Genomic DNA, 72,089 nt, shown 5'->3' with positions numbered 1-72,089 from the left:
GCACCATTGTTCATGAATCTGGCCCACTGTGTTCAGTGTTCCGCCAATCACGGACGTCCTCTTGTCTGAGGAAGAAACGCCTATCACGGAAGGGACCAAGAGGAGACTGCGACTTTTAAACAATGGACGCCCGCAGCCTGTCAATAATTTCAGGTACACTGACTCGAGTATAAGCCAAGGGGGGTATTTTCAGCCTTTAAAAAAGGCAACCAAAAGAAAAAAGATATTGCAAGCTGAACACTAATAGGTAATCACAAGCCTAAAATAGATATACAAAACAATAGGTAAGTGCAGCGCAAAAAAGAGTAAAGTAAATGTCCATTCACTAATAAAGGGAACAGGCTAAGGTCCCAAAGGTGAACGACAAGATCCCTCGTGAGGAAAGATGAAAGGTGATCCTCTGACAAAATATGTCACACGATCCTCCACCACAAACACAATTGCGCTTACCAGATGAAGTGGGCCTCTATGTTACAAAAGGTCATACACGCATGTATCCACAGAGGGATGACGGTGGTATCCGCTACAGCTGGAGTGCCTCCAATCAGGTGGGCGGGATTTCCATAATGAACCTCCAGTGGTCTCCAAACAGCAGCGGTTTACAATGGGGCCAGAGTGAACTGGGTATGAATAAAAGGAGACAATCTAATGCCCTGTACACACGATCGGTTCATCCGATGAAAACGGTCTGATGGATTTTTTCATCAGATATCCGATGAAGCTGACTTTCATCAGTCTTGCCTACACACCATCAGTTAAAAAACGATCGTGTCAGAACGCGGTGACGTAAAACACAACGACGTGCTGAGAAAAATAAAGTTCAATGCTTCCGAGCATGCGTCGACTTGATTCTGAGCATGCGTTCATTTTTAACCGATAGATTTCCCCACAGACGATCGTTTTTTTCTATCGTTTTTTTACCCATCAGATCATTTTTAAACAGGTTCTAAGTTTATTTCACCGATGGGAAAAAAAAACGATGGGGCCCACACACGATCGGTTTGGACCATTTTCATCAGACGAACTGATCGTGTATATGCGGCATAAGTGTACTCCGTATGGTTTATTTAATAAAACACATATAAAAAAGCTCAGCGCAATGAGCGCTAATGGTAAAATAACCGCTAGGGATAGCTGGTATACAGCAAGATCCGAGGATCTAGCGGAGAGATGGCAGCGGGTGATGTCCATGCATAAGCTCCTCCCCCCCATACGCGGCGATACGTCCGAACAGGACTTCGTCAGCTTGGGTGAAGCTAAAGTGTCACCCGGCTGTTTAAATACATGTACACAAGCTGGTTGCCATAGGAACCAAGGCGAAACTGGAAGTCAGAGATACTAAACGGCTGCCATACCTTGTGTGGACACCAGCTAATAAGTATATAAAAAGGGGTAAAGTTGGCATGAAAAGCAAAATAGTTGCACAACAGTCCCTATATTAAAAGTCAAGATAGAAAATAATACTAAAAACGGACATTTGAAAAAATACCCATGGCCATCTCTTTACATATGTTCAACGTATTGCAAAAAGTAAAAAAATCAGTCAATTAAAACAGTAAACATGTCAGGAATCTCTATTTATCCGATATGAAACAATTGAGGTCAAACTCAACGTTTAACCCCCTAGGTACCCCAAACTTGGTTTCATGGATCCATAGGGATTCACGCTGACTTTCTAATGTAATTTCCAATGTTTATTCACTTTTTCTAGACCCCAAGGGGCAGATCCACAAAGATCTGCCCTGGCGCAGCGCATCTGAGATACGCTACGCCGCCGTAACTTACTTTTGTTAGCTTCGAATCCTGAAAGAATTTGCGCTGTAAGTTACGGCGGCGTAGTCTATCTCTCGCGGCGTAACGGCGCATAATTCAAATCGGCGAGTAGGGGGCGTGTTTCATTTAAATGAAGCGCGTCCCCGCACCGAACGAACTGCGCATGCTCCGTTCCTAAATTTCCCGCCGTGCATTGCGCTAAATGACGTCGCAAGGACGTAATTTTTTTGACTTGGACGTAAATTACGTCCATCCCGATTCACAAACGACTTACAAACGAAATACATTTTTTAAAATTATACGCGGGAACGACGGCCATACTTAACATTGCGTACGCCACCAAATAGCAGCTTTAACAATACGCCTAAAAAAGCCGACTAGAGACGTGGTAAAAAAATGCGACGGCCGCGCGTACGTTCGTGGATCGTCGGAAATAGCTAATTTGCATACTCGACGCGGAAAACGACGGGAGCGCCACCCAGCGGACGCCGAAGAATTGCATCTAAGATCCGAAGGCGTACGAAGACGTACGCCTGTCGGATCTAACCCAGATGCCGTCGTATCTTGTTTTGAGGATTCAAAACAAAGATACGACGCAGGAAATTTGAAAGTACGCCGGCGTATCAGTAGATACGCCGGCGTACTCTCTTTGTGGATCTGCCCCCAAAACTTTAGGCATCTCGGATCCCTGTTATGGAAGATTCTGAAGTGCTTGGAAACATTGTGAGTTTTCATACCTCTTTTAATGTTGTTTAAATGTTCAGCTATGCGGACCCGGGGACCCCCATAGGTCTGGATGACCCCCCCACATATTGGAGTCCGCAGTCGCATTCTAATATGTACACCACCCCAATTGTGTCACATGTTATGAGGTTTTTTATCTGATATTTTCTATTGGTGGCAGAGGCAGTAAACTCCTTCCTTTTTTTGAGGTTATGTTGGCATTTCCTACATGTTGGGCATTTTCGGCATGCGTAGAATCCCGATAAAAAAGTGAAAAGTCTATTTTCTCTTATGACAGGGGGGTCCACGACACTTGGAGCCAAAACATCCCTCAAGGTGGGTTGTCTCTTGTAGATGAATCTTGGGCGTGGGGGTAGTACTGCGCCTAAAATCCTATCTCTTTTTAAAATTTCCCAGTGCTTCATAATTATTCTTTCAAATTTTTTATGTTGAATGTTATAATCTAAAATAATTTTATACTCAAATTTGTTGTCTTTACTGTTCTTATTTGTATTGGTGTCTGCGACTAGAATGGCTCGATCCATATATTTTGGATGTCACCTGCAATGAGTGCAATTCGGCCGCTAGCGGCCGAGAAAGGGTTAAAAACCACCGCAAGGCGCTTTGCCAGCGGTATAGCCACGGTGCCCCATTGAGACAGCAGCGGCTGTTTCAGGTCGGTTTGCAGGCGCTATTTTTCAGCGTTATAGCGCCTGCAAACCGACCCAGTGTGAAAGGCGTCGAAAAATTACCTGTTTGCAAACGTTTATAACAAACTCTGAAAAAATGTATTATTATTATTATTATTTATTATTATTTTTTCAAACTTTTTTTTTTTTTTGTTTGTTTAGAAAAAAAAAAAAAAAAAACAGTGTTGATTAAATACCACCAAAAGAAAGCTCTATTTGTGTGAAAAAAATGATAAAAATGTAATTTGGGTACAGTGTTACATGACCGCGCAATTGTCATTGAAAGTGTGACAGTGCTGAAAGCTGCAAATTGGCCTGTGCAGGAAAGTGGGCAGTAGGTAAATGGTTAATGATGTCTATGGGCCATATTCTGAGTATAGTTACGATGGAGTATCTCAGGATACTCCGTCGTATCTCTCTTTTTTGACCCTCGTATCTATGCGAGTGATTCTTAGAATCATTTTCGCATAGATACGCTTAAGATCCGACATGTGTAAGTCACTTACACTGTCGGATCTTAAATGTAATTACCCAGCCGGCCGCTAGGTGGCGTTTACGTTCAGGTCTCATTTGTTTATGCAAATGAGCCTGATACGCCGATTCCCGAACAAATTTGCGTCACGTAACCGTCGCTAACGTCGTTTGCGTAAGCGTAAGGTTACCCCTGCTATATGAGGGGTAATCTTACGCCAGTCCCACGTATGCCATGTTAAGTATGGCGTTGGGTCCGCGTTGTCTTTTCCCGTCGGGTACGTCGTTTCCCTAAGTCGTTCTTGAATATGACTTTACGTCAATGACGCACACGTCGGCGTCATTGACGTTTTCCGCCGAGAACTGGGGCATGCGCACTGGGCTATTTTAAGCCGGCGCATGCACAGTTCGTTTGAATCGGGGGCGCGCTTAATTTAAATACAATCTGCCCCCTTGGAGTTACGCAGGGATACGCCGGGCCAATTACACTACGCCTCCGCAAACTACGGAGCAAGTGCTTGAGGAATACAGCACTTGCTCCTGTAGGTTGGGGCGGCGGAGTGTAAATGGCTTACGCGACGCCCGCCCGAAATCTACGGGAATATGGCCCTTAATGAATACAAAGTTGTGCTTTGCGGTTCTTTTATCTCTTCCTGGAGTAAAGCTTTAAAGATCTTCAGACTTTCATCTACTGTGTGTGGACACTGGACACCCCCAAAGCGATGTCCTCCATAGGGTGCTGGCTGGCAGGTAGCTGGCCTCTATGGTGCTGACAATACTTAGCTGTGGTATTTGCTCGGTTGATTTGATGACAAGGTTGTGTGACCCGGGGACACAATGACATTAATGGGTAATAATAGGAGCCATTGTTTAACAATTTACCAACTCTTGTAATACATTAGACACAAATGACAGCATTAATGTCAATGACACTTCCAACTTCTGCATAAAAAAGTGAAGGAAAGGTTCTAACTGAAAGCCCCCATTCACACCTAGGCGTTTTGTCGCCTGTAGTGTGACGCCGCAGCAGCCCCGAGACGCCAGAGGGACGAAAACACATGCACCTCTATGGAGATGGTTCACATCTCCACGCCGAACGCCTGCCGCCTGTAAAAAAGTCCCGAACCTTTTTTTCAGGCGGCTTTCGGCGTTCGGCGTGGAGATCTCCATAGAGGGGATTAGGCTGCATTCACAATCGCAGCGTTTTGTCACCGCAAATCGCGGTACAAAATGCCACTATTTGTCGCCGCAATTCGCGGGACAAAACCCCGCGATTTTGTACGCCGAAGTGTGAATGCAGCCAAACTCCTAATCAGGTGGAAATCCAAACCCCATTACATTTCACATCACTGATAACGGCCATATCTTTGCTTTAGAAAATTCTGCTTTCCGTTTCTATCACTGTGGCCAGTGGGAGTAGAAAATGTCCCGATGTCACTGGGTGTAAACAGTGCGGCAAGCTTGGTGGTCAATGAGAGTTAAAAAAAAAACATAACGCCTGTGGTCAGTAGGAGGAGGAATAGTGCCCCATTGTTGGTGTCAGTGGGAGGAATTGTGCCCCATAATTGGTATCAGTTGGAAGAATGGTTCCTCCTTATTGGTGTCAGTGGGAGGAATAGTGTCCCATCATTGGTATCAGTGGGAGGAATAGTGCCCCATCATTGGTGTCAGTGGGAGGAAAAGTGCCCCATCATTGGTGTCAGTGGGAGGAATAGGGCGCCATCATTGGTGTCAGTGGGAGGAATAGTGCCCCCCCTTTTCGGTGTCAGTGGGAGGAATGGTGCCCCATCATTGGTGTCAGTGGGAGGAATATTGCCCCATCATTGGTATCAGTGGGAGGAAAAGTGCCCCATAATTGGTATCAGTGAGAGGAACAGTGCCCCATCATTGGTGTCAGTGGGAGGAATAGTTCCTCATTGATGGTGTCAGTGGGAGGAATATTGCCCCAAGGGTCAGATAAAAGTGAGCAAAGGGCCACATCTGGTCCAAGGGCCACAGTTTGGAGACCACTGCACTACAGAAATGCCTGTAAAATGTTTGACCATTCTTCCTGAAGTGCATTTGTGAGGTCAGGCACTGATGTTGGATGAGAAGGCCTGGCTTACATTTTCAACTCTAATTCATCCCAAAGGTGTTCTATCGGAGGTCAGGACAGTCAAGTTCCTTCACCCCAAACTCGCTCATCCATGTCTCTATGGACCTTGCTTTATGCACTGGTCCAATCACTTGGTGGAGGGGGATTATGGTGTGGGGTTGTTGGGCTTGGCCCCTCAGTTCCAGTGAGGGGAACACTTAAAGCGGAGTTCCACCCTAAAAATGAACTTTTTATTAACAGCTTGCCTTTAATGTAAAAAAAAATAATGTTTTACTCACTTCTATCTGGCTGTTACTAGGCAGTATTTGTAATCTGCTTAGTTCCTGGTTCTAGGTGGTTCAACTTCCTGTCCTAAGACCCCATTGCCTCCTGGGAAGTGACGACACTCATTTCTCAGGAGTCTCTGTGCCTAAAAATCACCCAGCATGCACCTCTCCCTGAAAACCAGGAAGAAAAAGGAACTGGGCTTCACAGGCCCACACATATGATGGATACTGCCACAACATGAGCTGGAGGATATAAGGTGAGTGTTTGCAATGATTTCTGGAACCATTGGGGAGCTTTAATATGTTTTAGGGACTATTTCATGTGATTCGTTTTAGCTTGCAAAAAAAAAAGAAGATTATGCCCAGAACCCCGCTTTAAGGCGTCAGAATACCAAGACATTTGGACAATTTCATGCTCCCAACTTTGTGGGAAAAGTTTGGGGATGGTCCCTTCCTGTTCCAAGGTGACTGAGCACCAGTGCACAAAGCAAGGACCATAATGACATGGATGAGTGAGTTTGGGGTGTAGGAACTTGACTGGCCTGCACAGAGTCCTGACCTCAACCCGATAGAACACCTTTGGGAGGAGTGAGAAGCCAGACCTTCTCATCCAACATCAGTGCCTGACTTCACAAATGCATTTCTGGAAGAATGGTCAAAATTCTCTTGCGCTCTGGTGTTTTCGCTAAAGGGTGGTGTAGTCCAATCCTAGGGCAAGGTCTAGAATCTTGCAGCCCTCCTCAGAACCATGGGCGTTCATGTGGCTAAAAAAGAAACAAAAGAAGGGGGGAGGGCGCACCAAAAGTCTTACTCACAAAGAGAGCTTGAATACATGCTTATCAAACAATCAGACTGGTCTCTTGGTTCTTGCCAGCAGGACCTGATGATACCGAGGATCGGAGGGTACCCCAACGGCGGAACGGCTGACGCGTTTCTGGGGCGCACCCCTTTCCTCAGAGCCTAGATGGTCCGTTATAGACAAACATTCCCATAGACACACTCCTAAACCTTGTGGACGGCCTTCCCAGAAGAATTGAAGCTGTTTGCCTAGGTTCACACTGCTGCGAATTCAAAATCGCGTTAAAATGCGCGATTTGCTGCGATTTCGGCCGCAATTTAATGTAAATCGCGGCCCGAAATCGCAAAAAGTAGTACAGGAGCTACTTTTTGAAATCGCAGATGCGGCGTCGCACTGATTAGGACAGTGCCATTGCCGACAATTGCCGCCGATTTGAGATGCGATTTGACATGTCAAATCGCATCTCAAATCGTTCCAAATCGTACCCAGTGTGAACCAGGGCTTATAGCTGCAAATGGTGGCCAACGCAATATTGAACCCTATGGACTAAGACTGGGATGCCATTAAAGTTCATGTGTGTCCCAATACTTTTGGTATTATAGTGTATGTGGCTGTATGGAATGAGGTCATCCCCTGTGCTGCCACATATTTGCGCATTGCCGGCAGGAAGTGGTTAAAGTAGATGTAAAACCCGTCACTACAATATATATGGGCCAACTTCAATCTGTGGGCCAACTCCTCACAGGATCCCATCGCGGAGGCCTGCATCGACCACCTGGAAGGGATAGGACTTCAGCAACTTATATGCAGACCCACGCATGCTTCAGGTCACACACTCGACCTAATTTTCAGACAAAATCTGAAAATAAACATTTTGGGTAATGAACCTTTGCCATGGACAGACCACCATGCAATTAGCTTCATAATTCCCATAATTCCACTAGTTATGAAAGCACCCAAGCCGGTGACAATACACTGGGCTAGATCTCAGAAGAAGCTCCACTCGGAACTCTTCAAATCTACCCTGGGAAACCAAATTGGAGCTATTCCTCCTCAGCTAGCAGCCTCAGATACATTGGATGCCATAAATGCAGCTCTGCTACAGTCAGCCGACTTAGCAGCACCAAAGCGCAAAGTCCGCAGCCGGGAAAAAAAGTCCAGCTGGTTCAATAACCAGCTGTCGCTACTGAAGCAAGAGCGCAGAAGGGCGGAAGCCGCCTGGAAAAGAAGTCCTTCAGAAGATCACCTCAACTTCTACAAAGCAGTAACAACACGATATCACAAAGAAATTTTCAAAGCCAAAAAACTTCACTTTTCCATGGTGATTAACAGCGCAATGAATCGCCCACGCGAACTCTTCAGGATGGTCACCCAGACCATGAATCCGGGATGTCTTGAAGTCCCCACTTCAGACACCCAAGAGTTCTGCAATGAACTATCGGATTTCTTCATCAACAAAATTGAAAAAATTCGGGTAAGTATTCGGCAAAACAATACTCCACTCAGCCCCCTCTTCAATCAACTACAAAACACCGACAGAAAGCCTCTACAATCAACTAAGTTCACTCTGGAACCCGTCTCCATCGATACCACCAAAAATATCATTGGGGCGTTGCGCAACAGCACAGCACCCAATGACATCATTCCCACCAAGCTACTGAAGGAATGTGCCGACATCCTGGCGCCTCCAATCACACAGCTTATAAATCAGTCATTTAAAGAAGGCATAGTGCCTTCCCTGCTGAAAGAGGGCACAATCCTGCCGATCTTGAAAAAAACGAATTTGGATCCTATGGACCCAACTCACCGCCGTCCCATAACAGGTCTAAATGCTCTGTCCAAGATAATGGAGAAAATAGTGGTACAACAGCTGCAACAGCATCTGGATACCCACAACCTACTGGATCCATTTCAATCCGGGTTCCGTCCCGGACACGGGACGGAAACGGCCTTACTGAAAATATGGGACGATGCGCTCGAGGCCGCAGACGATGGAGAATCGTGTCTCCTGGTTCTGCTGGACCTAAGCGCAGCCTTCGACACAGTAGACCATGAATTGCTACTGAGACGACTAGCAGAAGTCGCCGGAGTCACAGAAGGTGATTTACCATGGTTCTCCTCCTTTCTCGGAAACCGATCACAAACAGTGAAACTGGGATCTTTCACGTCAGAAAAACGCACGGTGCCATGTGGGGTCCCCCAAGGATCCCCCCTGTCACCGGTGCTGTTTAATATCTATCTTCCTCCTCTCTTTGATATTATCAGTAGCCAAGAACTACTCTATCACTCTTATGCAGACGGCACGCAACTGTATTTTCGCATCTGCCACAAAAAGGATCATCATCTCAGATTAGAGAAATGTCTCTCTTCAATAGAAAACTGGATGACTAAGGGTTATCTTAAACTCAATAGCGCGAAAACAGAACTCTTTATGTTTGATGCCAGTCGGAAGAGTCAACTGGCAACAAACTGGACACCACCGCCCATTCTGGGACAAATCATCTCCCCTAGCTCCAAAGTCAAAAGTCTAGGAGTCACGTTTGACACCTTCATGACAATGGACGCACAAATAGGGTCAGTAGTCAGCGGGGCGCACCATTTGACTTATTCCATTTATCCCCAAAGAAGACGTAGCAGTCGTGGTGGGAACAATCGTGAATTCCAGACTGGACTATGCAAATTCCCTTTACCTCGGGCTCCCCAAGTACCAAATCGCTCGTCTTCAAGTCGTACAGAATACGGCCGCTAGACTAGTGACTGGGAAAAAATCTTGGGAATCAATCTCACCTTCACTGAGATCCCTTCACTGGTTGCCAGTGAAAGACAGAATTGCATTCAAAGCACTCTGCCTGACACATAAGTGCATCCATGGGAAGGCTCCAAGATATCTATGCGACAAGATCAAACCGCACAATTGCAACCGCATTCTGCGATCCACCGACCAAAATCTGGTCAAGGTTCCAAAAACCAAATACAAGTCCAAAGGAGAAAGAAGGTTTGCTTTCCAGGGCCCCAGGCTTTGGAATGCTTTACCAACCAGCATTCGGTTGGAGCAAAACCACCTGTCTTTCAGAAGGCAGATCAAAACCCTGCTTTTCTGATGGCATGAGACACAAACAACCAGCGCCCAGAGGCGATTCAGTTCGCATGTGCCGCGCTATATAAGTTTTTCATTCATTCATTCATTCATTCATAAGCTTTATCATATTAATGTTGTTTCAAAATGATTTTCTGGAGTTTTAAATCTGCAGATTTTTACTAAAATAGTAGCTGGTGATCCTGCAATGAATGCCCTTGTTGAGGCGCGTCTTGTGATTGGGTGACAACCAGTGGCGGCTGGTGCTCAAAATATTTTGGGGGGTGCAAACAAACTAAAAAAAAATAAAAAATCATCAGTTGCAGCCAATGTGCCCATCAAACACAGCCACTGTGCCCATCAAACGCAGGCACTGTGCCCATCAAACGCAGGCACTGTGCCCATCAAAGGCAGCCACTGTGCCCATCAAAGGCAGCCACTGTGCCATCAAACGCAGCCACTGTGCCCATCAAACGCAGCCACTGTGCCCATCAAACGCAGCCACTGTGCCCATCAAACGCAGCCACTGTGCCCATCAAACGCAGCCACTGTGCCATCAAATGCTGCCAGTGTGCCTATCAATTGCCGCTACTGTGCCCATCAATTGCTGCCAGTGTGCCTATCAATTGCCGCTACTGTGCCCATCAAATGCTACCAGTGTGCATTCCCCACCCGCCCGGCACTTTCCTGTTTAGGTGGAGCAGTGGGTCATGGCGGCGGTCTCCTTCACGCTCCTCGATGTCTTCTCCCGTCCTCTCTTCCTGTCCTCTGCTGTGATTGGACGCCTGATAGGCGACGTCCAATCACAGCGCCTGTCGTTTCAGCCACTTAGGTGACAGGTAACCAGTGTTAATTTTGGCAGCAAATTTCGATTTAGTTTTAGTCTTATGCCGCGTACACACCATCGTTTTCTGCGATGGAAAAATGCGACGCTTTATGTGCTTTAAAAAAACGTCATTTTTCAAACTTCAATTTGAACAACGACGTAGCATACACACCATCGCTTTTTCACAACGCTCTAGCACAGCGCAGTTCCGTCAATCACGCACGACGTCACTATAAAGGGTCGTTTCCATGCGGAAGACGGCCTCTTTTGCTGATATCGTGTTGCTGCGTGTTAGTAAAAGTTTGGTGAGATACGATTCGTGATTTTCAGTGACTGTGCTTTAAATTTCGTTTTCTTGTCTATAAGCTGAAAAACACCTTAACGAATGTGCTGATTCCATTCTGAACAGTCGTTTTACATGAATGAGCGCTGCAGTCTCCTAACTTGCTTCTGAGCATGCGCGGGCTTAAATCGACGTTTTTACGTACACACGGTCAATGTTTAGAACACAGAAAACGACGTCGGCCAAAAACGACACATAAAATTGAAGCATGCTTCAATTTTTTTCTGTCGTTTTTTAGAAGACATAAAACGACGTTTTTGCCCACACACGGTCAATTAAATTGACGTTTTTGAAAATGACGTTTTTTTCCATCGCAGAAAACGATGGTGTGTACGCGGCATTAGTCTTAGGACTAAAATGGCATTTTAGTTTTAGTCCCATTTTAGTCTTCTGCAATTGTTTTAGTTTTAGTTTTAGCCGTATTTAGTCTACTAAAATCTCCAGTACATTTTAGTCGACTAAAACAAATTTTAGTTTTCTAAAATCGAATGGGCGTAATTAATTTTTATTGCATTAGTTAAACATTTCTCTACAATTTCTAAACTCCTTATAAACTGTTGGAGTAAAAAATCTAATATGTTATTATTTATGGTATTGAGGTATGAACTACATGTGTTAATTTTGAAGTACCAATTTAGTTTTAGTCTTAGTCCTTTGACTAAAATGGCATTTTAGTTTTAGTCCCATTTTAGTCTTTTGACTAAAATGCCATTTTAGTTTTAGTCATATTTTAGTCAATTCAATTGTTTTCGTTTTAGTCGTATTTTAGTTTACTAAAATAGTATTCATTTAGTCGACTAAAATGTTTTAGTTGTTTAAGTCGGCAAAGTTAACACTGCAGGTAACAGACCCGAGCACCGGATTGGCTGGGAGGCACTGGGTGAACAGCGAGCGCCCAGCATGGCGCACACTGTTTACCTTTTTGGACGTCTATTAGAGCCTATTAGACGTCTGTTAGAGCCTACGGCTCTAATCAGGTGCTACTCAGGTTCCAGGCGCCCAAAAAGCGACCATAGATAGATTTATGGCAGGAGAGAGGGGGCGGCGCCCGTGCGCCCTAATGGACTGGTGACAACACTGGGGTAGATTCAGGTAAGAGATACGACGGCGTATCTCCAGATACGCCATCGTATCTCTGAGTGTGCGGCGTCGTATCTATGCGCCTGATTCATAGAATCAGTTACGCATAGATTTGACTAAGATCCGACCGGCGTAAGTCTCTTACGCCGTCGTATCTTAGTTGCAATTTTAGGCTGGCCGCTAGGTGGCGCTTCCGTATATTTACACGTTGAATATGCAAATTAGGTAGATACGCCGATTCAGAAACGTACGTTTGCCAGGCGCATTTTTTTACGTCGTTTACGTTAAGCTTTTTCCGGCATATAGTTACCCCTGCTATATGAGGCGTATCCTATGTTAAGTATGGACGTCATTCCCGCGTCGAGTTTTGAAAATTTTACGTGTTTGCGTAAGTCGTTCGCGTCGAAAGCAATGACGATTTGCGGCAGGATTTCAAGCATGCGCACTGTGATTTGTTCATGAACGGCGCATGCGACGTTCGTAAAATACATCAAATATGTGATGTCACAGTAAATTTAAATAAAACACGCCCACATCATCCACATTTGAATTACGCCGGCTTACGCCGGACCACATATGTTACGCCGCCGTAACGTAGGGCGCAAGTTCTTTCTGAATACGGAACTTGAGCCCTAAATTACGGCAGCGTAACGTATCTGAGATACGTTACGCCGCGCAGGGAGATACAACAATGTATCTGAATCTGCCCCACTGTGTCCCTATCTCCCAATCGCGCTCCTGCGTTTTCACCCTGTCAATGGAAAACTGCAAGTTGCTGTTTTCACAAACATTAACCAGGCACGTTCCACAAATGCCCTAAGAAATGCCACACAGCCATCACAAGCGGCTGCAAAGGGGCTGCAGGAGATCAACAGCACCGAGTTATATAACAAAGGATGGAAAATAAGGAAAACTTTTTTTTTTTTTTTTTTATAACTTAAAAACGTGCCAGTTGGTTATAATCCATGGTGCTTTAGCAAAGTAAATCTTTCAATTGGGGTTTAAATCTTCTTTATGAGCATTGCAGGCCGCGGTGAGTTTTGATCAGATGACAGACAATTGTTTTTCCTGTAACAATAGAAGTGAAGTGTGCAAAATATTATTGGTTACCCAATTATAATAGAACAGAGGGATGGAGAGGAGGGCAGGGGCAGAAGGGATATAAATCGGACCGCAGGGAGTGACATCAGAAAATCCGGCCAGAAAGATAGACGGAAGGAGACGGAAGGACGCGGTGGAGAATAATGGGAAAGTCAATGAGGGTGAAGGTGCCTGGTCTGCTGGAGCACTACCTACCTGCTCTGTGCCTCTTCTACCTATCTGCACTCCTCGGACTGTCATCCACACAGTCATCAATGTAAGTGAATACTGCCCTGATTCCACTTCTAGGATATGTAGATGTGCTTTATGATTTAAATGTAGTGTGGGTGGTCAACTTTCTTGATATGAGGTCTCGGAAATTCTAACAGCAAATGTCCAATGCAGCCTACATACGGTCGGATTTTCCGACAACAAGTTCACATCGAACATTTGTGTTCGAAATTCCCACCGTGTGTACACGGCAACAGACTATGGACATGATAGAGGAGATGGTCAGAGACTGCAGACATGATACAGGAGATGGTCAGAGACAGCAGACATGATACAAGAGATGGTCAGAGACGGCAGAGATGATACAGGAGATGGTCAGAGACAGCAGACACAATACAGGAGATGGTCAGAGACAGCAGAGATGATATAGGAGATGGTCAGTGACGGCAAACATGTTACAGGAGGTGGTCAGAGACTGCAAACATGATACAGGAGATGGTCAGAGTCGGCAGACATGTTACAGGAGATGGTCAGAGACTGAAGACATGATACAGGAGATGGTCAGAGACTGCAGACATGATACAAGAGATGGTCAGAGACTGCAGACATGATACAAGAGATGGTCAGAGACTGAGCTTAGGACATAATATAAAAGATGTCAGAGACTGAGGACAGAATATAAGAGATGGTCAGAGACTGCAGACATGATACAAGGCATGGTCATTGAGTGAAGACTAGATATAAGACATAGTCAGAGACTGTGAACATGCTGCAGGAGACATATTACACAAGACGACTAGAAATCACTACTATAACAGGGCAATAGGAAAACACAGAATAGTGTCTGCAGAGACTCTAAAGGTCACAGTAAAGGTGCAAAAGGGCCACAAATATCAAGTGTGGCCCCCGACATCACCAAAGGGCCGCACATACAATTCAGTAAATATTCAGTGTCAGAGGCAGCAGGGACACAATAGGATGTAGACAAAGACTATGGACATGATACAGGAAATGGTCAGAGGCTACGAACATGGTACAGTAGTTGTTCAGAGACAGTAGACATGATACAGGAGATGGTCAGAGACTGCAAGCATACTACAGGAGATGGTCAGAGACTGCAGACATAATACAAGAGATGGTCAGAGACTGCAGACATGATACTATAGATGCAGCATTGTCCCCTGCTGGCTCTAACACTGAGAAATGAGCAATTAAAAACAACGGTTATTGCTTGGATCTCAGAGCTCCATGAGCAGAGAGCTTGTGACTGTCAGTCAGCACCTCTCTGCTCTGACTCCCCGCGCTCACTGGACCATATGGTTGAGATCCTTCCTGACATCAGGCAACAGCAAGCATCTACGGGCAGAGGGCAGAATGAACTGCACTCCTGTGATCCACCGACAAGCTTTGGCTGTACTTCTCCTTTAAAGCGGGGGTTCACCTGAAAAACATTTTTTAACAGTAGATTGAGGCTAATTACGGGAAGCACAATCGGGCGTTGCCGAAAGAAGCCGAACGTCGGTGCGGCTCTATACGGCCCCTGCGCACCGACGTTCGGCTACTTTCGGAAACTTGTGACGCGCTGTATGCGACCGTCGGAAGGCTGTCAATCAAATAGGAACGCCCAGTCCCGCAGACCATACCCGGAAGCGGCGGGAGAACATCTATCTCTAAAACGGTAAGTACTGCATTGATTTAAAAAAAAAAAACACCCGATTGTGTTTCCCGTAATTAGCCTCAATCTACTGTAAAAAAAAATTCCACTTTAAGCTCTGTCTCCTCAGTGGGCAAGTGGGACCTCTGCAGAGAGACTACTGCTTCCACACAGCAAGCAAGGGTCCTTCTGCAGCATAATGAAAGGGGACGGACTTTTCTTCTCTGGATGTGGATGCTTTCTAAGTTTGTTGGAACTGGAATGTATTTTACTGTTATAGAGCTCAGTTGGGCTATAAGGATTGTGTTCTATGTATCACAAGTCCAGCTTGCTTTGATGTGTTTTTCATATTATCCTATTTATAAAAATGTAAGATTAATGATCTGGATTCCTGAATAAGCTCAGCTGTAACGTGTGATCTTCAAGGTGGAAGAACACGGACAGTGATGAAACGGCTCATCATACGGTTACAATTATGCGGAACAAAATCTTTACAAACATTACAACATACACAACCCATGGTGAAAGTACAGATAACACTTCTATAAAATACTGGACTTCATTTATGTTGTCAAAAGATAACCGTTTTTGACACGGCCCTCATTAGATAATTAGAAAATGTTTGCTAACTACTTCTTCTTTTTATTCATGTATAGTTATAATAGTAATAGTTTGGGAGTGATTGAAACCGGGTTGAACAGAATATATATGTTTTTGGGAGGGCTGTTCATCGACCCCTCAGTTGATTTTCCTGCTCTCATGTGAATTTCCTGAAATACAATCCAAAATGAAACCACACACAGTGCTTTGAAAAAGTATTCATACCCCTTGACATTTTCCACAAATTCACAAAGACATGAATGAGCGAGTTTGGGGTGGAGGAACTTGACTGGGCTGCACAGAGTCCTGACCTCAACCCGATAGAACATCTTTGGGATTAATTAAAGCGGAGACTGTGAGCCAGGCCTTCTCAATCCCACACAAATGCCCTTCTGGAAGAATGGTCAAACATTCCCATAGACACTCTCCTTAACCTTGTGGACAGCCTTCCTAGAAGAGTTGAAGCTGTTATAGCTGTAAAGGGTGGGCCAACTCAATACTGAACCCTACTGACTAAGACTGGGATACCATTAAAGTTTATGTGCGTCTAAAGGCAGGTGTCCCAATACTGGCCCAGATTCAGGTAGCAATTGCGCCTGCGTAACCATAGTTACGCAGCGCAATTGCTGACTTGCGCCGGCGTAACGAGTTCTCCTGATTCAGAGAACTCGTTACGCCGACTGCAGCCTAAAATCTGCGTGGCATAAGGCTCCTATGCCACGCAGATTTTAGGCTGCATTCTAGCGATGACCGCTAGGGGGCGCTCCCATTGTGATCTGTGTATAGTATGCAAATTGCATACTAACACCGATTCACAACGTTGCGCGAGCCCTGCGTACGCAAATTACGTAGTTTGCGTACGTCGGGTTTCGCGTAAGGTTACACATCCTAATAGCAGGCGCAGCCAATGCTATAGGATACCCGGCGTTCCCGCGTCGCGACGTTCGAATTTTACGTCGTTTGCGTAAGTGAATCGTGAATGGCGCTGGACGCCATTCACGTTCACTTTGAAGCAAATGACGTCCTTGCGACGTCATTTGCCGCAATGCACGTCGGGAAAGTTTCCCGACGGAGCATGCGCTGTACGCTCGGCGCGGGAGCGCGCCTAATTTAAATGATTCCCGCCCCCGGCGGGATCATTTACATTGCGCGCGCTTACGCCAGGCAATTTTGCCGGCGCGCCCTCGCAATTTACGGAGCTACTGCTCCGTGAATCGAGGGCAGCGCAAATTATTTGCGGGGGCGTAGGGCAAAATCGTTGCCCTGTGCCTCCGCAAATAATGCGCAAGTCGTACCTGAATCCGGGCCACTGTTGGTAATATAGTGTATATTGGGTATACAACTGAGAGTACGGTATATTTCCTCCCAGCCTTCTGCTTTAATAGTATTTGATGATTCATGTCTTTCAGTAACTACATGGTCTTTCTCCCGGCCCAATTGCACTACCCATCCATAGAAACGGCTTGCCTCGTGCTGGATGGTGCTGTTGGCCATCCCAGAATAGATATAACTGTGACCTTGGAGACTTTAGGAGAAACTGTCGTTATTTATCCTAAAGATGGGTGTTCCCAACTGCCCATTTCTTGCTGCAAGTTCAAGGTGAGTGCGTTGTTACGTTGTGGGCTAAGATGATAAACTATGTCTTGTAACTTTTCACTTCTTACCTTTAAAGCAGGGGGAAATGCAGCGCTAATATGTGATAAATATATAATTCATGTGGTTATTGTGAATAAAGTTCATGAAAAATAATATAAATAAAAATTCGTTCTGGAGTAAGAATTAAGTCCAGGAAAAAAGGTTAAGTGTAAACAAAATTCCAAAAGCCGTGAAGAGAAAGTACTCAGTGATTAGTCCAGCATAATTTTCTCAGAAAAAAGGCTGTTGAAAAAGTGATGTGACAAACTCCAAGTTGCTAATGGTGAAATAAATCTCTGCAGTACACCCGTAAGGAAAAATTGCCTGCTTACCAGAATGGAAGACTGCTTTGCATCAGTCTCATGGAGCATATGGGAAGTACGTATGGTCTTCCCAAAACCAATCCGCCTGGATGATCAGAGTGGAACTCAGCAAAAGGTCCAAGGTGTAACATAAACGATAAAAAAAGAGGGGATTCTCATAGCGTATTAAGTTTTTCAAAGAGGTAGGTGTAATAAAAGGTTGCACTTACAATCATATGATGAATAATAGGCAAAAAAGTCAAGGGACTCGCTTCCACTCCGTTGAAGTCCTATCGAGACGAAACGATCGTAGGGTGCCATGACGTCATCGTGTTCCGTCCTGAACGCCGGCGGTGTGTTTGATCGAGTAGCGAGAAGCACATGATGCCCAATCATAGGGGTCAATAAGGAGCCTTGATGCATTTTGCACACAGGATACCCAAATGTATGGGGTCAGTATGAAACCTTGAAGCATTTCACACACCGGATGCCAAATCATAGGGTTTAATCACTTGCCCACCAGAGGACGTCCTTCATTTTGTGCGGTGATATCTGAATGATGCCTGCAGCTACAGGCATCATTCAGATATCACCGTCTTCAGCCGGTGATTCTGTGCACAATAAGAATGATCAAATCGGCAGTTCCGCCGCTTGATCGTTCTTATAGGCAGCGGGAGGGGACGCCCCCCCTCCCGCCGCCATCCGGTGCTTCTCCGGGCTCTCCCGTGCCATCGGGGGCCCGGACAGCGAATCGGCCAGCGCTCGCTGCAGAACCATAGAGATGACTGGTGACCAGACGATCACAGTCATCTCTATGACCGTCGGAGACCCGGGCGCGACGTTATGACGTCACGCCCGGTACCCGGAAGTAAACAAAGCTGCAATCGCGGCTGTCAGTGTGAGATCGGTGAATCTTTTTTCACCGATTTTCATGCTTGTAAGCCTGGAGGAGAGATGTGGGGTCTTATTGACCCCACATCTCTCCATAAAGAGGGCCTGTCAGAATGATTCCTATTACAAGGGATGTTTACATTCCTTGTAATAGGAATAAAAGTGATAAAAAAAAAAAAAAAATTTAAGTGTAAAAAAAAAAAAATGAATTAAAAAAAAAAAGTTAAATTTTATTTTACAACGCCCCTATCCCCGGTAGCTCGCGTGCAGAAGCGAACGCGCATGAAAGTCCCGCCCACATATGTAAACGCCGCTCAAACCCCACATATGAGGTATCGTCGCGTGCGTTAGAGCGTGTGCAACAATTCTAGCACTAGACCTCCTCTGTAACTCGAAAATAGTAACCTGTAAAAAAAAATAAAGCGTCGCCTATGGAGATTTTGAAGTACCGAAGTTTGGCGCCATTCCATGAGTGTGCACAATTTTAAAGCGTGACATGTTAGGTATCTATTTACTCGGCGTAACATAATCTTTCACATTATACAAAAAAATTGGACTAACTTTACTGTTTTGTTGTTTTTTAACCACTTAAAGACCTCAGGTGTTTTTCAGATTTGGTGTTTGCAAGACTAAAACATTTTTTTCTGCTAGAAAATTACTTAAAACCCCCAAACATTATATATATATATATTTTTTTCTAACACCCTAGAGAATAAAATGGCGGTCATCGCAATACTTTTTGTCACACCGTATTTGCGCAGCAGTCTTACAAGCGCACTTTTTTTGGAAAAAATTCACTTTTTTGAATTAAAAAATAAGACAACAATAAATTTGGCCCAATTTTTTTATATATTGTGAAAGATAATGTTACGCCGAGTAAAATGATACCCAACATGTCACGCTTTAAAATTGCGCCCGCTCGTGGCATGGCGTCAAACTTTTACCCTTAAAAATCTAGATAGGCGACGTTTAAAAAATTCTATAAGTTGCATTTTTTGAGCTACAGAGTAGCTCTAGGGCTATAATTATTGCTCTCGCTCTAACGATCGCGGCGATACCTCACTTGTGTGATTTGAACACCGTTTTCATATGCGGGCGCTACTCGCGTATGCGTTCGCTTCTGCGCGCGAGCTCGTCAGGACGGGGCGCTTTAAAAAAAAATTTTTTTTGTTTTCTTATTTAATTTTATTGATTTTATTTTTTTTTTACACTAAAATATAAAAAAAAAAAAAAATGATCACTTTTATTCCTATTACAAGGAATGTAAACATCCCTTGTAATAGAAAAAAGCATGACAGGTCCTCTTAAATATGAGATCTGGGGTCAAAAAGACCTCAGATCTCATATTTAGGCTTAAATGCAAAAAAAAAAAAATGACAGAAAAAAAATTGTCTCTTTAAGAGGCTGGGCGGGACTGACGTTTTGACGTCACTTCCGCCCAGCAGAGCTATGAGGACGGGTGGGGGCCATCTTGCCCTCACTCAAGTCCTCACTCTCCAGGCAGCAGCATCGGATCTCCTCCGCCGCTACCGACGGCTCCGGTAAGCGGCGGAGGGCGCGGAAAAGCGGCGGGAGGGGGCCCCCTCTCCCGCCACCGATAACGGCGATCTCGCGGCGAATCCGCCGCGGAGACCGCCGTTATCGTTTACACGGCCGCCCGCTGAAAACATGGATATCTCAGTTGTGGCAGCAGCTGCTGCCGTTACTGAGATATCCATGTTTAAAAAGAGGACGTATATATACAGTGGGGGGTCCTTAAGTAGTTAATTCATGAAACCGTTTTTTTTTTCCCAAAAAAAGGTGTTTGAAAAATTATTTTATTCCCTAGGATGTCTGCTAAAAAAATATATATAATGTTTGGGGGTTCTGATGAATTTTCTAGCAAAAGTGCCAGAATAGGCCCGGTGGGCAAGTGGTTAATAAGGAGCCTTGATGCATTTCACACAGGATGCCTAATCGTAGGGGCCCTGTTTCTATCTATGCGGCTGATTCATAGAATCAGTTACGCATAGATATTCCTAAGATCCGGCAGGTGTAATAGTTTTACACTGTCGGATCTTAGGATACAGTACCTCGGCCGCCGCTGGGGGCATTTCTCGTAGAAATTCCGCGTCGGGTATGCAAATTAGCACTTACGGAGATCCACGAAGCTTTTTCCCTTCGTTTTTTTTCCGTAAGTGTTAGTTTGCCGTCGCAAAATTAGGGCTGCTTTTACAAAGTGTAAACTTAGTACACCATGTAAAAGTATACCCTTCTATCCCGCGTCGCTGTCATTTTTATTTTTTTTTCCCGCCGCAACTCTTTTTTTCTTTTACACCCGTCGCGATTCTCAAAACTCGGTGCAACGTAACTTCGTGCAAAGCACGTCGGGAAAATCGCGTCGGAAGCATGCGCAGTACGTCCGGCGCGGGAGCGCGCCTAATTTAAATGGGACTCGCCCCATTAGATTGGGCACGCCTTGCGCCGGACAGATTTAAGTTACACAGCTGCAAATTTCTAGGTAAGTGCTTTGTGGATCGGGCACTTAGGTAGAAATTTTGCGGCGGTGTAACTTAAATAGGAACATTTAAGTTAAGCCCGCTGGCTGTGGATCTGGCCCAGAATGCTTAAGGTAAATTGACCTTGCTATCAATCAGTTAGTGTACAAAACACATTGAGGCTCCTTATCTACAGTATCTCACAAAAGTGAGTACACCCCTCACATTTTTGTAAATATTTTATTCTATCTTTTCATGTGACAACACTGAAGAAATTACACTTTACTACAATGTAAAGTAGTGAGTGTACAGCGTGTATAACAATGTAAATTTGCTGTCCCCTCAAAATAACTCAGCACACAGCTATTAATGTCTAAACCTCTGGCAACAAAAGTGAGTACACCCCTAAGTGAAAATAGGCCCAATTTGGTCTAATGCCGCGTACACACGATCATTTTTCGGGATGAAAAAAACGTTGTTTTTCAAAAACGTCATTTAAAATGATCGCGTGTGGGCTACACATCATTTTTCAGGTTCTGAAAAACGACAAAAAAAAAAAATTCGAGCATGCTGCATTTTTTAACGTCGTTTTAAAATTATGTTGTTTTTCGGGTTGTAAAAAAAATGATTGTGTGTGGACTAAAACAACGTAAAAAAACCCGCGCATGCTCAGAAGCAAGTTATGAGACGGGAGCGCTCGTTCTGGTAAAACTACCGTTCGTAATGGAGTAAGCACATTCATCACGCTGTAACAGACAGAAAAGCGCGAATCGTCTTTTACTAACACGGAATCAGCTAAATCAGCCCAAAGGCAAATGGAACTTCCCCTTTATAGTGCCGTCGTACGTGTTGTAAGTCACCACGCTTTGCTAGATCATTTTTTAAAAACGATGGTGTGTAGGCAACGTCGTTTTAATGATGAAGTTGGGAAAGTTTTTTGACATGCTGAAAAACAAAGGTTTTTTTCATGCTGAAAAATGATCGTCTGTACGCGGCATCAGTGTTAATATTTTGTGTGGCCACCATTATTTTTCAGCACTGCCTTAACCCTCTTGGGCATGGAGTTCACGAAAGCTTCACAGGTTGCCACTGGAGTGTTGGAGACCTTGCGCTCCTCCACCTTCCATTTGAGGATGCCCCATAGATTCTTAGGGTTTAGGTCTGTAGACATGCTTGGCCAGTCCATCACCTTTGACCTCAGCCTCTTAAGCAAGGCAGTGATCATCTTGGAGGTGTGTTTGGGGTCGTTATCATATTGGAATACTGCCCTGCGGCCCAGTCTCCGAAGGGAGGGGATCACACTCTGCTTCAGTATGTCACAGTACATGTTGGCATTCATGGTCTCCTCAATGAACTGTAGCTCCCCAGTGTTGGCAGCACTAATGCTGCCCAGACCATGACACTCCCACCACCATGCTTGACTGTAGGTAAGACAAACTTGTCTTTGTACTCCTCATCTGGTTGTCGCCATACATGCTTGACACCATCTGAACCAAATAAGTTTATCTTGGTCTCAGACCACAGGACATGGTTCCAGTAATTCATATCCTTAGTCTGGTTGTCTTTAGCAAACTGTTTGCAGGCTTTCTTGTGCATCATCTTTTAGAAGAGGCTTCCTTTTGGGATGACAGCCATGCAGACCAATTTGATGCAGTGTGCAGCGTATGGTCTGAGCACTGCCAGGCTGACCCCCCACCCCTTTCAACCTCTGCAGCAATTCTGGCAGCACTCATATGTCTATTTCCCAAAGACAACCTCTGTATATGATGCTGAGCACGTACACTCAACTTCTTTGGTTGACCATGGTGAGGCCTGTTCTAAATGGAACCTGTCCTGTTAAACCGCTGTGTGGTCTTGACCACCATGCTGCAGCCCAGTTTCAGGGTCTTGGCAATCTTCTTATAGCCTAGGCCATCTTTATATAGAGCAACAATTCTTTTTATCAGATCCTCAGAGAGTTCTCTACCACGAGGTGCCATGTTGAACTTCCAGTTACCAGTATGAGAGAGTGAGAAAAATACCACCAAATTTAACACACCTGCTCCCCATTCACACCTTAGACCTTGTAACACTAATAAGTCACATGACACCGGGGCGGGAAAATGGCTAATTGGGCCCAATTTGGACATTTTCACTTATGGGTGCACTCACTTTTGTTGCCAGCGGTTTAGACATTACTGGCTGTGTGTTGAGTTATTTTGAGGGGACAGCAAATTTACACTGTTATACAAGCTGTACACTCACTACTTTACATTGTAGCAAAGTGCCACTTCAGTGTTGTCACATGAAAAGATATATGTCTGTAACTCAACACCGTAATGCGAGGCTTTCTCCCTGGTGTGGAGAAAGCCTCTTGAGGGGGAGGGGGCGAGCAGGCAAGTCAGGACACTCTCTACTTTGCAGATAGAGAAAGGAGCTGTGTGTTAGTGGGCGTCCTGACACTCCTGCTCGCCCCCTTCCCCCTCAAGAGGTTTTCTCCACACCAGGGAGAAAGCCTTGCATTACTGTGTGTGGTTACAGACAGAAGAACAGGAAGTGAGGATTTCTCAGAAGAAATAAGGACATTTAAAAGCTAAATGGAAGGATGAGGTACGTGAAGGAGGACTGCACTAAGGTAAAGGAAGCTATTTAGGGAAAACATGTTTTTCCTTTACAACCCCTTTAATGGCCAAAGTGACATATTCTGTCTAAGAAAGGTCCATCACATACCTGGGCGATTTCATTAAGAGCAGATGGGGTAATGTGTTTTCTTTCCCCCAAGTATATGTCTTGAGGGTTCACTGACATTGATTGCAGATGCAAAAAATTTAAATTTTTATAGCTGAGTTTAATGGGGTCTTGCATATCTCTAAATGGGTCTAGCTTTAATAAAACACATTATGTATATAACACATATGCAAACCATTTGATGGGTAATTATGGAAACTTTTCTATAAAGTCTTTCTTTCCTCTTACCCAGGTTCCACCTCCCAGCAAGGGCATCGCCGAAGTGGCAACAGTGAAAATTGTGGCGAAGGGAGACCTCTCTTTTACGGAAACAAAACAAGTCTTCATCCAGGGGATAGCAGATGGAATTGTGGTCCAAACAGACAAACCTCAATACAAGCCTAGCGACATGGGTAAGGTTTGGAATGGGATTTTGGGTATAGTAGACAAGGCAGAACACGATCGAAGGTGTCAAGGCTTACTTTTTTCCCAGATGGCTTTGTTTTAAAGTGTATTATTTTAAAAAGGCCATAAAGGGACCAATGATGAACAAAAATGGAAGAATGTAAAGCTGCAAATCGGACCTGAATTAAATGGGTTTAGGGTTGCGGGTGTAACACCCCCTTACTTCCAGTATGGGCACTACGCTAAAGTTAGTGGGGAATGGGAGAGTTATTTTGCTCCCATTAACAATTTGTCAAATTTGGGCTGCTGTCATTCCAGAAATGTCCTGTAGGTCAGCCTGCGCTCCAGAGGTGTTGTTTCCACCTCTGGGTGACAGGTGGTGCTAGAGGGGTTCTGACAGAGCAACTCTCCCCAGCAGCCAATTAGAGGAGTTTTCCCTCGCGGAGCATGCTGGGGAGGGGTATATCTGTGGCAGACGCCATCTTTATTGAATCTTCGCGGGGTCCCGGTTCCAGGTGCGGCATCCACCTTTAGGGTGCGCGCATCCATGGACCCCGCTGGCGTGGCCCACCTGGCCGGAGTTGCATGCTACACGAGGCTCCATCCTGATGGAGAAGGGAGCCCCAGTGACATACTGCGTCCCCAACTTTTCTAGGAAGATCCTTAGCTGAGGGCTGTACGGTGGGGGATCGGCTCAGGGAGAACCCAGAAGCGGGTTATCCAGGAGACTGTAACGAACCATCAGGGATCTGGTCACCAAGGTATTGACAGGTATGTTGCAGCTGTCAATCGGTGACCCTGTTTGACATATGCGTAAATCTACTGGGATGATTCGCTCAATTTGTCCATTTAGCTCATCCAAAGTAATAGGCCTGTGGCAGAGGCCCTAGAGCCGGGTCTGTGAGAGGCCTGTTCCTCCCAGCAATTTAAAGTGACACTTCGGCTGCCAGGCTTGTGGCAGGAGTCTGTCCGGGGGCACTTCACCCACTCTGGTTAGAGTGGCGATGAACTACAATTTGATACTACTGAGAGCAGGATTGCTCGGTTCATATCCAGGCCTGATACTGCAAAGTTCTCCCTCTTGTTTCATCAACCTTTTCTTCCGATTTGATGTTGATGTTGGCCGTGTTGGCCTGGAAATAAAGCATTGGAAAACCCTTTATTCATCGCCTGGATATTCGCTCACTACTTTGTTCTCTAACTGCACCCCTAGACAACACTAAGGTAACTTAATACGCCAATCCCAACAACAAATCAGCGGCTCCTGCGGGGGTAGCCCTACACGGGGATGCAAAGGTTTTTGGCTAAAGGTTTGTGGAGACTTGACCATCAAACTTATCTGTTTCAACAGCCAGCTCCATAAAGACATGGTTTTGATGAGTTTGGTGAGAAGGAACTTGAGTGGCCTGCACAGAGCCCTGACTTCAACCCTACAGAACAGCTTTGAGATGAGCTGACAGGCCAATTATAGACCATGTCTTCTCATCCAACATGATAATGTACACAAAGCCAGCTCTATAAAGATATCGTTTGATCAGTTTGGTGTGGAAAAACTCAAGTGGCTTTCACAGAGATCCAGTCCTCGCTCATAGTCTACAACCACGTGCACAAAGCTAGCTCTATAAAGACATGGTTTAATGTGAGGGAACAGGAGTGGCCTCCACAGTGCCCTGACCTCAACCCTACAGAGCATGACAAACTACACAAAGCTAGCTCTATAAAGATATGGTTTAATCAGTTTGGTGTGGAAGAGCTCAAGTGGACATCACAGAGATCCAAACCTCAGTTATAGTGAACATGAAAATGTACAAAAATTCAGTTCCATAAAAACATATGTAGCACCCTCTACCTTTTTTTTGTTTACAAACTTTTTTATTTGGTACAAAATGGTGGTACAAAAAGCAAAATGGCATACAAAAAAAGAGTACACATAAGAAAATGTCCAGGAGTCAAAAAATGGACAATAGTAAACTATACAAATCTTATGTAACATTAATAAAACATAGTTCTAAAGAGTAGAGAATTAAGATGAGGGTCAAAAAGTAGATATAAAACCATAAGTGTTATTAGGATAAACAGATCAGCAAAAGGAATTATGTGATTTAGATGGGATTAAAGAAAGTAGCAGAATGTTCAAACCATGGGTCCCATTTTTTATTATATATTTAAGTAGGTAGGTGCTAGTTAGGTTTTTGTGTAAGCTACCAGGGCAGATAAAATTAAGCAGGCCTATACTGTGAGCTAGGCCTGTTTGTTTAGATCTGGAGGCAGGAGAGTGGTTTAGTGTAGCAGCAGGTGACTGGCATGTACTTCAGCTATTTGGCGCCTCCTCTGTTTCCAGGGAGAATGTTCTGGAAAAGGGGCAGGGCAGAGAGCTAGAGCGACATGGGGTGCATGTGAGGAGCTCTGACCAATCCCCAACTAGGATTGCCAGGGGGCAAGCCTCCTACATATAACCATGGTCAGCCTGCTGGGAGAGGAGTTGTCGGCTTGGTGAACTGGATGATGGAGTGTTAGACTGTCGTGCCTGAGGGAACCCCTTTCTTGGGGGGGGGGAGTTTACCTCAGGCGGGGAGCTTGGGAGCTGGGAGGGAGCCTCTTCTTACACGGTCATGGAGAGGTGTCCTGGAACAGAAGCTGAAGCAGTGAGTTGGTCTGCACTTTAGGAGTAAAGTCATTCAGGAAGGATCCAGGGCAGGTGTCGGTGAGAGGAAAGCACAGTGGAGAGATCTGGAAAAGACATGCCAGGGGAGCTGGATGTAGAATCAGAGGGAGAGACTGTGGGAGTTTTGTGTCAAGTTGCTGCAGCCAGGAGGGTGGGCAGGATTTACAAGTCGGACTTGCTGTAGGGGTGATCACGTGTCCCGGATTGCCCGGGACAGTCCTGCATTTTTCAGATCTGTCCCGGGCACATTTATTCCAGGACAATACAGTGTCTCGGAATTAAACTGATACAGATACCCTCCCCCCGCCCCCCGGGGCAAACTGATGCCCCCAAAAAAGGCCGCCACATCACTGCTTTACACACTGACAGTACTTGTCCTGGCCGGGAATGCCTGGAGGAGCACAATCCCGCCCCCTGCTTGTGATTGGAGAAATCATAAATCCCGCCTCTTGTGTCCAATCACTGTGCTGTGATTTGTTACAGCACAAGCTGATTTTTGGGAAGGGAGGGTGTCCCTGAATGGTAGTTTGGAAATGTGGTCACCCTAACTTGCTGGCATCAGTAGGCCATCTACATTTATTCTTCTCAAGTAAATCGGTTGCTGCCACAAAGGGGTACTGCAGGCCCCGGCCTACAAAGGGTCATTAGGTAAAGACACTGAGACTTATTCAGAGTGAGGCCTAGTCATGTTCTGATGACAGGATTACTAAACTTGGACAGTGAAGTAGTGTGCTGGAGGAAGAAGTGTTCTGAGGTAAAAGTCTTTTGAGATTTGTGCTGGGAGAAGTGTTCTGAGGTAAAAGTCTGTCAAGTTTAGGGTCAGCCATCTTGTTCTGCTGAGAAGTGTGACGCAGTTACTTTATTCTTCAGAGTACTAATTCATCCGATGGGTATCCCATGTCCCTTTTACCCAACCAAGTTCAATGCCCTAATAAAAACAAGCAAGAGACTGTTCATTGACTAAGAAATGTGTCTAATGGATGTCTGGCAGCAGGGTAAAATGTGTGGATGCTGTAACACGTAGCGACCCCGCGGGGTCAGCGCTACACATGGTTCAACCAATTTGGCGTGGAAAAAACTTGAGTGCCCTGCACAGAGCCCTAACCCCAACCCTACTGAACACCTTTGGGATGATCTGAAATTCTTCTCATCCAACATTAGTACCTGATCCCACAACTGTTTTAATTTCTTTGGCAGAATGGTTGCAAATTCCTATAGACAACCTCCAAAAGCTCTGTTTTCATTTGTTTATAGCTTTGCAAAGAGTCATTACTTCTCTCACATTTTTTAGTTGCTGCCCATAACCCCATTATACAGATTCCACCTCACCTTCAGTTCTTATTTATTCTGGTGACCACTGACAATTGTAAGTGAAAATCCAATGTTTTGTGTTGTAAAGAGAATAGTTATGGGGACACTTGATCCAGAGAAAAGAGGGGAATGCCTTCATTTTCAAAAGAGTTTATTTTACTTCCTGTTGTGTATACAGGTCAGTAAGTAAAGGAAAATCTCTCCAATGCACGGCGGGCGCAGGCGCGGTATAGTGCCGACTCGCAGCTCGGCTATTTCCAGAAATCTGGTGAAGCGCGTTGTGCGACAGGTCACCTGTTTCACAAGCTGTCAATCATCGAACCGAAGGATAGGAACGCCCAGTCCCTCAGTCATCGGAAGCCTGAGGCAGGGATAGGAACGCCCAGTCCCGGAGTCAACAGAACGCGGAAGCCGTGGACCAAATCAGAATATAAAGGTAAGTACGGAGAAAAAAAAAACCCCTGCCAAAAGTATATGCCCTTACTATGCTGGCTCTAATGTTAAAAATTAGTTTTTAGAGTGAACCTCCACTTTAAGAGTAAAAATTATTATTATTAGATGAACTGCACATACTGTACCATTCTTCCAATATAAGCGTTATTTGCACATTCTGTATGACAACCTTTTTGTTTGTACCAATTATCCAGAAAATAAAAATTGTGGGGGAAAAAAAAAAAAAATTGGCTTTATATAGATATATACAGTATATCTATATAAATGCTGATGTCTTTTTGGGTACTTTGGGTCCCTGAACATCACTTCTTTTTACATTTTATTACCAATTTAAGTCATAAAATATTAGAACAAATATATTGTACACAGCCATGTAGTCTTATCTTTTGTCTTTTTTTGCAGTTGGCTTTCGCATTGTGACGTTAGATGAGAACTTTTTGTGCAAAAAGCCGATGGTAATCTATTCATATTTAAAAGCACACTGCAGTCAGAACTTTAACATTTAAGCCCTAAAATCCATACAGTGAGCACAGCCTAGCTGCTCAGTACTTCAGTTTCTCATCTAGACCTTGCCATAGGCAGGGGAGGGCTGGCAGCCTTAGGCCTGGGGGGCAAGTCCAGTCAAATGGCCCATAGAGTGTGGAAAAGTGATGGATCGAGGAAAACAGTCTAAGATTTTTCATGATCACAAGAGTCCGCGCAGAGGCCTCCCCTTACATCAGAGTCCGCGCAGAGGCCTCCCCTTACATCAGAGTCCGCGCAGAGGCCTCCCCTTACATCAGAGTCCGCGCAGAGGCCTCCCCTTACATCAGAGTCCGCGCAGAGGCCTCCCCTTACATCAGAGTCCGCGCAGAGGCCTCCCCTTACATCAGAGTCCGCGCAGAGGCCTCCCCTTACATCAGAGTCCGCGCAGAGGCCTCCCCTTACATCAGAGTCCGCGCAGAGGCCTCCCCTTACATCAGAGTCCGCACAGACCCCATATACATCAGATCTGATGTAAGGGGTGTTCTGGGAAACTTAATTTAAGGGTGCATGCTGTGGACTATTGTGTAAAGAGGGTCTCTGCTCACCAAAGCCTGCCCCCCTCCCCTTTAACAAAGTCCACAGAGCACCCCTTTTTATACACTGGGAGGCAGGAGAGACTAGAGAGGGTGAGCTTTCCAGGATGGAGGCTGAGGCACAGGCAGGCTGTCTGATGCTTTTTTGGGTTCAAACTTCCTGTCCAGTGCCCACACATGCCCGGGGAGTGTGGGCAGGGCAGACTCAGAAGGAGAAGGAGCAGATGAGCTCTATCTTTCCTCGTGTCTGTGCAGAGAGAGAAAGGGATGTCGGCGCTGGTGTGCGCTGAGGCTGAGCTATGTGTGAGACGAGACATAGCTGTGCTCTGCAGCCATCTACCTCGGAGCTGACACAGGCACGGCTTCACAGTGGGAGGTGAGCAGCGGCCGTGACCTGTGTTAACAGAGCTCCGGCAGGCATATTCCTGCTCTGCAAAAACAGCATTTGGTAGTGGTGGCCAGTGGCTGTGCATAGTGTCACCAGCCCGGGGGAAGATTTCCACCCTGCCCCCCTGCCAGCCCTCCCCTGGCCATAGGGTACCAGCTCATGCCACTTCTTATTTTGATAGCCCAACTCCAGTCGAAATGCATTCATTTGTTTTAAATGTGGTAGGGAAAGGCTAAAATGTCAGGTTTTGCTATCTGTGTCCTTACTGGGGCAATTATCTCTCACTTCCTGTTGAAACACGGGACACGGACAATGGGGACACATACAAGAAAATAAAAAAAGTTTAGTACAAGTGTAGAGTAGTACAGAGGAAGGGGTAGAACACAGGTCAGTGACCTTTTCCTTACTAAGGGGTCTATTTATAAAACATTCATTGCACAAATGTCAGAAGCATATAATGGCCAGTATTCTATCTAAGAGATTAATGCCTGTATCGTCAGCTCCATCTAATGGCAAAAATGCGGCACCATTTTCTTATTGAGGATTTTTAGAAAACTGTACTGCATTGTGGCCTTTTGATGGAGCTGATGGTACAGGCATTAATCTCTTGGAAAAAATGCGGGACATGTTTTTTATTTGCACGACTGCTTCTGACATTTGTGCAATTAATGTTTTATAAAAAAAATAAAAAAACACAAACCCCAGACTTCGGATCAGCCCTGGTACATAAACTTTAGACCTCAGATCAGCATCAGTACATGCACTGCGGTTCTCAGATACGTTACAATGTATGCACTTCAGACCTCAGATCAGCTCCAATGCATGCATCTCAGATCATCCCCAATGCATGCACTTCAGACCTCAGATCAGCTCCAATGCATGCATCTCAGATCATCCCCAATGCATGCACTTCAGACCTCAGATTAGCCCCAATGCATGAAATTCAGATCTCAGATCAGCTCCAATGCATGCATCTCAGATCATCCCCAATGCATGCACTTCAGACCTCAGATCATCTCCAATGCATGCACTTCAGACCACAGATCAACTCCAATGCATGCACTTTAGATCATCCCCAATGTATGCACTTCAGACCTTAGATCAGCTCCCCTGCATGCATTTCAGATCTCAGATCAGCCCCAATGCATAAACTTTCAGATTCAGATCAGCTCAAATGCATGCAATTTAGACCTCAGATCAACTCCAATGCATGCACTTCAGACCTCAAATCAGCCCCAGTACATAAACTTCAGGCTTCAGATCAACCTCGTGGTCTTCAAACCTCAGATCAGTTGCCCTATGTGTGTTTGGAATTGTGCGTAGAATCACGGCATATCTGCCCACATTTCCAAATCGCCTAATGTGTACAGGGCCTTAACTAATAACCTGCACAGTAGGCTTTTAAAGTGTCCACAGTTTTTAACAATTTCTGGGGCGCATGCAATTTTGAGTCTTGACGTGTTTGGTATCTGTTTTCTCAATGCAACCCCAACTTTTATGTGTTACCAAAAATTGGGTATTATATTGTATTTCTGTGCACTAAAATACATTTTAGTGTATTTTTTTTCCCTGAACATTCGTGTTTCATAGACAGTTGCGCAAAGATTGTATCACATAAAAAATAGCGACCACCATTTTTTTCTCCAGGGCCTCTACTTTCAGAAAATATATAAAATTTGGGGACCCTAAGTAATTTTCTAGCAAAAAGAAAATGCTGATTTTAATATGTGCGTGAAAATGTAAAAACTGCCCTGACATGAAGTGGTTAAGGTTAGACCCCTTTCACACTGGGGCCACTCATTTTAGCTGTGCTTTACCGCTGTTTAAGCAGCGCTTTTAACCCCAAAAAAGGGCCTGTGATGCAGTACTTCTGAAGCACAGCAGGGTGCTTTGGTAGAGCTAAATACATTGCTCCCAAACCACGACAAAGATGCTGCTTGCAGGATTTTTTGTAATGTCCCGCAAGCGCACTGCCCCAGTGTGAAAAGACACACTGAAATTTATGGGAGGCCGTTTTCAGGCGCTATTTAGAGGCTATTTCTAGCGCTAAAACGCCGGCAAACCGCCTCAGTGTGAAAGGGGTCTTAGTGTAAGTCTGTGTTAAATGCATTGGGGCAAAATTGTGCGGGCGTAACGTATCTGATTTACGTTACGCCTCCGCAACTTACACAGGCAAGTGCTGTATTCTCAAAGCACTTGCTCCTTAAGTTGCGGCGGCGTAGCGTAAATCACCCGGCGGAATTCAAATTCGGCGGGTAGGGGGCGTGTATCATTTGAATCAAGCGCGTCCCCACGCCGAACGAACTGCGCATGCGCCGTCCGTAAAATATCCCAGTGTGCATTGCTCCAAATGAAGTCGCAAGGACGTCATTGGTTTCGACGTGAACGTAAATGACGTCCAGCCCCATTCACGGACGACTTACACAAACAATGTAACTTTTTAAAATTTCAACGCGGGAACGACGGCCATACTTAACATTGGCTGAGCCTCATATAGCAGGGGCAACTTTACGCCGGGAAAAGCCTAACGTAAACTTCGTAACTTTACTGCGTCGTCCGCGTGTACGTTCGGGAATTTGCGTATCTAGCTAATTTGCATACTCTACGTGGAATTCGACGGAAGCGCCACCTACCGGTCAAAAAAAAAATGCACTTTTAGATCCGACGGCGTAAGAGACTTACGCCTGTCGGATCTAATGGATATCTATGTGTAACTGATTCTAAGAATCTGTCGCATAGATACGACGGCGCAACGCAGAGATACGACGGCGTATCTGGAGATACGCCGTCGTATCTTGGTTGTGAATCTGGGCCATTGGGTGCAGGTATTATACATTCTAATTAGAGATAAGCAAATCGGCTTGAGCCTTGATTCATTCCAGACCAGGCAGATTTATGGAAACCTGGGTAATGGACAATCCTGCCTGATCGGAGAACAGATTTAATGTGAATTGGAAATGTGTTTGGAAACCTTCTTCTTTCACTTCTGCAGCAAATGTTCTTTTCCACCCCCAGGAGCGTGGGCACAGTGGTCTCTTTTCCAGATACAGTGAATAAGCCAATAGGAAATCTCCTCTGAGAGACCTACACAATATATGTTCTCCTAGATATAATTTTGATTTATTATATACAAGAGACTGCACAGCGGTATTTCCGTGCTGTACTCTGTGTTCTTTGCATAAGAGGTAAGATATGTAATTAGACCGATTGTTTCCTCTAATTTAATGTTCTTTTTTCTTGCAGTATTCCATAGTGGAGCTGATGGTGAGTGTTGGTGGTCGGGCTCTGGTAATTTTTGAAAAGTGAACTGAACAGACATTAGACACAATGGAATTAGATCAGAATTTCATATTTAACCACTTGGATAAGGAAAAAATGCAGCGCTAATAATATATATACAGGTGTTGTGATCGACCTGTTTGTGAATAAAATATAAGGAATGCAATGTAATAGTCATACATTAGACACCTCTATATAAAAAAACGTGAATTAAATAGATAAATTATTGAAGTGACCACAGACGCGAATCATGTGTGACTAATATAGCCCAAACAAAATAAATGTTAAGATCCAAGGGACTAAACAAAGTCCAAATGAGGATGTTTCTTTTCAAGTGAAGAGCAAAGTTGCTAAAAGGACCACCACCAATTGAAAAGAGGCTTACTGGATATCACAGACTTAGAGGCTTATACCTCATAAGTCATGAAAGGCTTGTTGGTATTAACCGAAAAGGTACAGCTGGTCCTGGATTCAAACCGGTTGGTAAAGCTCAGCAAACCGAGTCTTGAGTGAGTGAGTGAGTGAGAAACTTGTATAGCGCAACACATGCTAACTGAATCGCCTCAGGGTGCTTGGTACCCATTTCCTACTATATTTGCCTTCAGAATAGATGGGTTTTGAGTTTTTTTCTCTGAAGGCCTCGTGATTTACTTCCGTTCGGATGCTGGTTGGTAAAGCGTTCCACAGTCTAGGTCCTTGGACTGCAAATCTTTATTCTCCTTTGGACTTGTATTTGGCCTTGGGTATCTGGAGTAGATTTTGGTTAGTAGAACTGAGAACGCGATTGGGGTTGTGACATTTACATTTTTCACATAGATATTGGGACGCACTTCCTTGTACACATTTGGGCATCAGGCAGAGCGCCTTAAACGTAATTCTGTCTTTTACGGGCAACCAATGAAGGTATCTAAGGGAGGGAGAGATTGATTCCCAGGGATTTTTTCCTGTTACAAATTGTGCCGCCGTATTCTGGATGACTTGTAGACGAGCAATTTGGTACTTTGAGAGTCCGAGGTAAAGGGCGTTTGCATAGTCGAGTCTGGAGTTGATTATCGTTCCCACCACGACTGCTGTGTCTATGAATGAGTCTACGTAGCAGGCGCAGCAGATGGTGGGATCCGCTGACTACTGAACTTATTTGTGCATCCATTTTCATGTCGGAGTCCATGTCCATGGGTGTCCATTTTGGTTGGCGTGGAGCAGAAGAAGTTCTGTTTTTGAGCCATTGAGTTTAAGGTAACTCTCCGTCATCCAATTTTCTATCAAAGTAAGGCATTTCTCTAGTCCGAGATAATGATCCTTTTTGTTGCTGATGCGAAAGTAGAGTTGGGTGTCATCCGCGTAGGAGTGGTAGAGTAAATTCTGGTTACTGATGATTTTGAGGAGAGGGTGAAGATAAATATTGAATAGTACGGGCGACAAGGGAGACCCCTTAGGGACTCCGCATAACACCATGCGTTTTTCAGAAGTGAAAGGACCTAGTTTCACTATCTGTGATCGGTTTTCCAGAAAGGAGGAGAACCAGCATAGATCGGAGTCTGCCACTCTAGCTACTTCAGCTAAGCGAGTCAGTAACAATTTATGGTCTACTGTATCAAAAGCTGCGCTCAGGTCCAACAGTACCAGAAGACAGCATTCTCCTTCGTCTGCTGCTTCGAGAGCGTCATCCCATATTTTGAGAAGTGCTGTTTCTGTTCCGTGACCTGGACGGAAACCTGATTGAAGTGGACCCAGTAGTTTGTAGGTGTCTAAATGATGTTGTAGCTGTTGCACTACTACTTTCTCCATTACCTTGGAGAGAATGTTTAGGCCTGTTATGGGTTGACGATGGTTTGGGTCTTTGGGGTCTAGGGTGTTTTTTTTAGAATGGGTTTAATTATGCCTTGTTTCAGCGGAGTCAGCACCATGCCTTCCTTAAACAATTGGTTTATGAGGTGCGTGATAGCCGGTGCCACATTATCGGCACATTCTTTCAACAGTTTAGTGGGGATGATATCATTAGGCGCCGTGTTGTCTCGCAGGGTTCCAATGATATTTTTGGTGGTGTTGATAGACATGGACTTTAGTCTGAATTTAGTTGATTGCAGCATATTTGTGTAAATGTTGCCTTTTTGATTTACAGGGGAGTCGGTGGAGGTTCTCTTTTGCTGAATACTTTCACAGATTTTTTCAATTTTGTTAATGAAATAATCTGATAATTTGTTGCAAAATTCTTGTGATTCAAAATTCGGAGCCTCTAGGCAGGCTGGGTTCATGGTCTGAGCGACTAAGTTAAAGAGTTTGCGGGGACGGTTACGGGCTTTAGCGAGGATATTTGAGAAGTGATCTATTTTGCGTTAAAGATATCCTTATGATATTTTTTAGTAATTAGTTTGTAAATTGTGTGTTTTTTCTCTGTTGAGCTTCTTCTCCAGGCTGCTTCCGCTCTTCTGGGTTCTTGCTTCAACAACGTGAGCTCGTCGTTAAACCAACCGGAGTTGTTTTTCCGGATGAGCAATCTGCGTTTTGGAGCTACTATGTCTGCTGTCTGTAGTAGAGCTTTGTTGATGGAGTTGAGTGTTTCCGCTGCTGTTTGACATTGTTCTATTCTTTTTATTTTATTCCATAATGTTGTTTTGAAGAGTTCTGAGTGGAGCTTCTTCTGAGATCTTGTCCAGTGTGTTGTTAACGGGTTTGTTGGTTTCTTTAAGAGGGCGTTTATAGTGATTTTGAATTTGATTGCATGGTGATCTGTCCATGGAAGGAGCTCATTTCCCAGTATGTTACTATCCAAATCTTGTTTGAAGATAAGATCGAGCGTGTGACCTGAAACATGTGTGGGCCCGCATACCAGTTGCTGCAGACCTAATCCTTCCAAGTGGTCAACGCAGGCGTCGGCGACGGAGTCTTGTGAGTAGTTTGCCCAGAGGTTGAAGTCCCTGAGTAGCAGGAGAAGTTTGATGTTTAAGGTATAGGTGGAGATGAATTCTGTCAATGATGTGAGGAGCTGTGTTTTTGGTCCTGGTGGTCTAAAGCAGAGTAGTATGTGAACAGTGTCCTGGGGATTTGTTTGCAGTTACAGAGTGAGGGTTTCCATGGATGGCAGTGAGCTCTGTAGATCCGGTTTAGTGAGCGAGAGGTGAGCCTTGTAGATCACTGCTAGGCCTCCTTCTTTTTGCCCCACTCGGTTTTCTGTTAGAATGCCATAATTCTCTGGCACCAGTTCTCCTAGAATGGTGTTACAGTCGGATGTTAGCCAGCTTTCTGTGATGAAGAGGCAGTCAATGTTGTGTTGAATGATGAAATCTTAGATTTCCTCTCGGTGCTTTACTGCGGATCTTGTGTTGATCAGGGCGCATGATATGTGTTTTAGCTGAAATGTTGGCGTACAATTTTTGACTGTCGATCGTTGATCGGTTCTCAACAGTTGCTCTTTCCTTAGTACTTTTTTGGTGATGACTGGTAATGTTGAGGCGGCTCTCCTTAGACCCCAAATGGTTTCTGCAAAATATTGCAAGTTAACCATGACAGCAGACGCGCCGAAGATGGTGAAAATGGTTAGTGGTGAGCTTGCTGGTGATAAATGACAGTGAAAAATTCAAGCGGCGCTGATGAGCGGCGATAGGTGGACCCCCCAACTAACCCCTCCAGTTGATCCAGAGGAAGGCGGAAAAAAAAACCTACCGAGCAATGACAATCTGCTGCAGTGAGGGAAAAATTCCTTCCTGATCCCTCGAGGGCGATCGGGTGAACCCTGGATCAACTTACTATGGCGGTCGAGGTGTGGGTCCTTACCTGTTGGAGTTGATGGTCGGGGAACCTGCTTGTCCCACGTTGTGTGGCCGAACAGTCCATCGGTGTAGGCACGGCAGGTGAGCGGTGCTGGGATGCGGATGGAGGGAAAAAGAGTGAGCGGGTAAGCTCTCTGGTGTATTTTGGCGCTGTTGGAGGCTCGAGGGGTCACAAGGGAATCTTGCTTTTGGATGGTGTGTTTGTGGATAGTGAGGGGGGGGGGGGGGTGAGGAACAAGGTGATCCCTGTTTCTCGACACTGTATAGCGTGATACCGTTATAGAATTTTTTAATGTTTAATGTAAAGTATAGATAAAAACACTCACATTTTAAGTAGTAAAAAGAGGCATATCAAGGTGCTGGAATTGGTGCGATGTTGCAGAGGTGGTCCACCTGACGCGTTTCAACTAATGCGCCGGGTGGACCACATCTACAGGAGAGTATTGAAATAATGCACTGGAAGTTTCTTGTTTGCAGCAATAGCTTTGCTTTTATGGAGAATTGGCAATGCATGTATTTACAGCATGAGAACATGAAACAGGAGCTAACCACATACAAGTGCACTGAACTTAGCTAGACGGTACATCCTGTCATATCATATAATACACATTATAACACTATAATACTAGAACACCACCTGCTGCATAGATAAGTGTAATGCATACAGTATATAGTTCACAGTACTTTACATTACATGCTGTTGCTCTTTTAACATCATGTACCTGGTAGAAGAGCCTGACACGATAACAACGGCCTCTTTTACACCTCTGACTCAGGGCCCCTATTAGAGCAGACAGAAGGCACAGGAGTACAGAGTGGCACGAGTGCCTGTTGGTCTTGCTAGCAGCAGGGTTGGAGGGACTCTCTGGATCAAGCAGGGGAAGACTGTCAGTAGACAACAGCGGAGCAGGAGTGCCAGATGGACATCAGTGAGCAGGAGACAGAAGCAGGCTGGCACTAGCAACAGCAGACAGGTACAGGCTGGAAGCAGACAGGCGGTGAACAGGTGCTATAGGAGTATAGGCAGAGTCTTGCAGCTGGCAGCCCAACAGTGATGGGAACGGAGACAGAGTCAGACAAACCGGGTCATACACAGGCACAGAATAGGTGCAGATGCGTAGGCAGGAGTGAATTTAGGATACAGGCCAAGTCTCTAACAGATCTGTGGAGCAGCAGCAAGGGGCACAGGGAGAAGCAAGGTCAGAGGCAAGCCGGGGTCTGTGTAGGTGGAGTTCAGGAGTAGTCAAGACAAGCCAGGTCGGAAACAGTAGCCAGACGCAGAGTAACAAGTTGCAGGTATGCATGGAAACACTGTAGACAAGACATCACTGAAGCATAGCACAGACTCAGTTTAAATAGCCTGATTGGCATCAATGCGAGTAACAGACGCGTGCGCGTTAGCAACAGATGTGTGCATATGCTCACGATCATGCACGTGTGCACATGCATAAGCACGTTCACATTTCCTAAGTGCACATAAAGGACATGAATAAGCCAGTGCCTATGCAGAGGATGCTGTCCTTCCTGACAGATAAACTATAAATGAGGATTGGAGATTTTGGGCATTGAGAACTTGCTATAATTTCCAATTACTGTTTCCTGTTAACAACGCTTTACATAAATGTTCTCACTTTGTCCCACAAGTTCTACTAGTCAAGCATGGTGATGTAACTGGATGTTTCTTGGCTTTCTCACCTTTATTGTTCAGGATCCCCAAAAAATCCGAATCGCTCAATGGCTCAAAGTCTCCACCAGAATGTGCATCGCAGAACTGAGCTTCAACCTGACATCTGACCCTATTTTGGGCACCTACACCATCCTTGTGGAGAATACCCCAGTACAGACCTTCATTGTTCAAGAGAAGGGTGAGTGTCTGTGCTTCAAACTGCCTGAAACTAAATAGAGAATTAATTATTTCTAACTGAGTAGTAGTGATTATGTAGGAAGTTAACCACTTGCTTACTGGGCACATATACCCCCCTCCTGCCCAGGTGAAATTTCAGCTTCTGGCACTGCGTCGCTTTAACTGACAATTGCGCGGTCGTGCGACGTGGCTCCCAAACAAAATTTACGTCCTTTTTTCCCCACAAGTAGAGCTTTCTTTTGGTGGTATTTGATCAGCTTTTTTTTGCGCTATAAACAAAAAAGAGCAACAATTTCGAAAAAAAATACAATATTTTTTACTTGTTGCTATAATAAATAGCCCAATTTAAAAAAAAAAAAAAATCATTTTTTCTTCTTCTCAGTTTTGGCCGATTTTGTATTCTTGTACATATTTTTGGTAAAAAAAAAATCGCAATAAAATAGGGGACAGAATTATTATTTTTTATTATTTTTTTTTTACTAGTAATGGCGGGGATCTGCAATCGGGAGCGCACGCGGGGAACGAGCAAAGGGGAGGACGTCAAATGACGTCCTCCTGGATTATCAGGTCCGCGCTGAAGCAGTCTTTCGGCTATAGCGCGGGCCTCAAGTAGTTAAAGTGCACCTCAATCAAAACTGAAAGCTTTGAGGTACATACATGAGACATAGACTCTCCATTTGTGGAATATGATGGGGAAGGGGGATGAGGGTGGTATATCAGACATGGCTGGCTTAGCCTTTCCGCTACCTAAATATAGGGGCATAGTCTCAGTGGATACAGGGGCATAGCCTTTTCATTGAGTGGCTATGGGTGGCATACCCTTTCCATTGAATAAATACAGGTGCATAAAATGTTGATTGATTAGATACGTGGGTATAGCCTTTCTATGAAGTGGATATGGTAGGCATAAGGATAAATAGTGCAGCGCTAAGCAATCATAAATGGGACACTTATTAAAGATACCACAAAGTGATAAATAATAACCAAAACATTGATTGGAATGTAATGAATAAATATTTAAGAAGCCAAAGGGCTATAAAATGTAATATTAAAGTCCATATAGGATGAACACACAATGAATTGATTCTTCCCAAAGGAAGACACTGAATGCAGGAATAACAAGTTGACTGTTGAAAACTTCATGCGGAAAAAAGGTGAGGTACTCTTACCACAATTGATGGACTCATCTGTTATACAACAGCGGGTCATACAGACTTATGGTCGTAAAAGACCTGGATCGCCGAGTGGTAAAACCCTTCCACTAGGTAGCTTCTGGGAAAGAACACCCAATACACCTTGGCTTGTTGTACCTTCCATCACGAACCAGAAGTGACAGCGACACCTGCTGGTGACCATGGGAAATACACCAACTCACCAACTGAATACAGTTGAGATATCCCACTACATTTTGAAAATAGGAGCAGGGCGCTATGTGAATATAGCCTTTCTAATAGGTGCAAATGGGTAGTATAGTTTTTCCATTGAGTAGATATGGGTGCTATAGACTTTCTATGGAGTAAATACCAGGGCATAGCCTTTCCGTTGAGTGGATGTGGGGGATAGCTTTTTCAATGAGTGGATATGGTTGGCTTAGCCTTTTCAATGAGTAAATACTGGGGCATAGCTTTTCCACTGAGTGGACATGGGGGGGGGGGGGGAACTTTTCCATTGAGTGTATATGGGGGCATAGCATTTCTATTGAGTAGATACGGGAGGCCATAGACTTTCTGCTAAGTGGGTAAGGGGGGCATAGCCTTTCCACTGAGTGATTTTAGAGACATGGAAACCTTGCCCATTCAAGGGATAGTGTAATTGTCCCCCGTTATCAGCCCCCCAGCAAACTCTACTGCCCTCCCCTTTTACCCCACTGCTGCAGAAGACTACTCCATGTTAGCTCTGGTGTTAGAGTTGACCTGGGTGGGCTACATCACTGCCTCTCACATGTGACGGTGTTCAGGCCTGGTAATCAGCTGACCAGGCCTCAGCACTGTTACATGAAGGAGGTAATATGCTCCCCCATACCTGGAAACTCAGCTCCACTCTTATAAAGTGGGGCTGTCAGAAGACATGGTCGGTTTGCCTTAAATCCTCTCCAGTCCCTTTTTTTTTTTTTTGTAATCAGGTGATCCTGGAAAACACCCACTGAGAATGATGAACCATCTTGTTTCCTTTTATAGATAATAGCCTAATGTAACAAATGTCAAAACTTCCAAAAAGTTTCTTAAAGCCACCCATTGGAATCAAACCTGCCTTAGAGGTTTGAATGGAATTGGCGATGCAGGTAATTGGGGGGGAAAACACTCCTAGTGCCCACCTACTTACCCTGGAGCGTTATGTCATTATTTTGCCTAGGATTCATAATTAGTTACTTTCTGAATTACTTTGTTCCGATATTGCCCTTTAAGCACTTGCTGACCACAATATGTATATATATACACAGATGAAACTTTGAATTTGAATATCGCGCAAAAGTTTATTTATTTCACTAATGCAACTTAAAAGGTGAAACCAATATATGAGATGGACTCGTTACATGCAAAGCAAGATAGTTCAAGCCATGATTTTTCATAATTGTGATGATTATGGCTTGCAGCTCATTAAAACCCCAAATCCACAATCTCAGAAAATTTGAATATTGTGAAAAGGTGCAATATTCTAGGCTCAATGTGTCCCACTCTAATCAGCTAACTAAGCCATAACACCTGCAAAGGGTTCCTGAGCCTTTAAATGGCCTCTCCGTCTGGTTCAGTAGGAATCACAATCATGGGAAAGACTGATGACATGACAGTTGTGCAGGGAGGGAAAGCCTCAAAGGATAATTGCAAAGGAAGTTGGATGTTCCCAAAGTGCTGTATCAAAGCACATTAATAGAAAGTTATGTGGAAGGAAAAAGTGTGGAAGAAAAAGGTGCACAAGCAGCAGGGATGACCGCAGCCTGGAGAGGATTGTCAGGAAAAGGCTATTCAAAAGTGTTGGGGACTTTCACAAGGAGTGTACTGAGGCTGGAGTCAGTGCATCAAGAGCACCACACACAGACAGATCCTGGACATGGGCTTCAAATGTCATATTCCTCTTATCAAGCCACTCCGGAAAAACAAACAACGTCAGAAGCGTCTTACCTGGGCTAGAGAAAAACAGACCTGGTCTGTTGCTCAGTGGTCTAAAGTCCTCTTTTCTGAGGAGAGCAAATTTAGCATCTCATTTGGAAACCAAGGACCCGGAGTATGGAGGAAGAATGGAGAGGCACACACTGCAAGATGCTTGAAGTCCAGTGTAAAGTTTCCACCGTCTGTGTTGATTTGGGGAGCCGTGTCATCTGCTGGTGTTGGTCCACTGTGCTTCATTAAGTTCCAGGTCAACACAGCCATGTACCAGGAGATTTTGGAGCACTTCATGCTTCCTTCCACAGACAAGCTCTATGGGGATGCTGACTTCATTTTCCAGCAGGACTTGGCACCTGCCCACACTGCCAAAAGCGCCAAAACCTGGTTCAATGACCGTGGGATTACTGTGTTTGATTGGCCAGCAAACTCGTCTGACCTGAACCCCATAGAGAATCTGTGAGGCATTGCCAAGAGAAAGATGAGAGACATGAGACCGAACAATGCAGAAGAGCTGAAGGCCGCTATTGAAGCATCCTGGTCTTCCATAACACCTCAGTAGTGTCACAGGCTGATGGCTTCCATGCCACGCCGCATTGAGGGGCCCAAACCAAGTACTATACCTAGTACAAATGCATGCTTATAGTTTTCAGAGGGCCGATATTGTTCTATGTACAATCCTTGTTGATTGCATGTAATATTCTAATGTTCTGAGATTGTGGATTTGGGGTTTTCATGAGCTGTAAGCCATAATCATCACAATTATGACAAATCACGGCTTGAACTATCTTGCTTTTTATGTAACGAGTCTATCTCATATATTACTTTCACCTTTTAAGTTGCACTAATGAAATGAACTTTTGCGCGATATTCAAATTTTTCGAGTTTCACCTGTACATTTAGGTTTGCAAGTGGTTTGTTGCTGGCCGCTGGCTCTGATAGGCACTTCCGCACAGCCAACCAGCTGCCGTTATTCAATTAGCTGGTGCTCAAGGTCTGGCCATCTGAATAGACCTAGCGGCAGCTGGCAACAATAACATACATTTAATGCAATGCATGAATGTTATTTGCGAAAGCCAGAGGGGGTGGCGCATTTTAAGAAAAAAATATCTGTTTTTTTTTTGTGACTACAGGAGGGGGGGGGGGGTCACCTGGGTGCCCCCTATGGACGGGCCGCACACTGTGCACACGCATATGTAAACGGTGCTCGCACCACACATGTGAGGTATCACTGCGAGCGGTGGAGCGAGAGCAATAATTCCAGCGCTAGACCTCCTGTGTAACCTGTAAAGGCATTTAAAACATCGCCTATGGAGATTTTTAAATACCGTAGTTTGTCGCCATTGCATGAGTGTGCGCAATTTTAAAGTGTGACATGCTAGGTATCTATTTACTAAGTGTAACATCATCTTTCACATTTTACCAAACAATTGGGGTATATATTGTGTTTTTGTTTTAATTCATTAAAATGTATTTTTTCTCAAAAAATTGCGTTTGAAAAATCGCTATGCAAATATTGTGTGACATAAAAAACTGCAATGATTGCTATTTCATTCCCTAGGGTCTCTGCTAAAAAAAATGTATAATGTTTGAGGGTTCTAAGAAATGTTCTATCAAAAAAAGCCTGTTTGGCAAGTGGTTAATGTAAACTCGGAACACTAGATGAAGTTTTAGATCATAGGAAACACACATATTAGACACATTACTGGGATTATTGACAATGGCTTTGCTGAGACGGCCACACAGCAGATTTATTTTAATAAATAAGCCTCAAAGTCTGAATAGGCCCTTACTGAGGTTCTCTGAGCATGTTGCATTAGATTTATCAGCAACTGGGGTTGCAACCCAAAAGCTTGTCAATGCTCTGCAGGAATTTGGGGAACAGTCTCTTCTGCTGGTCAGAGAGTGAAGATTCTAGCCTTTAAAATGCTCACCAGGCTGAAATTCAATAGCTGAATAGCCAGAGCCCATTGTGAGTATTGCCTTACCTCTAACAAGTTTGTCTTTCTTTCAGTTCTTCCCCGCTTTGATTGTACGATAGAAGCTCCTTCCAAAATATATATTTCAGATGCCAATTTTCCAGTTAAAGTGTGCGCCAGGTGAGTTTGACCGATGGGAGTCTTTGCTGTGGATAGACCTGAATATTAAAAGATCAGATTATACACACAGCTGAATGACTTAGGAGTGCGGCCTCACCTCCTCCTTTTGCCCTAGAGCAGAGGTTCTCAACTTTTTGACTTCCACTGAAGATTGTCACAGCAACTTTTGTGCCTTGGTTTGGTGGAGGGATATACAGCACATGAGACTATTCTTATTATAAAAAAATGTATATAGAGTTTGGCTCTATATTCACTCACTGGATTCACTGTTTCATTTATCACTTTGTTGTGGATGTCATCACCCTTTTTATTTAATATATTTTTATTATTGCGGTCACTTATCTTATTTATATTGTGTTTCAGTTTTTGCTTGTGGATGGGATTACCCATATTGTTTATAGTCCTATCAGATATTGTTCATCCCTTGTGCTTTACCAGTCCCACTTTGTTCACTTCCCTTACACAGTGTGGCCACCACTGTTATGGGCCGTACAGACGACCGAACATGTCTGCTGAAACTGGTCCGCGGACCAGTTTCAGCAGACATGTTCGGTCGTGTGTAGGCCCGAGCGTGCAGGATTCCAGCAAACATTTGCCCGCCGGGCCTTTTCCCCGCGGGCAAATATTTCTGGACTTGTTTTAAAACAGCCCGCTGGAATCCTGCCCGCTCGGACATGTTCGGTCGTCTGTACAGACCTACCGTACATGTCCGAGCGTCCGCCATCCCTCGCATGCGTCGAATGACTTCGACGCATGCATGGAAGCATTTAACTGGCAGGGCCGCCCACGTCGCTGCGTCATTGTCGCGGCGACGGCGCGGACACGCCCCGCGTGTTGTTTAGGCGCGGATTTCTGTACGATGGTTAGTACAGCCATCATACAGAAATCCCCGGGCAGACATGTACGGTGAAAACGGTCCGGCGGACCGGTTTCATCGTACATGTTTGCCCGTGTGTACGCGGCCTTAGTGTAAGGCCCCGTTCACATGATCACTTTTTTTCCATCATGAAAAAACACGCCATTTTTCCAACTTCATCATTAAAAATGATGTTGCCCACACACCATCGTTTTTTAAAAATGATGAACAAAGCAACGGCACTCTAAAGGGGAAGTTCTATTCGCCTTGAGGCTGCTTTTAGGTGGTTACTTGTTAGTAAAAGACGATTCGTCTGTTACAGCGTGTTGAATGTGCTTACTCCATTATGAATGGTAGTTTTACCTCCCGTCTCATAACTTGCTTCTGGGCATGTGCGGGTTTAAAACGTTGTTTTTGCCCACACACGATAATTTTTTACGACACAAAAAATGACATTTTAAAAAATGACATAAAAAATTTTGAAGCATGTTTGAATTTTGTTTTGCTCGTTTTTCAGAAGACAAAAAATGATGTTTAGCCCACACACGATCATTTTAAATGACGTTTTTAAAAATTTCATTTTTTTCATCACAAAAATTGATCGTGTGTACGGGGAATTAGACTTGCCGAGTGGTTAGTCATTTTTACACTGGTCTACATGGGGACAGGATTCCAGGTTGGTGTCCCGCTTCCTCTTCACTATCCCATTCCCCTCTCTTTCACTCTCGCAGCGCAGTCACCACCACTTTTTACTATTTGCCATTTGTCTTTTAGGATTAGACTCACAAGTGTCTGCAGCAGTGTCCTTTAGATTGGCCCCTTAGAGTAGGCCCTTAGACAGAGCAGGAGTTCTCTCTTTTTATAAACGCATACAGGGGTCCCCCAATGATGCCTCCAGTAATCTCTCCCTCTTCTCCTCGTCGCCCTGGGTGCCGCCATGACAGCGGCGGGCGCATACATGTGCCGGGAGCACGCTTTTAGCTGTCTAAATGGGAGATGGAGAGGGGGAAAGCCGTGGTTGCTAGTGCGCAGACAGGGTACAAAACCAGGCAAACCTAAGACTCCAACTCAGCATCAGATTGTGCAATGAGCTAATATATGTGTATTGTAAGACTATAGCACATCAGTGATTGCATTTTTTTTTGTGGATAGTACCTTTGCTTTGCAGTAAGGACTGTAAGGTAATGTCCCCAAGAAGATGTTTAATGGCAAGTAAAAGAGGCATCAGAAAATCCCTGCTTACGGCTAAGGATTTTGAGCTTGCCTGCAGTTTACCATCCCCCTCTGTCAGCCTGATAGGGATTGCTACGATTATCGCACCCTCAGCCTTCTGAGGGTGAAAAATCCCTCTCTGGAGATGAGGATCATGTGCAGTCTGAGGACTCAGAGGATGAGAGGATTCCTGCTACCTCTCAGTTGCTAAAGATACAGGTGCAATATTATGCAGAGATGGTGCATACCACTTACAAATTGCCTCCTGTTGAAGCTTTAATGTCCTCTGTTTCCTCTTTGGGATCCCGGAAATCCCCACTAGCTGCATGCTCCTTTCCAGTTCATCCCTTGCTGGATAAACTGATGTATGATTACTGGGTTCACCCAGATTAACTGTTTTCTCCTCCTAAGCAGTTTTCCCCCCTTTATCCTATGGAGGAAGGTTTCACTAAGAAATGGGGGGTACCTGCAATTGCTATTTCTTGTGCAAACAAAAGCATGACATGTCCTATAGACAATGCTCAGTTTTTTTTAAGGATCCAACTGATAAAAAGCTGGAGTCCCTATTGAAAGCCTCCTCTTCCATGGCTGGTGCTGTAGTACAACCTGCATTTGCAGCTATTGGTGTATGTCAGTTCCTCAAGGAACTAATGAAGCAGATGATTAACCTTCTACCTACAGAGGAAATTGAGGTTTATGAGGACCTTCCTAAGGCCTTGTGTTTTGCAATTGATGCGATTATGGACTCTGTTCAGCAAGCATCCCGCTTGAATCTCTTGAATCTCCTGCAGGTACACGTGCGCAGGTCCCCGTTGGTTAAAACATTGGGAGGCCAAGATTTCTTGCAAAAAATACTTGGCAGCGTTCCCCTTTGGGGGAGGACACTTGTTTGGGGATGACTTTGATAAATCCATCCAAAAGATTACCGGAGGCAAGTCTACTCTTGCCGGTTAAAAAGAAGAGTAACCGTCCTTCATTTATACGTTCTCTTTCTCCAGCCCCTGGAACCTCATTCTCCAGGCAGTGGCGACGGCCTCCCCAATCTAACACTAGGGAAAAAGCCCAGAGCCAAGCCCAAGGGCAGAAAAGGACTTGGGGTTTAAAGTCCAAGCAGAACCCCAAAACTTCCCTATGAAGGGATGCCCGCGCTCGGCCGAGTTGGGGGAAGGCTGCTGCAATTTGCAAACGCCTGGCAGAACAAAGTTCAGGACAAGTGGGTCATGTCCACAGTATCCTCAGGCTACAAGCTAGAATTCAGAGAACTTCCGCCACCCCGTTTTCTGAGATCAATAGTTGCCAAAGATCCAGAAAAAAAAAGGCCTTTGTTTTTTGCCTTGGAACACCTGTTGTCCCAAGGGGTAATCAGGGAGTTAACCCCAGAGGATCAGGGATCAGGGCTTTACTCAAACCTTTTCACGGTTCCAAAAACCAAACAGGGATGTCAGACCTCTCCTAGATCTGAAAAGCCTGAATCAATTTCTGAACATTCGGTCCTTTCGCATGGAGTTTGTCCGTTCAGTTGTTTCCACCATTCAGGGAGAAGAATTCTTGGCATCAATAGACATCAGAGATGCATATCTACATCTGCCAATATTCCCCGCTCACCAGAGGTTTCTAAGGTTTGCGGTGGAACCGCGTCACTTTCAGTTTGTGGCCCTTCCTTTCGCGCTGGCTACAGCACCTAGTGTTCACAAAAATACTGGCCCCGGCAAGGATAAGGACATGGGGCATAGCAGTAACAGCCTATCTGAACGATCTGTTGATCATAGATCAGTCCACTGCACGCTTGGGCCACAGTGTGCATAGCACAGTGGAATATTTAGAGTACCTAGGCTGGGTCCTCAATCTGGAAAAATACTCATTGCAGCTTCAAAGAAGGCTGGAGTATTTGGGCATGATTATAGACACGTCCCAAAGCAAGGTATTACTTCCCAAACCAAAGGCAAAAGCCATAAGAGACTTGGTCCGGGTGATAAAGGCAAAGAGAAGGACTTCCATCCGTCTATGCATTAAACCTTGCACTAACCTAGAACAAACCTTGATCAAGTTATTTTTTATTTTTTTTACAAACCCTTTTCTTTTTGCAAGGAACCAGAAAGATATTGTAACCACTGTATTGAAGTGGTTAAAAAACAGCTACCGTATTCTTTACACAGAATTCAAAGTGGTTGATCATTTTTCGACCGATCAAAATTCTGATTGTTCTGAAAAGTTGGAATTAGTTAGTAAATTAATAAATTAAACAAATTTTAATGAAAACAAAACAAAATGTAACTAAAATTAATTCCATAAAAAAACAAAATAAGTAACATAATGAATCTATCCAAAACAATACAAATGTTTCCATTCTGCACATGTTTACTGCAAATGCAGTTTGTAGTGTCATGGCTGATCGATTCCCCTATATCCATGTATTCATTCACCTAGTTCACTTCTTGTTCCGGGTCACGCAGCATCTAGTCAGTGCCTCACCATTTCCTCTGTGTTTTGTCACAAATGTGAGAGTACTAATGTAATGAAAACACATCTCTTTCCTTGATTACTCTACCTGCTTGTGTCCGTCTAATTACTGTTTAGCTCTCACCTGCAGAGCACTAGACTAGAAACCCAGGAATTGTAATATTTAAAGGAGTTGTAAAGGAAAAAAATGTTTTGCCTAAAATTTATGTCTGCAAGGTAGACAGACAGAATAGTGTAATGATTCTGTTAAAAAATGAGTAAATACCTATTGAATTCCTTCATCTATATCACCTCCGGCGTTCTAGTTTCTGTTCTCTCATTCACTTCCTGCTTTGCGGCGCTCGTTCATGTAAGAACTACATTTCCCAGTATGCATTGCGGCACGCCCAGTAATTCACACCTCCTTGAAGTCTCTAACACGTAGAGAGCGTCCTGCCGCACATATGTAATTCCCAGGAGGGGGTGAGCACGTCACTGACCACCGCAGTAAAGCCTCCCTTCACGGTGGTGAGTAACAATCAGAGAAGCAGGAAGTGAACAAAACAGAGAAGAAATAGAGCAACTTCTGAGCAAAAACGAACAATGCTTATTATGATTTATTTTTTTCATTTACAACCCTTTTAAAGTTTCTTCATGGGAAATGTCAGTTCTCAGACTACATTAACATGTGCAGACCCATGCCCCTTTTGTCATGTTTGAACACAAAAAGAAACTTGTGACATCAAAATGTGAAGATTAAGGCTCTGTTCAGACATATGCAAATTGGATGTGGGGCAACAAATGGCACCATGAAATTACAGGATCCATACCTCCCTAACCTTTGATGATGATCCGTTCCTAATTTTTGAGATGGGAACAAGGGACACCTATTAGCAAAAGTATGTAGGCATAGGACACATCCCCAGCCACACCCCCTTAAAGGAGAAATATACAAAAAAAAGATTGGTTAAACCCTTTTATTTGTGTGTGTGTGTGTGTATATATATATATATATATATATATATATATATATATATATATATATATATATATATATATATATATATATATATATATATATATAATTATGTATGAAATTGGATGAAAGGTTTAGCACTGGGAAACACTTTTTGAAAGGTAAAAACTGCATTTTATATATAACTATATAGATCGGACCAAAATGATGGACAATGAGAAGGAAAGAGGGACTTTGTTCTCAATCAGGGACATCCCCTTTGAAATCAGGGACAGTTCTTCTAAATCAAGGACATTCCCTTGAAATCGGGACAGTCCCGCAAAATCAGGGACAGTCCCTCGAAATCAGGGGCAGTCCCTCGAAATCAGGGACAGTCCCTCGAAATCAGGGACAGTCCCTCGAAATCAGGGGCAGTTCCTCGAAATCAGGGACAGTTCCTCGAAATCATGGACAGTCCCTCAAGATCAGGGACAGTTGGGAGCTATGCATGATCTATGGACATTTTATGCTGGTGAAAAGCACAGGGTGCAGGTAGGAAGATGTGTAATGCCTTTAGTCCATAAGGATATCGCCTATTATTAGAAACACCTGATTATTCGTGCAATTTTCGGCCAATCATAAAACCACGCAGATAAAGGTCAGGCGCATCACTAAGACCCGTCTTGCATTAATGTGGTGACAACAGCTTATCTCATTTCTGGTATAGTTGTCACAGGGACAATAAGTCAGGAAAAATATCTCCCTTAATGAGATCATAGACAAAAAAAAAAACCTTCCTGCATTGGATGAAAGCATTGTATTGTTGGTGTAAAATAGACTTTTCTGTGCATTGCCTTTTACAGATTTACTTATGGGAAAGGAGTCATCGGAAGTGTCAGTGTAAAACTTTGTCATATGAGTTACCCCGACAACATCTGTATCTCAGTGGGTGGACAGGTAAGCTCGATATTCAAGGGGCTTTCCCTTTTCATGTAGACATTTTACATTACATATTTTTATATTCCCTATATTGTCAAAAGTATTAGGACACCTGCCTTTACACGCACATGAACTTTAATGGCATCCCAGTCTTAGGCCCCTTTCACATTGACGGACCGTTCGTCCGTTTATTACAAGTCCGTTTACGGACTTGTAATGCATCCCTAAGGGATCGCGTCCGTTAGCGGATGGAGCATTCGCTAACCTCCGCAACCATCCGCGTCCGCCAGGATCCGTTTTTTCGGACGGAAGAAAACCCTATTTTTCTTCTGTCCGGCGGAACGGATCGGATGAAGATGGACAGACGGTCCGTCTTCATCCGATTCCCCATAGGGGAGAGCGGAGGAAAGACAGGGCGGTCTTTGCACAGTGTGCGGGGACCGCCCTGTCCGCCGACATCTCAGCGGGGATTACGGATGATCCCCGCTGAGCCGACGGACACACACGGAGCGGACACAAAAACCGTCCGCTCCGTGTGAAAGAGGCCTTAGTCTGTAGGGTTCAATATTGAGTTGGCCCGCACTTTGCAGCTACAACAGCTTCAACTCTTCTGGGAAGATGCATGTAAATGCAGGTGTCCCAATACTTTTGACAATATAGGGTATCAAAAAATGATTTCAATAAATACATCTTATATATAAAAAAAAAGATAAAGCACCAGGTCATGTAGAATAATATTATTGGCTATTTTTAGTTTTAAATGAACACCCCTCTTTGTTTTTATGTTTTTTTTTTGTTGGTCATGCAGTGGCTTCAATTGGGGGGTACGAGCGGGGACACCTGCCAGAGGGGCGACACCATCAAGTAAGAAGTGCGATGGTGTCATACCCATCCTTGACAGCACATGGACCGGCGCGCTGACACTAACTGCATCATTTACACTGTTGGGCCGAAACCTCTGCAGGCCACTGACAGGTTAGACAGGAGAGAGCCTGATGGGGGGGGGGGGGGGGGGGTCACCTAGTGTTTTACTGCACCAGGGGACACCATCCTTGGTGATGCCCATAGGCGTGTGCCAGGTGTGCCCAGGCTCACCCTAATCACCATTTACAGCACAGATTCCCACTACTGCCTTGGCTCCCCCCTTCCCCCTGCAGTGCTACCAGCTTCCCTCCTCTCCCACCAGCTGTTGCTGCAAGGATGTTTTAGGATGAGTAGTCAGGCCCCTTACACACGGTCGGACAAAACCGATGAGAATGAACCGAAGTTCTGTTTTATCGGACCAAACCGACCGTGTGTATAGGCCATCGGTCTGGTTTCCTTCGGTCCAAAATTTTAAAACATGCTTCAAAACCAAACCGATGGACCGCTGCCCGATCGGACCAAACTGATGGTTAGTACAGAAAAGCATCGGTTCAAAACCCGCGCATGCTCAGAATCAAGTCGACGCATGCTTGGAAGCATTGAACTTCGTTTTTTTCAGCACGTCGTGTGTTTTACGTCACCGCGTTCTGACCCAATCGGATTTTGAACTGATGGTGTGTACACACATCAGACCATCAGGCCACTTCAGCGGTGAACCGATGAAAACGGTCCGTCGGACCATTCTCATCGGTTTTGTCCGACCGTGTGTACGGGGCCTAAGGGGCCATTAAATATAAAATTGACCATACCCTTCCCTTTCTGAATGAACATCGTGAGTGATCGGTGTGTGCTTGAGCTTTGGGGTGCACACCCTAATGCAATATGCTGCACACACCTATGGTGATGCCACTGTGGTCAAGCATGGCAAGTGTAGCTTCTCTTTAGATTCCTGAGACTTTAGATGAAGTATCATGATGGTATCTCTCACATACTAGTAAAAAAGCGTATCCGGTCAAGACCTGCTTTTATGGAATAACCTCTTATGGCACACATTCTGTAGATGAACGCTCCCCTGCACCATGCTAATATATATGTTTTAATTTTTAAATAGTATAATGGTATCAGACAGTTACCGTATTATAGGCAGCTTCAGTGGCTTCTGCAATCCAAAACCATTTTTTTTTTCTAAATTAAGTTTCCAGCTTACAGTTAGGGTTGCCACTTTTTTTTCCAAGTCAAACCTGAACACTTTAGCGGCGCACAGCAATCTTATTTTTTTTTTTCATATGCTATAAGATTGTAACAGACCTGGGACACCTTTGGGCACTCCAAAGAGAATATTAATGTGGCGCGCATAGTGCTCCCTCACCCTCCTGTCAGGCCCTGTTCTGAGCCACATTCCTGTCTGAATTATTGTGTCTGGGACTGAAACCTGGACACACGATTCAAAACCCAGACTGTCCGGGTGAATCCCGGAGAGGTTGCAGCCCTACTTACAGTATATGTGCTAACATTGGGGTCACATGATTGAGAACAACTTTGATTGGTTCCTAATCATTAGTATGGACCAGATTTGTCTGTGAGTTTGACAGCTAGCAAAATTACTGATCAAAGTGATGAAATCGATCAGTATATCTACAGCATGGTGCAGTAAAGACGTCCGGCGCAAGCCCGCCTAATTCAAATGGGGCGTGTACCATTTAAATTAGGCGCGCTGAACGTTCTGCGCATGCTCCGATAGTAAATTTCCAGACGTGCTTTGCGCGAAATTACGGCGCCCCGACGTGTTTGTGAATGGCGATGTGCGTAACGTACTTACGCCGAATTTTTTTTTCTAAATTCGACGCGGGAACGATGGCCATACTTTAACATGGCTGGTGTAAAGTTAGGGCATGAAAAAACATGACTAACTTTTCGATGGGAAAAAACGAGTTGCGACGACGTAACGCACGCGAGTAGCTTCGTGGATCGCCGTAAAAGCTAATTTGCATACCCGATGCTGGAAAACGACACAAGCTCCACCCAGCGGCGGCCGCGGTATTGCATCCTAAGATCCGACGGTGTAAGTCAATTACACCTGTCGGATCTTAGGGCTATCTATGCGTAACTGATTCTATGAATCAGCCGCATAGATACTCTCCGAGATACGACGGTGTATCAGGAGATACGCCGTTGTATCTCTTCTGTGAATCTGGCCCTAGGTGACCCCCCCAATCATCCTGTCAGTGGGCTGCAGAGGTTTCGGGCCAACAATGTAAATGATGTAGTTACTGCCAGCGCGCCGATCCATGTGCTGTCAAGGATGGGTATGACACCATCGCACTTCCTATTTGATGGTGTCACCCCTCTGGCAGTTGTCCCCGCCCACACACCCCAAATGAAGCCACTGCATGACCAAAAAAAACCCCCATAGAAACAAAGAGGGGTGTTCATTTACAAGTAATAATAGCCATTAATATTATTCTACATGAGGGAAATGCACACGTGGGTTACCCTCAACCTGTTCCTGTGTAAACAAGCCCTAAAAAAAAAAAAAAACGCCCCACTACCTGTCCTACCCACCCCCATCCCTAAACACTTACCTGGCTCCTGTCACCCCTTTAGCACGGTCTCGGCTCCAGCATCACTTCTGGTTTTATAGGAGACACTGGCCATAGGCTTCCCCTGCTGTCAGTCAAACTCTTTTTGTAAGTTCAATGTTTTTTTTTTTTTTTTATATCTATCCAGACAGACATCACCGGCTGCTTCACTACCACGGTCAACACCAACGCTGTGACAGAGTATTATTATGGTAGCGGTTACACTATTACAATGGATGCAGTCTTTACAGAGCAAGACACAGGTAGGATGATGGAAGGGCGTCACGGGATTGGGGATATAAACAATGCTGTATCCTGGCCTAGGCCAACAAGGCCCAGGCCTAGGGCAGCACTTTGCAGTGGGGCAAATTGTGCTACACTGTTAGTGTAATGCAAACTGCTTCTAATTTTGACTGTCTTATTAGCCTGGACCACAAACCGTCCTCACTGTGTTATATGTTTGTGTATTTGGCATGGTTATATCTTCTTGGTCTTCTCCATAAAATTAATAGAAATTTGTGCTTAAAGGGGTAGTAAAGGTAAATGTTTTTTCACCTTAATGCATTAGGGTGAAAAAACATCCGACGGTACCTTCCCCCCCCCCGAGCCCCAGTTTTACTTACCTGACCCTCGAAAGTCCCGCGCTCGCCCCCGTCATCCTCCTCGGTTCTCAGTCTGTGGCCGTTGATTGGCTAGGTTGGATGGATTGATAGCATCGCAGCCATTGGCTGGTGCTGCTGTCAATCACAACTAAGTAAATCTACGCAAATTAAGGGAATCCAATGCCCCCCCAGGCCCTCAGAACTAGTGTCCCCACTTGAAAATTTCAGGGCGGGTCTTAAACAGAAAGGGTGTGGTCTTGACAGAAAGGGGTGGGTCATATTTAAAATAGGGGGTGCACGAGTTTAGTCAGGCCTAGGGCAGCACAAAACCTAAATACACTACTGGATATAAAGTCGATTGTTTTCATTTTTCTGGGCTGATTGAGCACAGAAATCCAGGAGAACGATCTGTATCAATAATTGGAACTGTCATGGTAAAATAATAACAATATATTAAAAATACATTTTTATATGATGATGATTATGGATTGTTAATAATAATAATAAATGAAAAATACATCTTGATATGATGATAATTATGATTGTTAATAGTAATAATAAATTAAAAATATATTTTTATATGATGATGGTTATGATTGTTAATAATAATAATAATAATAATAATAATATATTAAAAATAAATTTTAACCGCTTGCCGACCGCAGGTCAGCTCGGTTGCGCAAAATCACGTAATATAACGTGATTTTGCTTTGCTGCCACTAGGGGGGCACCCGCAATCGCTCGTGACAGACCAAAAACCGGGAGCTGAGTGTGTAAACGCACAACTCCTGGTTCTTTCAGGGGGAGAAATGACTGATCGTCTGTTCATACAATGTATGAACAGCGATCTGTCATTTCCCCTAGACCATGGGTCTCCAAACTACGGCCCTCCAGTTGTTCAGGAACTACAAATCCCATCATGCCTAGTCATGTCTGTGAATGTCAGAGTTTTACAATGCCTCTTGGGATGTGTAGTTTCGCAACAGCTGGAGGGCCGTAGTTTGAGGATCCCTGCCCTAGACAGTCCCACCCCCCTTCAGTTAGAACACAACCAGGGAACATTTTTAACCCCTTGATTGCCCCCTAGTGTTAACCCCTTCCCTGCCAGTGACATTTTTATAGTAATCAATGCATTTTTATAGCACCGATTGCTATAAAAATGGCAATGGTCCCAAAAATTTGTCAAAAGTGTCCAATGTGTCCGCAATAATGTCGCAGTACCGATAAAAATCGCAGATCGCCGCCATTACTAGTAAAAAAAAAAATATTAAAAAAATGCCATAAAACTATCCCCTATTTTATAGACATTATAACTTTTGCACAAAGCAATCAATAAACACTTATTGCGATTTTTTTGGGGGGGGGATATTTATTATAGCAAAAAGTAAAAATATTTATTATTTTCAAAATTGTCACTCTATTTTTGTTTATGGCGCAAAAAATAAAAACTGCAGAGGTGATCAAATACCATCAAAAGAAAGCTCTATTTGTGGGAAAAAAAGGACATCGAAATTGTTTGGAAGCCACGTCGCACAATCGCGCAATTGTCAGTTAAATCGACAAAGTGCCAAATCGCAAAAAGTGGCCCGGTCATTGACCAGCAAAATGGTTCGGGGCTGAAGTGGTTAATGATGATGATGATAATGATTATTATTATTAATTTATTGTTAATAATAATAATATATATAAAAAAATATGTTATTGTAATAATAAATATATCCACTTCTAGATTGCCCACTGTATATACATCACTCCCAACCGTCCGAAGGAACTGTCCCTGATTTGGAGCAATGCCCCTCTGTCCCTCTTTCCTCCTAATTTTGGTCTGATCTATATAGTTGTATATAAAATGTACTTTTTGAAAAATAAAAAGTGTTTCCCAGTGCTAAACATTTCATCCAAATTCAAAATTGCTGCATTTGTAAATTTTTAAAAGCCAATATAAAAGAATAAAAGTGGTAAAAAAAAGCCCTTGTGGATTTAATTAACCTTTTTTTATTTATTTTTGTAAGTTAATTCTCTTTTAAGGGGCTGCGGCAGGGGGCATGTCCCATGCCTACTTACGTTTGGTAGTAGGTGTTCTTCATTTCCATCTCAAAATGTTGGATGTATATATACATCAATACTTTGACGTTGTTGTATACCATGGTTATGGCAGCAGCTAGCTTCCATAATCTCTGTATTTTTTCTTAACAATGAGCCATCCTCTTTCACATAAAAGTGGTCCTGGCGGCAAGTTCGCCACAGAATCACTTTTATGTTCAGTGAGAGAGGTGCCCCCACTCCCACCGCTTCCTGGTCATTTTCCCCCACTTATCGGTAGTGGCAAAAATGATCCGAGGTTCAGTGGTAACTACCCTGATTAATGCAAGTAAACCGGCTTCCAGGACCATTTATTATAGGGTCTGGAGGGCCTATGTTTCCTGGTGTGAAACCAAAAGATGGCTTCCCCAGAAGTATGCCATAAGCAGAATTCTTGCCTTCCTACAGTTGGGGGTAGAAATGAAGCTAGCCTTGAGTACGATCAAGAGTCAGATCTCAGCCTTGTCAGTGTTTTTTCAAAGGCCGCTTGCTTTGCATTCTTTGATCCGGGCCTTTATACAAGGGGTAACACGTATAGCTCCGCCAGTAAGGTCACCCTTGTGCCCATTTGAATCTAGTTTTGTCAGTTTTACAAAGACAACCCTTTGAACCAATGCGCAATGTTCCCTTGGTTCTTTTGACAAAGAAATTGGTGTTCTTAGTTGCGGTAACATCCGCAAGAAGAGTATCAGAATTGGCAGCTTTTTCTTGTAAAGAGCCATACTTAGTAAGGCCAAGGTGGTGTTGCGTCCTCACCCAATCTTTCTGACTAAGGTAGTGTCAGGATTTCATCTCAATCAAGATGTTGTCCTGCCTTTTTTCTAGAACCTCGTTCTGTGGAAGAGAATTTGTTACACTCTCTCAATGTAGTGAGAGCAATTAAAGCCTATATGAAAGCAACAGCTCAGATACGGAAAACGTATGTTTTTTTGTACTGCCAGATGGACTCAGAAAGGGGCAGGCAGCGCCAAAATCAACCATTTCAAAATGGATTTGTCAGGTTATTATTCAGGCTTATGGCTTGAAAAGAAGGGTTCTGTCTTTTCAAGTTAAAGCACACTCTACTAGGGCAGTCAGTGCTTCATGGGCAGTGCATCACCAGGCTTCTAGGATTCAGATTTACAAGGCTGCAACTTGGTTGTCAGTACATACATTTACTCAATTCTATCAAATGGATGTAAAATGGTAAGAGGATGCCGCCTTTGGGCGTAGTGTGCTGCGGGCAGCAGTATAGGTCCTCGTGTCTGATGGCGGCCTGACTTTTTGTTTTGTGTCTCCCTCTCCTCAGAAGGCATTGCTTTGGGACATCCCACATAGTTATTACTATGGCTGCTCTGTGTCCCCTGATGTACAATATAGAAAATAAAACTTTTATAACAGCTCACCTGTAAAATCCTTTACTTGGAGTACATCACAGGACACTTGGGGCCAGATTCACAGCAGAGATACTACGGAGTATCTCAGATACTCCGTCGTATCTCTCAGAGTATCTATGCAACTGATTCATAGAATCAGTTACTCATAGATAGCCCTAAGATCCGACAGGTGTAATTGTTTTACACTGTCGGATCTTAGGATGCAATACCGCGGCCGCCGCTGGGTGGAGTTTGCGTCGTATTCCAGCGTCGGGTATGCAAATTAGGTTTTACTGCGTTCCACGATGGTTTTTCGCGTTCGGTACGTCGTCGCTAGTCTAGTTTCCCGTCGCAATTTTAGTCGTCGTTTTACCTGCCCTAACTATACATAGCCCACGTATGGGCTGATTAAAGTATGGCCGTCGTTCCCGCATCGAAATTTCAAAATGTTTTTCTCTTGCGTAAGACGTCCGGGAATACGAAAGTACGCTACGCACGTCGCCGTTCGAAAAAATGACATCACTTCGCGCAAAGCACGGCGGGAATTTCAAAACGGAGCATGCGCAGTAGGTCCGGCGCCTAATTTAAATGGCTTTGAATTACGCAGGCTTACGCCGGAGGCCGTCGGCGTAAGTTTTCATGCAAGTGCTTGGTGAATCAGGCACTTGCGATGAAAACTTGCGGCGGTGTAACGTATCTATGATACGTTGCGCCGCCGCAGTTCTATGTGAATCTGGCCCAGAGGTCCTGCCCCTCTTATTGGGATATATTGCTTGGCTACAAAAACTGAGGTACTCCCTGTATGGGAGGGGTTATATAGAGGGGGACTTCCTGTCTTTCAGTGTACCAGTGTCCATTCACCTATAGGTGGCGTATAACCCATATACGGTAGTTATTACTATGGCTGCTCTGTGTCCTGTGATGTACTCCAAGAAAAGGATTTTACAGGTAAGCTGTTATAAAAATCCTATTTTTTTCTTTCACTTTGAACCTATATGATTTTTATTTGTTTTTTCATGAACACTTGATTTTGATTACTTTTTCACAACACTACTGACAGAGTGGTGAATTTTGGAGAGGTGAGATAAGATTTTACACTTTGTTGTATATTGTTTTTCAGCAGATTATGTCACTATTTTTTAGATGGTTTTGTATATGAAAGGAACTAACAGTCGTAAGCTTTTCTTGAATGTTTTCTTCATTTCCCATGATGGGTCTGATTTGAAATATTCTCTTTGTATCCTGTGTTTTAGGTACCCAGGCTGCTGCCCATAAGGATGTCCCCGTTGCATTGTTTTCAGAGACTATCACATTCAAAGAGATTGGCACATATTATAGGACAGGATATCCCTTCTTGGTGACGGTGAGTTGGACATTTACTGCTGGCATTTGAATCTAGACATTTACTGCTTGCAGATTACTTTGTATTTGGATTATAGTAGAGAAGGTCATGATGTGTTTCTAATCTGGTAGAGTAGGTCAGGTTCCTATTTGTTTAATTTCTGGCAGAGCACACTGTGTGACTTGTTTCCTATCTAGTACAGCAGGTCATGAGATGTATATTTTCGGGGGTAGCACAAGTCATGTGATGTGTTTCTTGTCTGGTAGAGCAGGTCACATGATATGTTTCCTATCCAGTAGAGCAGGTCATGTGATCTGTTTTCTATCCAGTAGAGAATCCACAGATTCAGTGTACTGCAGTCTGCAGTGCACACACTTACCCACGGTCCAGGCTAGAATCTCCGGCATCATTCACACACAGCCAGGAATTCTACTGATTTTCATATTCCCCGCCAACACATCCCCTCTCTTCAGATACAGAACACCGGGATAGTGTGGGCGGGACTGGAAGGAGGAGGAGCTGTATTTCTCCCTGCTCATATGTGAAGAGAGTGGGGGGTGGCTAGATTTGCTGGGCTGTGAAAGAGTGTCATAGACTGACACTCGGCTCAGCTTGCAGTGACCACTCTTGGAATTTACAGGCTGGTTCTCCTGTCTTAAGGATGGGAGAAATCAGTCTGTTTTTTCAGTAGCTGAGATGAAGGCTTCCCCCCCCCCCCCCACAGCTCGTGGAGTCCTTCCTGCAACGCGCTCTTCTCCGTGCCAATGAGGATGCAGGAGAAGGAGCAGATCGAGTGGCTGTGGTTGTGTGAGCACTCGCATTATGCATTGTCAGTGAGCAGAGGGAGGGGCGAGCAGAGCTGACTGGGGACACTCTCCCTCTCAGGAGAGACTGTGTTACTCCAGTGGGGGGGGGGCACATGGTGCGGAACAGCATAATGTTGGGGGGGTTAGGGCCCCCTGTGGCCCCCCTAGGGTCGCCATTGTCAGTAGAGCGGGTCATGTGATGTGTTTCCTATCCGGTGGAGCAGGCCATGTGATGTGTTTTCTTTCTAGTAGAGAAGATCATATGATGTGCTTCCTATCAAGTAGAGCAGGTCATGTGATGGGTTTCCTATCCAGTAGAGAAGATCATATGACGTGTTTCCTATCCAGTAGAGAAGATCAGGTGATGTATTTCCTTTGCAGTAGAGAAGATTATGTGATGTATTTCCTATCCAGTAGAGCAGGTCATATGACGTGTTTCCTATCCAGTAGAGAAGATCATGTGATGTGATTCCTATCCAGTAGAGCAGTTCATGTGATGTTTTTTCATTTGGGGGTAGCACCTTGGGCAAGTTTTTCCTATCTGGTTAACCAGGTCACATGAGGGATTTTCTATCTGGTAGAGCAAGTAACGCGTTTCCTATCTGGCAGAGTAGGTCATATGATGTGTTTACTATCTGGTAGATCAGGCCATGTGATATGTTATATTAGGTAAAGCAGGTCATGTGATGTACTTCCTATCTGTTAGAGCAGATCATGGGATGTGTTTTTTATATGGTAGCGTAGGTAAGGTTTTCTATCTGGTTGAGCAAGTCATGTGAAATATTTTCTTTCTGGTAGAGCAGGTTATGTGGTGTGTTTCCCAACTTGTGGAGCAGGTCATGTGGTCAGGTGTCCTATGTGGCGGATGAGGTAATATCATGATTGTAAAATTTGATATAAAATATTATGTTATAAGTGTCCTACCTAGTAGTGGAGGTCATATAATGTAAATCTCTTCTAGTAGAGCAGGTCATTAAATGGGTTCCCTATCTAGTAATACAGGCAATGCAACGTGTGTTAGATCTGGTAGAGCAGGTCACGTGATGTGTATTAGATCTAGCAGAGCAGGTCACGTGTTTGTTAGATCTGGTAGAGCAGGTCACGTCATGCGTGTAAAGCCTCGTACACACGATCAGTTCATCTGATGAGAACGGTCTGAAGGACCGTTGTCCTAGGTTAACTGATGAAGCTGACTGATGGTCCGTCGTGCGTACACACCATCAGTTAAAAAAACGATCGTGTCAGAACGTGGTGACGTAAAACACAAGACGTGCTGAAAAAAACGAAGTTCAATGCTTCCAAGTATGCGTCGACTTGATTCTGAGCATGCACAGGTTTTTAACCGATGCTTTTGCATACTAACGATCGGTTTTGACCTATCGGTTAGGCGTCCATCAGTTAAATTTTAAAGCAAGTTCTCATTTTTTTGACCGAAAGTTAAATAACCTATGGGGCCTACACACGATCGGTTTGGACTGATGAAAATGGTCCTTCAGACCGTTGTCCTCTGGCGATCCTATCGTGTGTACGAGGCCTTAGATCTGGCAGAGCAGGTCACGTGTTTTTTGTTAGACCTGGTAGAGCAGGTCAAGTGATGTGTGTTAGATCTGGTAGAGCAGGTCACGTGATGTGTGTTAGATCTGGCAGAGCAGGTCACGTGATGTTTGTTAGATCTGGTAGAGCAGGTCACGTGATGTGTGTTAGATCTGGTAGAGCAGGTCACGTGATGTGTGTTAGATCTGGCAGAGCAGGTCATGTGATGTGTGTTAGATCAGGCAGAGCAGGTCACGTGATGTGTGTTAGATCTGGCAGAGCAGGTCACGTGATGTGTGTTAGATCTGGCAGAGCAGGTCACGTGATGTGTGTTAGATCTGGCAGAGCAGGTCACGTGATGTGTGTTAGATCTGGCAGAGCAGGTCAAGTGTTGTTTGTTAGATCTGTTAGAGCAGGTCACATGATGTGTGTTAGATCTGGAACAGCAGGTCACGTGTTGTTTGTTAGATCTGTTAGAGCAGGTCACGTGATGTGTGTTAGATCTGGAACAGCAGGTCACGTGTTGTTTGTTAGACCTGCTAGAGCAGGTCATGTAACCAATATTATGTCTGCCATAGCTGGCAGTTACGGACCGGAATGGCTCGCCAGTGCCAGCTAGAACAATCGAACTGGACGTCAATTACGGAAGTGACGTATTAATTGGAACCACAGACCAAAAAGGAGAAGTGACATTCAACCTGAAAACATCATCATGGACTAACCAAGTCTCTATAAGGGTAAGTTGTCATCATACATATATTCTTAGTATGCCATTTTATAGATGAAATGTGATCATCCTCATTTTTTTAGCCTCCCTATGCCTCCAATACTTCTCACACTTGGACTCCAGGCAGAAGATATACAAGACACACATCAATGCAGCTCTGTAAACAGTAATACATTCTTAAACATATTCTACTTACAAGCAACATATGGAGCCAATTGGTTGTGTTGCAGCGCACAGAGCATGCTGATGAGAGGAGAGAGCAAAATGATAGGGTTGAGGAGGGACAAGACCTGTAAAGCCGTGTTCACACGATCGGTTTGTCCGATGAAAACAGACCGATGGACTGTTTTCATCGGACAAACCGATCGTGTGTGGGCCCCATCAATCTTTTTTCCATCGGTGTTAAAAAATAGAACATGTTTTACATTTTTTCCTATGAATAAAAAAACGATAGAAAAATCAGATCGTCTTTGTGGAACTCCATCGGATCAAAAATCCACGCATGCTCAGAATCAAGTCGACGCATGCTCGGAAGCATTGAACTTCATTTTTTTCGGCTTGTCGTAGTGTTTTACATCACTGCGTTTTGGCACGGTCGGATTTTTGACTGATGGTGTGTAGGCAAGACTGATGAAAGTCCGAAAAAGTGACGAAAAAATCCATCGGATTGGATTCAATCAGATATCCGATCATGTGTACAGGGCTTTAGTGTTTCTTGCACAGAGATGTGTGAGATTCAGAACTGGATGGACAAAAATACAAATCCTTATAAGTTTATATATACTGTAAGCTTTCTTGATTGTATTTTAACCACTGGGCGCCCAGAGGACGTCATATGACGTCCTGGGCTTTGTGGTGGTATATCTGAATGATGCCTGCAGCTACAGACATCATTCAGATATTGCTGTTTCCACCTACACCATAGGAATAATCATAGCAGCTGGCTGTTCTGCCGCTTGATCTTTCTTACGGGCGGCGAAAGGGGACATTCCCCCTCCCGCCGCTCTCCGGTGCTTCTCTTGACTCACCGCTGTGATCGGGGAGTCAGAGAAGGGATCCGCCGACCCCAGATGCTGATCATAGAGATTACCGGAGGACCAGATGGTCGCCGGAGTCTCTATGATCGTCGGAGGCTGGGTGCGATGTTATGACGTCACGCCCGGCCTCTACATTAAAAAAAACATCGCTGCCTCGGCTGATCGTTTTTTTATTTTAGGCTTCCCATCCTGCCCCCGTGTGCTCGCACACAGAAGCGAACACATACGTAAGTCCCACCCACATATGAAAATGGTGTTCAAAACACACATGTGAGGTGTCGCCGCGAACGTTAGAGCGAGAGCAATAATTCTAGCCCTAAACTTTCTCTGTAACTCAAAACATGTAACCAGTAAAAAAATGGGGATATGGGGATCTTTAAGTTCTGAAGATTGGCGCCATTCCACAAGCGTGTGCAATTTTGAAGCATGACATGTTAGGTATCTATTTACTTGGCGTAACTTCACGTTTTTACATTAAGCAAACAAATTGGGCTAACTTTACCGTTTCTTTTTTTTTAAAGCATGAAACAGTTTTTTTCCCCAAAATAACTGTTTGAAAAGTTGCTGCGCAAATACCGTGCGAGATAAAAAGTTGCGATGACGGCCATTGTATTCTCTAGGGTCTCTGCTAAAAAAACATGTATAGTGTTTGGGGCTTCTATGTAATTTTCTAGCAAAAAAATTACGATTTTTACATGTAGGAGCGAAGTGTCATGCCGCGTACACACGACCGTTTTTCATGTCGTGAAAAATGCCATTTTTTTATGTCATTAAAAACGATCGTGTGTGGGCTCCAGAGCATTTTTCTCGACGTGAAAAATGGGCATTAAAAATTTAGAACATGCTCTAAAATTTCACGTCATTTTTCACGTCGTGAAAAACGGTCGTTTGTAGGCTTAAAAGACGGGAAAAAAACATGCATGCTCAGAAGCAAGTTATGAGACGGGAGCACCCGTTCTGGTAAAACTGGCGTTTGGAATGGCGATGGCACATTCGTCACACTGTGACAGACTGAAAAGCACAAAGACTGAAAAGCGCGAATCGTCTCTCACCAAACTTTTACTAACACGAAATCAGCAAAATCAGCCTAAAGGGTGGCGCCATCCGAATGGAACTTCCCCTTTATAGTGCCATCGTACGTGTTGTATGTCACCGCGCTTTGCTCCAGCATTTTTTTTTCACGATCGTGTGTAGGCAACGCCGGCTTGACAAGAATCATGTCGAGAAAAACGTAGTTTTTTCTAGGACAAGAAAAATGGCCATGTGTACGCGGCATCAGAATTGTCCTGGGCTTGAAGTGGTTAATTTTAGGCAATATACACAGACATTTATATATCCTTCAAAAGGACAGCTTTGATCCCACTATCGTGTTTACTTAGCACGGTTGGGTTGGAGACATCTCTTAGGCGGCGTACACACGATCGATCCATCCGATGAGAACGGTCTGATGGACCGTTTTCATGGGTTAACCGATGAAGCTGACTGATGGTCAGTCGTGCCAACACACCATCGGTTAAAAAACGATCGTGTCAGAACGCAGTGACGTAAAACACAACGACATGCTGAAAAAGACGAAGTTCAATGCTTCCAAGCATGCGTCGACTTGATTCTGAGCATGCCTGGATTTTTAACCGTGCCTACTAACGATCGTTTTTTTTCTATCGGTTAGGTATCCATCGGTTAAATTTAAACCAAGTTGGCTTTTTTTAACCTATGGATAAATAACCGATGGGGCCCACACACGATCGGTTTGGTCCGATGAAAACAGTCCATCAGACCATTCTCATCGGTTTGACAGATCGTGTGTAGGCGGCATAGCTCTAAAAACGATGAAGCCTCATGAACACAGGATGTCAAAAATGTCACCTTTGTGGGCGTTTGACCTTTTTTTAAACTCAAAACGCTCCTCTAGGCAGAAAAAAAGTCCGGTGTGCGTGATGCCTATTTGTTTTGTTTTGATTCGATATTTACATTATTTTGTTTACTTTATTTTTGGAATTCATTTTGTTTATTCATATTCTAATCTATTTGAATTTTCTGCATTTGGAAAATTCGAAATTGATTAAAATTCTATGTGAATTCCATTGAAATGCATTCAAATCAAATTCCATTTGCAATTTATTCATTCTATTCAAAATTCAAATTTTGGTTACGGTAAATTCTTTCTATTCCATTCTATTATTTTATTTTCTGTTCTATTTTATTTTATATTCTATTCTTCTCCATTCTATTAAAATGTATTTGATTCTATTTTTTTATCTATTCAATTTTTTTTCTATTCTATGCTATTTTATTATTTTCGGAAATTTGAATTCGATTCCAAAATAATTGGAATTCGAAAACTATTCAAATTTCATCCGAAATTTGGTTTTGTTATTTCGGATTCATTTAAATTTGTTGCTATTGTAATTCCAAAATTCGGATACATCCGAATTTCCGAATAAGGAAAAATGTGTCCCGAATTTCAAGGCGGAACGAAATAAACAGCACATGTCTAAAAAATGTCTATTAGGCTCATGTATGGAGCACTGGTGCGATTATTTCTTGTACTGACTATTACAATTCTATTTTATTTTTAGCCGTTTTTAAAGGGAAAGAATGGCAGGGTGACGAACAATGACTATCGAACCGTTTCTCCCATTTATACCAGAGCCAAGTCCTTCTTGCGGCTGCAGCCAATCAATGACGTTATCAAATGTGGCAAGAAAGAAGTGGTCCTGGCTCAGTACATTATAAACCCAGAGGACCTGGAAAGGGGCACCAAAAGCGTGAACTTCTATTATATAGTAAGACTTTCCACTCGTGGCTCTTCTTTCTGCCGATTTCTATCACAGGCCTCTAGGGGTAGCTTTAGCTTAGGCTTGGTTTACACTTATACAGTTTACTTTTGATCCATCTCTGCTTTTTATGGTACGTTTTTGCACACATGTATTTCATGCTTTTTGTATGCGTTTTGCATTTTTTCTGCTTTTTTTTGGCCAATTTGTTGTTGGGCAGAGGACCGCCCACTGTATATATACGTCATTATTTTGACGTTATATACCATGGTTATGGCAGCAGGCAGCTGCCATAACCTCGGTATCTTTTTATACAGTGGGTGATCCTCTTTCAGATAAAAGTGGTTCCGGTGGCGGTTTCGTCACAGAACCACTTTTACGGGCGGCAGGAGAGGTGCCCCCCCCCTCCCGCCGCTTACCGGTCATTTTTCCCGGCTTACCGAAGACGTTGGTAGCAGCAAAAATGATCTGATCTTTTGGACTGATGGGCAGGAAGTCGATTGAGGGAAAGATGACCCCCACTTGGCTCTATGTCCTTGGAGGACTGGAGCGATGTCAAACATCACCTCCGCCCCCTGGTCTTAAAGGGCCCTTTTTTTTGTTTTTGTATGTAAAAGTAAAACAACATTTTGTTTTACTTTTAAAGCGGAGTTCCGGCCACAATTTCACTTTTTAAATATAAATACCCCTGTAATACACAAGCTTAATGTATTCTAGTAAAGTTAGTCTGTAAACTAAGGTCCGTTTTGTTAGGTTGTTACAGCATTTAAACACTTATAAAATAGAAATTGACTGGGGCCATCTTAAGTGTGGGCATCATGAAGCCAGACTGTATGACTTCCTGGATTTCAGCCTTGCCGATCTCGCACATGCTCAGTGCTGCACAAGCAATGTAATAGTTTTCAGATCAGGTTTCAGCACCTGTACTGTCCAAGTCACATGATTCTTCGAGACTGGGGAGTGCACAGACTCCTGGAAAGTTACACCCACTACATTCCCAGGAGTCTGTGTGGTGAAGCTTAAGCACCTAGGTGCAGGAAGTGGGAAGATTAACTATTCTGCCTAGCAACAACACTTTGAAGGCATCTAAAAAATTATTATTTTTTCTTAAAGGACTAATGAATTTTTTTTAAAACTACTGATGTAATGTTATATTTATGGGTGGAACTCCACTTTAAGTGTAAATGTGAGGTATTTTTTTATCCCAGATCTCGCATTAAAGAGGCCCTGTCCTGCTTATTTCTATTACAAGGGATGTTTACGTTCCTTATAATAGGAATGGCTGTGATCCCAAAAAATTATTTTAAAGGGACAGTGTAAAAATTTAAGTTAACCACTTAAGAACCGCCTCCTGCACATATACGTCGGCAGAATGGCACGGCTGGGCACAAGCACGTACAGGTACGTCCTCTTTAAGTGCCCAGCCGTGGGTCGTGGGCGCGCGCCCGCGGCGCGCTCCCGCGACCCGGTCCGAAGCTGCGGGACCCGCGGACCCGATCGCCGCTGTAGTCCCGCGATCGGTCCCCGGAGCTGAAGAACGCGGGGGAGCTGTGTGTAAACGCAGCTTCCCCGTTCTTCACTGTGGCACCGTCATCGATCGTGTGTTCCCTTATATAGGGAACCACAATCAATGACATCACATCTACAGCCACCCCCCCTACAGTTAGAAACACAGATGAGGTCATACATAACCCCTTCAGCGCCCCCTTGTGGTTAACTCCCAAACTGCAATTGTCATTTTCACAGTAAACAATGCATTTTAAATGCATTTTTTGCTGTGAAAATGACAATGGTCCCAAAAATGTGTCAAAATTGTCCGAAGTGTCCGCCATAATGTCGCAGTCACGAAAAAAATCACTGATCACTGCCATTAGTAGTAAAAAAAATAAAATAATAAAAATGCAATAAAACTATCTTCTATTTTGTAAATGCTATAAATTTTGCGCAAACCAACCGATAAACGCTTATTGCGGTTCTCTGGGCATCTAGTCTTACAGATACAATCGGCAGGTTTGACACCCCTGGCCTAGAGTATGACTAAAGAAAAAACCTTTTTCTTCTAGTTTTGGATAGAGTGGAGAGGGATTACAACCCCTGTCAGTTTTTATTGCTGTCTGTGCCCATGTTAGGGAGATTCCCTGTCTCTGTTGGTCTTGTTTACTATTATCGTTAAAAGTGAAAGTAAAAGAAAATCCCAAATGTTGGGCTGTCCCCAGAAAAGTAAGAGAAATCTTTTAATGGGGACGCTGGTTCTAGTGAGCTGGGGGAGGGGGTCCAGGGCATTCCCTTAATTTGCAGGGATGTCGCCTCACTTCCTGTTTGGCTTTGAGACAGGAAGTGAAGGGAAATCTCTGCAATGGGACACAGATGGTGAAAAATCTGACAGGGATTTTAACCCTCCCTTACTCTATCCAAAATGGAAAAAACAAGTTTTGCCTGTAGTTCTACTTTAACTCACAATCTCTGAAGCTTGATAACTCGACATCTTGCACATCGTAAAAACGCTATCATCCCAAACTTGTGCAGATCATAACACAAACATCAGATAGGTCAAAAGAATCATTGTGTGTCTAGCTTCCTACAGAATACAGTACGTTATTTGTATTGAGCCCCATTATTGGTGTCATTGGGAGGAATTGTGCCCCATTATTGGTGTCATTGGGTTTAATTGTGCCCCCTTATTGGTGTCATTGGGAGGAATTGTGCCCAATCATTGGTGTCATTGGGAGGAATTGTACCCTGTTGTTGGAATCAATGACTAAAATAGTGTCTCAAGGGCCGGATAAAAGCTAGCAAAGGGCCTCAGTTTAGAGACCACTGCTCTAGGGCAAAGGTCTCCAAACCCTTTGCTTGTCTTTATCTGGCTCTTGGGGCATTATTCCTCCAACTGACACCATTTATGGGGCATATTTTCTCCCACTGATACCAACAATGGGGCACATTTCCTCTACCTGACACAATTAATGGGGTACCATTTCTTCCACTGATACCATTGACGGGGCACCATTTCTTCATCTTATATCAATAATGGGCCACAAAACCTCACATTTTAACCAATGATGAGGCATTGTTTACTCCAACTGATCATCATGGGGTATATTCTACTCCAATGGCCACATTCCAGCCCCCCTAAAGCCTGAAGGGCAGTAAACTGGCCCTTTGCTTTGAAAGTTTGGAGACCCCCTGCTCTAGGACCTTTGCTTTCAGAAAAATACAGTATATCATGTTTGGGGGTTTTAGTTAATCTTCAGGCCTAAAATTATTTCTTAAAACATGTTTTCAGGAAAATGCTAAAAACAGGTCTGACAGTTAAAGGGACAAAGATAGTGACGTGTGCTTTTACCTGATTTTTTTTTTTTACTATATTTTTTAGGTTGTTGGCAAAGATGGGATTATGGTAAACGGAACTGAAATAATCAAACTGAAAGACAATGTCAGTAAGTACTGAACCCAATATGACCCAAACCTGGGTCAACCATGTGGGGCTTTCATGAGCTCCCTTATGTGCCCCCCACAGACCTGTTGTGTATAGCGGTAGAATCCTTTTTAGTTCTTAGGGGCCAACTCATTATTGAACCCTACGGACTAATACTGGGATGCCATCAACCGCATAAGGACTGCCCCAGGTACATATACTGCAGAAGGGCGGTCCTTTAGTGCAAAATCACATACCTATACGTGATTGTTTCCTTTGGCTCTGGGAAAAACACGTGCGCCACCGGAGCCCCGCTCCTGTTGTGTTTGGCCACAGCGGCTCCAGCGGCACAAATGTCCGCTGGATACTCAGTGATTGTTCCAAGAGAGGCAGAGTAGCGATCTGCCTATGTAAACAAGGCAGATCACCGTTCTGCTTGTATGGAAGATGGAGATCTTGTGTTTCTGTAAACAGTGGGAGATCTCTTTCTTCCTTAAGCAAACCATTCCCCACACAGTAAGAAATCACTCCAGGGAACACATTTAACCCTTTGATTGCACCTGATGTTAACCCCTTCTCTGCCAGTGTCATTAGTACAGTGACAGTGCATTTCTTTTAGCACTGATAACTGTATGGGTGTCACTGGTCCCCAAAAAGTGTCACATAAGCCTCGTACACACAATCAGTCCATCCGATGAGAACGGTCCAAAGGACCGTTCTCATTGGTTAACCGATGAAGCTGACTGACTGGTCCGTCGCGCCTACACACCATCGGTTAAAAAAACGATCGTGTCAGAACGCAGTGACGTAAAACACAACGACGTGCTGAAAAAAATGAAGTTCAATGCTTCCAAGCATGCGTCGACTTGATTCTGAGCATGCATGGATTTTTAACCGATGGTTGTGCCTACTAACGATCGTTTTTTTCCCATCGGTTAGGAATCCATCAGTTAAATTTAAAGCAAGTTGGCTTTTTTTTAACCGATGGTTAAATAACCTATGGGGCCCACACACGATCGGTTTCGACCGATGAAAACGGCCCATCAGACGGTTGTCCTCTGGTTAACCTATCGTGTGTACGAGGCCTTAGTGTTAAATTTGTCTGCCGCAATGTCACAGTCCCGCTAAAAATCACTGATCCTCGCCATTACTAGTAAAAAAAAAAAAAGTTAATAAATCTATCCCAGTGGTTATAGACGCTATAACTTTTGCGCAAACCAATCAATACACACTTTTTTTAATCAAAATTATGTAGCAGAATACATATTGGGCTAAATTGATGAAGACATTTAATTTTTTATTTTTATTTTATTGGATATGTTTTATAGCAAAAAGTAAAATCATTTTTATTTTATTCTTTAAATGTCTCTTTTTTTGTTTATAGCGCAAAAAATAAAAACCACAGAGGTGATCGAATACCACCAAAAGAAAGCTCTATTTGTGGGGAAAAAAGGACATACATTTTGTTTGGATACAACATTGCACGATCGTGCAATTGTCAGTGCTGTATCACAAAAAAATGGCCTGGTCATGAAGGGGGTTAAACCTTCCGAGGATGAAGTAGTTAAAGTTAATGTGCGTGTAAAGGCAGGTCTCCCAATACTTTTGACAATATAGTAAATAGTATTAGGAGCAACTGCAGTATACTAACTTGCCACTAGATGTCAGTGTTGTCCATAATTACAGACAGCAAATGATTTTGGCAAGAGACCTGCAAAGGGGGAAAAAAAGCATCACTGAGAAGGAATATCAGGTTCACATCTAGGACGGATGCGGCTCACAGCAGGGGTCCGGTGCGTCTCTGTTTCAGGGAAGAATCAGGGCTGCACTTTTGCCTGAATTCGGCCCTGAAACGGAGCCAAAGACGCACAGGACTCCTGTGCAATTCGCTCCGCGGCCGCCCCGGAGATGTGTGAACCGGCTCCATAGAGAGCCAGTCACAATCTCCTGTCATGTGAATTGGATGCGGGGAAATCCTCATCCAATTTGCACTAGTGTGAACCCAGGCTTAATGCGTTATACATTCTTCTTTAAGGACGCGTAGCAGGGGTGTGTCCTATGCCTACATACTTTTGCTAATAGGTGTCCCTCGTTCCCATCTCAAAAAGTTGGGAGGTATGCCTATGGTCCAGAGCAGTTTTTCCTGTTCTACCAGGGGCCTGCCTATTTAGTAATAACTTTGTCATTACTTAAAATAACACACTAGGGCTCCTTTTGACAATTTTTTCCTGCAAAAATAATTTGATTTTCTATGTAATCTAAATACAAAAAAATTATATTTTGACAAAAATGTAAATAAAGTGGTTATTACTAGGGTTGAGCGAACCCGAACTGTAAAGTTCGGGTTCGGTACGAACTTTGGGGTTTTTTGTACCCGGACCCGAACCCGAACCCGGACATTTTGCTGAAAGTTCAGGTTCGGGTCCAGTGTTCGTCAATTTACGGCGGGCTGCAGGGCA

The 72,089-nt window shown here is 44.1% G+C and overlaps 1 protein-coding gene across 1 annotated transcript; it reads left to right on the top strand.

Annotated features, from left to right (window-relative positions):
- Nucleotides 1–13,385: 13,385 nt before the first annotated feature.
- On the top strand, nt 13,386–69,663 carry LOC120910395 (alpha-2-macroglobulin-like protein 1). The gene is made up of 13 exons (XM_040322152.1): nt 13,386–13,498; nt 17,116–17,305; nt 23,971–24,130; nt 28,954–29,006; nt 33,241–33,261; nt 38,755–38,911; nt 44,026–44,110; nt 50,436–50,529; nt 54,103–54,217; nt 59,247–59,356; nt 62,253–62,411; nt 66,018–66,224; nt 69,589–69,663. The coding sequence occupies exons 1-13, from the start codon at nt 13,386–13,388 to the stop codon at nt 69,661–69,663; spliced, it is 1,539 nt and encodes a 512-aa protein (XP_040178086.1).
- The last annotated feature ends 2,426 nt before the right edge of the window (nt 69,664–72,089 follow it).

This window comes from Rana temporaria, chromosome 8 (assembly GCF_905171775.1).
Source record: "Rana temporaria chromosome 8, aRanTem1.1, whole genome shotgun sequence".
Classification (NCBI taxonomy): Eukaryota; Metazoa; Chordata; class Amphibia; order Anura; family Ranidae; genus Rana; species Rana temporaria.
Note: the sequence above shows the minus strand (reverse complement) of the source record. Positions and strands in the feature narration are given on the sequence as shown.

What these genes read in the sequence shown, in the direction of transcription:
- LOC120910395 (XM_040322152.1), top strand. Translation starts at nt 13,386, where the DNA reads ATGGGAAAGTCAATGAGGGTGAAGGTGCCTGGTCTGCTGGAGCACTAC. An exon ending in TTTTGTGCAAAAAGCCGATG is followed by an intron (nt 29,007 to 33,240) that starts GTAATCTATTCA and finishes TTTTTCTTGCAG; the next exon opens with TATTCCATAGTGGAGCTGAT. An exon ending in CTTTACAGAGCAAGACACAG is followed by an intron (nt 54,218 to 59,246) that starts GTAGGATGATGG and finishes CCTGTGTTTTAG; the next exon opens with GTACCCAGGCTGCTGCCCAT.